Source organism: Zonotrichia leucophrys, chromosome 5 (genome assembly GCF_028769735.1).
Source record: "Zonotrichia leucophrys gambelii isolate GWCS_2022_RI chromosome 5, RI_Zleu_2.0, whole genome shotgun sequence".
Lineage (NCBI taxonomy): Eukaryota > Metazoa > Chordata > Aves > Passeriformes > Passerellidae > Zonotrichia > Zonotrichia leucophrys.
The window spans coordinates 5,233,028-5,303,805 of record NC_088175.1 but is presented as its reverse complement, the minus strand read 5'-3'; the positions used below and the strand labels follow the sequence as shown (position 1 = coordinate 5,303,805).

General features: G+C 47.5%; 2 protein-coding genes across 2 annotated transcripts; one reads left to right on the top strand and one right to left on the bottom strand.

Annotated features, from left to right (window-relative positions):
• The first annotated feature begins 5,837 nt into the window (after window positions 1–5,837).
• TNFAIP2 (TNF alpha induced protein 2) lies at window positions 5,838–23,275 on the top strand. The gene is made up of 12 exons (XM_064715531.1): window positions 5,838–5,923; window positions 11,417–11,762; window positions 13,366–13,993; window positions 15,259–15,373; window positions 16,587–16,712; window positions 17,473–17,573; window positions 17,665–17,763; window positions 17,945–18,068; window positions 19,041–19,163; window positions 20,042–20,197; window positions 21,273–21,394; window positions 21,816–23,275. Exons 2-12 carry the CDS (start codon window positions 11,429–11,431, stop codon window positions 21,955–21,957), a joined length of 2,070 nt encoding a protein of 689 aa, XP_064571601.1. The 5' UTR covers window positions 5,838–5,923; window positions 11,417–11,428; the 3' UTR covers window positions 21,958–23,275.
• Window positions 23,276–45,743: 22,468 nt separating this feature from the next.
• On the bottom strand, window positions 45,744–69,797 carry LOC135448118 (exocyst complex component 3-like). Its single transcript, XM_064713679.1, has 12 exons — window positions 69,512–69,797; window positions 67,577–68,171; window positions 65,834–65,939; window positions 62,210–62,284; window positions 59,833–59,933; window positions 58,753–58,845; window positions 57,341–57,473; window positions 56,302–56,412; window positions 54,366–54,521; window positions 51,252–51,373; window positions 49,582–49,767; window positions 45,744–47,995 (listed from the first exon to the last, which is right to left on the bottom strand). The coding sequence occupies exons 1-11, from the start codon at window positions 69,795–69,797 to the stop codon at window positions 49,587–49,589; spliced, it is 1,959 nt and encodes a 652-aa protein (XP_064569749.1). The 3' UTR covers window positions 45,744–47,995; window positions 49,582–49,586.
• Between the last annotated feature and the right edge of the window lie 981 nt (window positions 69,798–70,778).

The following is a 70,778-nucleotide window of genomic DNA, read 5'->3' as shown; positions in this document are numbered from 1 at the left end:
TCACAGGTTGCGAAGCATAAATGAAAACAAAATTGGGGCTGGAAAGAAGGTCACTAAATAAGAGGAAAAGGGAGAGGTTGTGTCCTGTGGTCTCACAGGTGTCTCAGACTGGCTAGAAACAACAGCCCCCTCACACTGAAAGGTTTCAGACTTGGACCCAGGAGGTGCTCTCCACTCACTTGCCTTCCTCTAGGGCACCTAGAGGAAGTCTAGTTAGCTGCTGTCACGGAGGTTCTCACTTCACTGACACATACTGAAACTGGAACACAGAGTGAAACTTCATCCTAGTGATTTCTGCTATTTTCTGGGAAGTCCTGGGTATCCAATCTTTGCCCACCATCCCTTGGTTATGTCTCTTACACAAAGCATGGCCTGTCATGGGAACTTTCCCCTCAGTGGCAAACACTGTGTGACACAATCTGCTGGTGAACTCAGAGCCCCATTGCCCAGGCTCTGCTCCTGTCCCTGGTCTGTAAGGCCAACATTTGGTATATACAATTAGCTCTTCTCAGCCTGGTTGCTGATGGAGAAAAAGAAATCCTTTTTATTACCTGTAGTCATCACAAAAAGGGGAGAGGAAGACACCTCAATCAGTTGGAAATAATATTGTTGCAAGCTAACCCAAGTGATGAGAGTTAAAATGCACAAAAGTCTTGAAGGCTGGATCGACCTCTTCCAGACCTCCAACCACTTACTGGCTGCTCTGCCCCAGCTGCTGAGCAGTGACAGTGCCTTTGGAGCCAGCAAGTTCCTCCACAGCTTACTGACCTGTCATGTCCCTGCACTCACAGAGAAGAACTGGGCTCATTCATGGCCTAGCTGACATTTCTCTGGTCTGCAGAGCTGAGCCAGCCTTCAGAACTCAAACTTTCATTCTTTTGCTGACTTAAAACTTAATAAAGTTTTAAAAAGAGCCAAAGAAATGTGGCAGGTGTGATTTCTTGATCTTTTACCTCACATTCTAATGAGGACCCCAAATCCTCTTCTGCTACCCCTTTCTGCACGTGACCCCACTTCTATAAAATTATCCCACAGCGCACAGAAATAAAAGAGCTATTTCCCAGCACAGGAGGATGAAAAGCAATCAGCTACAAGCAGCTCGTGTCATAGCACATGCACCCTCACCCCACGCTGCCTCACATGCCTCCCCCAGCACTGCAGGAAGGTCAGCCACCCTAGGGACATCCTTCCCTATTTCCCTCCCCAAGCTGCTGCACACCCCATCCCACATGGAAAAGCTGCTGGATATCACCTGACCCTGATTTTCCAGTCCAACTCCACACAGAGTATTTACTGACTCTTCCAAGCACCAACTCAGGCCCCTCTGCTTGGGCTTTGTGTGCCCCCCAGCTCCAGGAGATGGCCACATATTCCCAGCAGAAGGTGGCAAGGAGTGCCTGCTTACTCAGAAAGCTGCTGCCAGCCACCTGCACCCAGACCTGCTGCTTTTCCACTCTGAAACATGCACAGCTGGAATTGCTCTGTGCAAATGAGTTAAACTCATAGAAAATCCCACAGGAATGTTACTATCTTCCCTGTCTGGTAATAAAGGTAATAACAAGTTTGAACAAAAATCTCAAATACCAATCAATGAATAAGCATATTGAATTAATGGACTCCAGGAAGAACATCTTTACCCTCATGACAATCTTCTTCTTGACACACCTTTAGCTAACAATGAGGATAACAGCTTTTCAGGACCCTGAAAGAGGAAATTAAAACCACACTTCAAAAATAATCTCCTTATAAATGCTTATTGTTGATAGTATCTTCATTTTTACAGGTAGATCTTTCATTGTCTAATGCAAAGAATTCACACCGTTTTCTAGTAGAGACACACCCCATTTGCAAGCTCTTTCTCAGCTAAATTTGGATATTAGGACTGGCAGTAAAATTGACTTTGATGCTCAACTGAGAAGTGGGAAACAATCCTATGCAAGTCACTGTTCAAAAGTAAGGAAGCAGCTGCAAAATAAAGTTAAAAATCTCTGAAGCACATCTTGCTTTTAAGTGTAAGTTGCAGGTGAGAAATATATCCTGTGTACTGGAGAAGTGAGGATTCTCCAGGGATTCCAGACTTCCAGGGATTCCAGACTTCAGTTAACTTCTAAGAACTATAAACACTGATAAACAGATATCAGTGTAGCCCTGTGCAGCGCACTGAGTAGTTAGAGAGCACAGAAAAGTTCCTGTGCAGCACTGGAAGATGTGCAGCCTGGTTTAACTCGGTTACCCGCCACCCAATATTGTTCAAGTAGGTACAAGGTACTTGTGTCAGGGACCAGGTTACACGGACAAGCAATGCCATGCTGCTGAACAGCAGGAGGTCAAAGTGCTGTGATCCATTTGGTTTGAGTAAACGAGGGCAGCCAGGGGATGACACCCAAACTCTATATTTTTAATTTAAAACCTAATTACAAGATGCTTTTTGTTCCCCTCTCTGCCGGCAGAAATGCCCTGACCCCACTGAAATTAATTTAAAACAGATGGAGATGAGGTCCAGCAACAGATCCCATTACATGAATCTAATTTGGATCCCACATAAATCATTCTATACGAACATTTATTCAAGAAAACAACCCAGGATGCTCACAAATCTGCAGCTACATTTGGTGCAGGTGTGTACCAGCTGACCATCAGACTCCTTTGACTTCCCCCATCCCTAACTGCAAGAGTTTCCTACAGTCAGGGCCCCCACTGGATAATCTGGGGATGAGACATTTGTCTGAGCCAAGTGCAAAGACCCTCTGAATATTTATAGAGAGGTTTCAGTGGATCTGAGATGTGTCACTGAGCCACTTCCCAATGCAGATTCCCAGCACATCTGTGACAGACATCCCTGCATCCTTCAGGGATCACATAATTAAGGATGTGAGGAACCTGCCCCAGGTTCCCTCCTGCATCCAGAACAGCACGCTCTGCTTTCAGACAGTCACAAACACTGCCTCCCCGGCCATGCCCAGAGCTGTGTGTGTGTGTGTGTGTGTGTGTAACCCTTGGACCACACCAGACACCCTGCTTCCTCCCAGGAGCCATATTCCTGCACCTCCTTCATGAAAAGGTCATTGGATGCAGCATCAAGCTCACCCCCAGCTGTCCCCAAATCAGCTCTAACTGCAGATATCAAACCTTGCCTCCTCTCCCTTTCTCACTGGCAGTGGAGGAGGTGATGAAATACAGAGGAAGTTTCAGCACTCCAGGGCCAAATCTTGCACTGTTTCCAATGATTTTCAGGCTAATGTGGCGCCCAGCATTTCCATCCTGTGACCATGGTTATTCCTGGTCACTGGTTGTCAAGGAGTAAGGGGACCCAACCCTGGGGCAGTCCCAGAGGGGAACCCCCTGCCCAGCACAGCCAAAGGCTGGCATGACATGAATCAGTGGTTTCCAGATCATGGGTTTGCCCATCAGGGCGGCCCCTCTGCTTCTGTTTCCTGTCTTGGCAGACATTGCTGAGGGTGAGGTTTTTCCTTGCTACCATGGACTTCTTGGAAAGAGTGCCACAGAGGAAAGTGGCTGTGCCAGCAGATAGGATGCCTGCCAAAAAGCACAGACCAGGAGAGGCATCTGCTCTGCAGCACTGTGCCAGCTCAACTGGGCACCTCCTTCCAGCACAAACCATGGCTCCAGACCATGCCTGCTGCTGGGGATGTCCCCACACAGGACCTGAGTAGCCCCTCCAAAAGCTTTGTGGCCACACAGGTGCTGAATGTGGGCATCAGGAGCACCAGGTAAGCTCATTGTTCACACTCACCTTTACATCCCTGGACCGTTTTTTACATTTTGCATCAGACCAAAGCTATCAGATGTGAAACAGAAATTGTCCCAAGCGCAGTAACCAGGCACTTGGACTTTCTACCTGCCCCACTCCCTGACCAATAGCAGCTTCCCAGGGAAGGGGGAAGAGGTAGGCTCTGCAGGACCACAACATTTTGATTTTCTGCCTGCTGGGCAACTGCTTCCACCCAGATCTCATCCAGATGAGTGCAGAAGATGCTTCCCATTGAAGCTATCTAAGCAAGGTACAGCACAGCACTTACAGCCTTCAAACCCTCTGCAAAGGCCCCCACAGCCATTGCTGTCATCCAGGCATCCCCTGGCTTCCATCCAGCCAGCCCTGCTGTGGCAGCATGCTTCTCCAGGTAACAGAGGAACCACACTCCATGGCCAGGGATGCTGGTGGCTAGAAATCAGGAACAGAAATAAGGAAAACAAGTCACAGAATCATGGAATAGTTTGGGTTACAAGAGATCTTTGAAGGTAGTCTAGTCCAACCTCCCTACAATGAGCAGGGACATCTTCAGCTACATCAGGTTGCTCAGATTACTGTCCAACTTGACCTTGAATGTAGCCAGGGAGAGAGCAACTCTCACCTCTCTGGGCAACCTGTCCTAGTGTTTCATCACCCTCATCATAAATTATGTCTTCCTTTTCTGTCATCTAAATTGACCCTTCTTCAGCTCCATACAATTACCCCTTGTGCTATTGCCACAGGCCTTGCTAAAACCTTTGTCCCTATCTTTCTTATAGGTCCCCTTGAAGTACCTAAAGGCTCAAGAAGGTCTCCCATCCACAAGTGGAACACAGATTTTCAGAGGCTTTGGGGTAAGGAAGGCAGCCTGTCCTTTTCAGTCTCTAGGCAGGGAGTCAATCCCCACTCTGAAGGTGCAGGAGGGTGTTCATGTCTCCTGGGAGGGCTGTGAGCCCTGCTCTGGGGAAGGCACCATGCAGGACCCAGATACAGCCAGCTGTGCTTTCAGTCATGCACCTTATCCCCAGCAGCCTGCTGGTGGCAGTGCCCTGCTCAGAAAGCAAAGCTTTCAAGGATCATGGAATATCCTGATTGGAGAGGACCTATATGAAGTCCAACACCCATTTCTGCACCGGACAACCTCAAAATTCACACCATGTGTCTGAGAGCATTGCCCAAATGCTTTTTGAACTCTTGATACCATGACTACTTCCCTGGGGATCCTGTTCCAGTGTCCAACCACCCTCTGGGTGAAGAACCTGTTCCTAAACCTCCCCTGGCACAGCTTCAGGCCATTCCCTTGGGTCCTGTCTCTGGTGGCCATCAGGAAGAAATCAGTGGCTGCCTCATCTCTTTCCCTTTGTGAGGAGGCTGTAGGCTGTGGTGAGGTCTCCCTAAGTCTTGTCTTCTCCAGGCTGAACAAGTCTAGTGACCTCAACTGCTCCACATATGGCTTCCCTTCCAGACCCTTCACCATCTTTGTTGCTCTCCTTTGGACACTAATAGTTTATGACTTTCTTATACTGTGGTGCCCAAAACTGCCCCAAGCACTCGAGGTGAGGCGGCCCCAGTGCAAAGCAGAGCAGAGCAGGACAATCCCCTCCCTCCCTTGCCCGCTGGCGATGCTGTGCCTGATCCCCCCCCAGCACACGGCTGTCCCTCCTGGCTGCCAGGGCACTGCTGGCTCATGTTCAACTTGCCGTCTCAGGTCCCTTTCCTCATTCCCCGGGCTGCTTGCACACCCAGAGATGACCACCTCAGGTGCAGAGCACGGCATTTTTGGGGGCACCTGCTCTATCCATGACGGCATTTCCAAGTCCGCAGTGGGACACATCCCTCAGCCAAGCCTTGGGGCAGTGAGGGCAGGGCCCGGCATCATCCAGCGCTCTGTCGGGACAGGGCTCAGCCGGGGCTCAGCCCCTCGGACGGACCGACCCCCGGCACCAGGCGCTCCGCTGCCGGCCGCTTCCCCGGGAGGGGATTTCTCGGTTCCCTTCTCTCGAGGGGAGGTGCAACTGGAGTTTCCCAGCAGCCGGTCCCGCCCCCGCTTTCCTCCCCTTATAGCCGGGCTGCCCCCGCCCCGGGCGCAGACCCTGTGACAGTGCCGGTGACAGTGACAGTGACAGTGCCGCTGGCCCGCGCCCAGCCCCGCCGCCCGGGAGCCGCCGCTGAGTAAGTCCGTCAGCCTCGGGTCTTTCCCTTCCCCTTCCCCTCGGGCCGGCGTCTCCCGCTTCTCCCGAGGCGCTGCCCCGCTCCGGGCTCATTGCTGGGCAGCTCGGGGGCTCTGCTGGCTCCGAGAGTGGGGAACGAGAGGCGCCCACGGAGGGTGGGGTGCCGGGCACAGGGACGGGTTTCAGCCCCACCTTGTAATGATCAGAATGGGGAATAAATCGGACCGCTGGCAGGACAGCAGCTCCTGGCATATCCCAGGGCTGGGCACCGCAAGGATGTGTGCCTGGTAATTCCATTGTGACAGCTGGGTCTGATTTGTGCTACTTTTCCCCTAAATTTCAGGGCACAGACTCAAGCAGTGACTACTGTAAACCATTCACCTCCTTCTTACCCTTCTGCCTTCCAACACCTTTCCCAAAATCCAGATGAAGGTATTGGGCGCCAAAGTGTCCTAAACCCAGATCTGGCGCTGGATTCCAGATCCAGTGTGGCATTTCTGCCCTTTCTTCTTTGTCTGTATTTAAAGGAAGTGGCTTTCCCCCAAACCACAGGAAAGTAATTGGACTGTGATTCACTCAGTTTGGCTACCCTGAAAAAACACTATTTCAGAGCCTGGACCCTGGATGGCCCTGGGCAGCCCCTGGGACTTGCACCCTGCCAGGGTCACTGTGCCAAGCTGGCACATTTCTGCATTGCCATGCTTGTCCTTTTGTGACTGCTTTTGCTTTGTCAGGGATGTCCCACAGCTCCTAGGACCTGCCTTTTCCCAGAGCATTGAAAAGCCTATAGAAATTCCCTTCTGTCTTTGTGCAGCAGCCCCATATCCATTGCATCAGCTCCTCAGCATAAATTGAAAAATTCAGCCCCAGGGTCAGGATCCTTGGTGCGTTCAAAGCAGAATTTCTTTTTAAGGCTGCTGAAAAGTGAAGAGACTTTCTGTGACTGGAGCATATGGCTGATCTAGAAGCCATGGTGCCTCACTTTGACACCCAAGTTCAGATGGAAAACCTGAAGAAACACTGTCCAAAGTGTCAGCTGCCTGCCCCTCAGCAAGGGACTTTGAGGCTTTTCAGCTCTGATAAAGCAAATCACAAGGGAGCAGAGAGCTCAGGTTTGGGTTTGCTTCATTCACCCTCTGTATAAAAGATGCCTGGAAAGCCAAAGAATTTGAAAGTGCTGAGAGAAGCTCCCAGAAATTTGTTTATCTTCTCAGTCGCTGTTAGCTCTAGCAGTGAACTTTGCAAACTCCAGGCCTTAAAGAAGGATTTGGCTTTGGAACTAAAAACTTTTTTATTATGAAAATAAAACTCTAGACAGCAGCAGTTGGTTGCTCTTTCAGCAGCAACAGTTCAAAATTATGCTGCTCAGACTTGAAGCAAGAAGAAACAATGAGGGTATTGCAGTGCATTCTCTCTGCTTTTTCCCAATAATAGTGTATACATAGAATTTTCTCTTTCTCTGTTTGAAAGATTCTCAATAACAACAGGAGATGATGGTTTACTGGATGGCTTTCAGGTGTGTCAGTAATTTAGGGAAATCAGAGTCTCATTTGGAAATGACTGCTGCACTGCACAGTCCTATCTACACATGGTTTTATGCTGGCTTAAAGCATCTCTCTCATGCCAGATAAGATGCCCTGGGGTCCTTTCCCTGCTCTGCCACTGTGATTCCCCTGAATCCCTTGGGTTCCCCATCACCCCCAGCCCTGTTGGGCAGCCTGGTGATGCTGGGGCACAGGGATTGAGTCCTCTGGGCAGTTTCTGCTCCTGCCTTGGCTTCTTTACTGGAGACAAGTTTTGTTTTCCCTCAGCTCCCCATTAGGAGAAGAACTTGGCCATCATCAGGACACTGCTGGAACACATATTGGGTGGTGGGTGTCTCACAGGGGTCTGCAGATGGGACTATGGATGTGAGCAGCACAGTAGAAGGTCAAGGTGGGCTCTGGGTGGCCCAGCTCTTCTATAGACTGTGATTTCCCAGGCAGAGCCAAGTGGGAGCCCCCAGATTTGTGGTGTCTCCATTCAGTACCCAGATAACAAAAAGGGCAGGAAAAACCCCTCACCTCCTAGGAGGGCTCCCAGATTGCAGAGATTGAATCTGGCATCTTTTTGGACTCTTTGCTTTGATGAATTAGCAGTTTGTTTAGGTGTCAGCACATGGTCTGAGGTATACCAAACTCAAGCTGCCTGCAGTCCTCTATGGCTTCAAAGATGGCTTGGCCCAGTGCAATTCTCTTGTGTGGGCAGATAGATAACTTTGCTAGATAACTCTGGATTTCTGAGAGGCTGTGAGAGAATGGGAGATCTCCACAAAAATGAGATATAAATCCTCATGACCTAGTATGTCAGCAGGTTGGAGAGGACCAAAAATCCAAACAATTGCTTGTTAATACTGGCAGCAGCTCAGGAAAAAGAAGTCAAGAAAAAGTTCAGCAAAAAAATTCAGAATAGAGATAATTAATAAATCTCTTCCCTTGAGTGCTCTCTGGCACACCATGAACTACCCCTGACCAATGAGATCATTCTGCATAAAGGCTGTTTCCTTTGAGGAGGAAAAGGAGAACATGGGAAGCCACTGTGCCCAGAGTCCAGGCTGGGTCCTTCTGTGTCTTGACTCCAAGTGTTTCCCTTGCTGCCCACCCCAGAAAAGCTCCAGCTCAGAGGTAGGTGCTGTGATCAGCAGAGAGCACGCTGCATCCCACCATAGCTACAGCAGCAGTCGCAGCACCACAGTCCCAGTGCTGCAGGGCATCTGGACAGGGTGGCAGAGGGTGTGCTGCCTTCTGGTTTGAAACCAGGAGCTGAATATGCTGTGTCAGAAATAATTGGAGCTAAAGGCTCCCCTGGCACAAACCATGTTGCCACATAACAATAATGAGGATGACGATGATAACAGTAAATTAGTAATAATATGAGTTGGGAACAATGTCAACTCTTGACCTCAAATCATTACATTTCCTAAGACCTGAATTTGAGTTCTGGGAAATGATTTAGCATTTCTCCTGCTAAAAAAATTAGAAGCCTGCTGGAGTTTTAGCGGACTTTGATTTGTGAGAAGAGCACAGGCATAGAGGAGCAGCCTGCAGCCATCAAAGCCAAAGCCAAGAAACGCTGGGCAGGAGCATGTCCTGATAGAGGCAGGAGGTGCAGTCCTTGCTCAGCATCTCCTGCCTGTGCACCCCAGATGTAACCAGGAACACCTCCTTTTAGCTGAGTATTTCTTGTAGAAGGTGTTGGCAGTTTTTTTCTGTAAGTTTCTTAAAAGCATTTCTTACAGTAAGGTCTTGGTTTTCTAACAATAATGAGAAGAGATGGACAGAAAGTGTTTGGTACCCCTTGTCATTAAGAGTGGGGAAGCACTTCAAGGCAGAAGTGGCAGCTGAGGTTTAATGTTTTTTCCTGCTGCAGATACAAACACAGGTCAACCAGCACATGACAATCCCTGGGCAAGAGTTCAAGCTGGCCAAATGTGAGAGTGTGGCAGCTTTTGCATTGACAGACTTACCTGGGTGCTTGAGGCTGGCTTTTTTTGAGCACTACCATGACAAAGTTCTGACAGATGTTAAAAACTCAGCCTCTAACCAGCTTAATCATTCACTTATGGAGTCTTGTCTGTGTAGTGTCACTTTGATGCTTTTCAAAGATCTATTGCATTTATCTTGGCATTGAAGAAAAACCAAAACTTCAAAGTCCACCTTTGTCATCATCATTCATCAAAATGAAAGACCTTAGCCTTTTGGAAGGGGTGAGGTACTTTCTTTGGTTAGAAAACAAACAAACAAAAAAAACCCCAATAATGCTTTGTTTGAAATAATAGGAGAGAGAGAAAGGACTCAGATGAGTCTGTGCTTGAACAAACAGGAAGGAAGGGATTTGGCAGAATTAATCTAAGCACAGTGTTGTGTTGGGAAATGCAGGTTATGAAAAGAGCCTTACAAAAATTAGGCAAGTCCAAGTCACTTGCAGAACATGCCTGTTGCCATGATTTTTTTGGGTTGGTTGGTTGTTTTTCTGGGTATTTTTGTAGTGGAAATGTAACAAAAAGGAACTCCTTTGCATTGCTTTCAGGATTCTAATGGGGCATCCTGACTAGCATAGCTGGAGTAAACTGCAGGGGGTTTCCTTCCCCCTCCCCTCCTCAGCACATGTGCTAGGGAGATGTATGTGCACACATTCAGCCATGGCACAGCTGCTGCTAACCTGGGGTTCGCTCAGTTAGTTAGGAGTATGGTGCTAATAATGCCTTTGGTTGTGGGTTCAATCCCTGTATGGGCCATTCACTTCAGAGTTGGAATTGGTGATCCTTGTGAGTCCTTTCCAGCTCAGACTATTCTGTAACTCCTGTCAGCTGAGCTCTGGTGCTCAGGCCCCCTTTGCTTGCTCATGCAAGCAGAACTCCTTCCCAAATGAGTTTTCGTATTTGTTGTGTTTAGAGGGTAATAGCATTACTAATCCTGAACATGGCCTGGCGTCCAAAGCAGGCAGAAGGAAAGCTCTCAGCAAAGCCAGGCTCTCACTGCTCTCTGTATAACTTAGAATGAAAAGCCACAGTCTTCCAACCAGTTTTCCCAGAAATAAGTATCACATTTTGAATCAGCATGAGACATATCAACATTATAAACTCAACAGAGGTATTTGAAGATCACCACATTGTGGCTGTATAACTGAAGCCAAATTCTTCATTTGTTTGAAGTCTAATTTTTCTGCCATTACTCAGTACAAGCAAACCAAAACTTGCCTGAGAGTTCTTCATGCAGATGTGCTTCAGTCTCCTAGAAAGTCACTTCAAATAAAGCATTATTGGAATAAGGATTGGAAGCTATGAGTCATTTTATTTATTTACAATAATTGCATAATTATAATCATTATAAAATGGTTATAGTTATGCAAATAAATATTTTGCAATCTATTGAATTATAGAGGAACATAATTCTAAACATGAATTCTGAGAAGAAGCTGTAACAATAACAAATTTCTGTTGTTAATTATTTGCAGTGTAAGAGTGTTGATGGTAATGCAGGACTCTGGGAGGATCATGTTTGTTTAAACAAGGCTAAACTACCCTGATCCTCGTGCCTTGTTCCCACTTACCTTGAACACAGATCAGGAAAAAAAGGCCCTGAGTAAGGTGGGAATTGATTCTGATGCCATGTAAGAGTATGAGAGCTTTGTGGTTGCTTTGAAGGCACAGGACACTTATCCCACCCACATCATTCATGTTCCCACCCATGCGCATGTCCATAGTCACACAGCATCCCATGGGAGAGCCTGACAAGCTCAAGGTCTGAAATTAGGACATCTGAATCACCCTCAAAATGGCTCTTGGATTTTTCTCTAATTTAGACTGGACATTAGCAGGGATGGTGTTGCTCAGGAATTCCCCTGTGCTCAAACCAGATGTGTAACATTCCCCATGTTGCCTTGCCACACTTTCTCCTTGGTATTTTTCTTCCTAACTGTTCTAATCTGTTTTTTTTTCCCCTGAAATTTACAGGCTAGAAGGAAAATGATGAAAATGTTACCTTTTTTCCAAAGTCCTTTTGGAATACGCAGTGGATCAGAGGGTTGCATTGATGCAAACAGGCCATTTGAAAACACTTCACCATCAGCTGAGCAAGTCCCTGCCTGTCCTGAACCTTCTGCAGATGAGATCTGGTCCAGGGACCAGGAGAAGATGAGAGAAAGGCCAGAGGCAGCCTGCAGAGCTTCACGTGCCTCTTCCATCACGAGCAATGAGAGCTGCATCTCTGCCGGGGACAGCCCTGAGAAGGGGAACAAAGGAATAAAGGGAATGCTTAAAAGTGCATTTAAAATAGTCAAAAAGACCAAGCCACCCAGTGGTAAGTGCTCCTCCATCCTCCTTGCACCACTTCATGGGCCCTAGTTTTCTCTAGAGGGGCTGTATGAGGTGGGGAGTATGAGGGAAACAAAGGTACTGATAGATTGAAGTGACTTTTCCAAGAAGTCTGGGGAAAATTGGGCTGAAGGAGACATGATCTCAAGTCCTAGTCGTTTAGTACCAAGGGTACAGTCCTTGAGGAGCTGTCCATTTGCAGGTTTTCTGTCCAAAACAAAACTTATTTCTACTGGGGGCACAGAGAATTGTGGGTGGGTGAGAAACCAAGGTATAATTCTCAGCTTTGTTCCTCCATCTCCTCCTACAAAGTCTTGTCGTTTTAGTACAAATTATTTCCTCTCCATGTGTCAAATGCTTTCCCTAACTGGTGGTTTTCCTTCTTGGCCTTGAATTTTCTGCTGAAAACAGGCCTGTTGTACTTTTGTTTTTACTGCTGCATTGCCCCATCCCCAATGATCCCCAATGTTGTCTTCTTTTTTTTTCTTTTTTTTTTAAGCAACCAGAATTGCAGAAAATATTCCAGATAAGACACCACCAATATGTGGCACAATATATTCCTATTTTCCTATCTCAGCTGGATATTTCTCACTGAGTACATCCTGGGGTCATAACTGACATAACCATAACCGTTCACTACCACCTCCCAGTAAGGATTTACTAATTCTCCAGGCGTCTCTTTTCTTCCTCCATCTCAAGCTGATTCACATCCAGCTTGCAGCAGAAAATCCTGTTTGTTGCTAAGTAACTTTTGTTATATTGGATTTGTATCTGATGTTTTGTGCCATTAAATTTCAGCCCATTTACTATTCAACTTATCCCATTGTTCCTGTAAAATACACCAGGCCCTCAGTTTCGATAATGTCTCTGAACTTTGTGCAATCAGCAGATGCCAAAAGGGCACTCCCAGCTTTTGTGCCACAATCTTTAAGGATAAATGAAGTAAGATGAGTTTCATGAATAATGTAAGCTTTCTCCACCCGGGGTCCTCCATTACATACCTAACAAATCTTATTTTGGGATATAACTTTGCCGTTTTAACTAATGATTTCCCAGGTCTCCCTGTGTCAAGTAACTGGCTGTAGTTCAGATAAGATAGTTGAATTGTATTTGTCTTGCTTGCTAAATGTGGCGTCCCAAACAATTTCACAGGTCAGGTTGTGCCAAATCTATTTCTGGAAAACCCATGTGGCATTTCCTTCAGCACATCTTTAGTTACATCTTTCTGTCTACATTATTTCTAGTGCCATCCTTCTGACTTGAGGTCAAATTAATGGGAAGGGGATGAGCAATAACTAACTAACTCCACAGGGCTAAATTTTGGAAACAATTATAGGTGGCTCGTGAATAGCTGTCCATATGCAACACACTGGTGGTGGGTATTAAAGTTTTCATTGCCCCAGTTAAAGGCAAGCTGGAAATAAACTGATCTTTAATTAAACAGACTTTCTATATGGTGTAGGAGCCCAAGAGCTAGCATTTTGGAAGTATAAGCATTTTTTAAAAAGATTCCAGAGCCATCATTTTTTATAAAACATAAGTCTAAATCTTCACTCTTGGTTAAAGACAGGCTGTTCTGTTTTCACCAGTCAAACAAGTCATGGATCTCCTTGGAGAGCAGAAGCTTTGTGATGCCATTCAACATCTGTTTGCCCTGGAGAAGAGCCTCTCTACCAAAAGTGAGGAGGGACTGAACACCAGTCAGCAAGACATCGAGTCTGTCTATGAAGTTCTGAAGCACAAAGTCTTCAGCACCTTGAAGGATTCTGTGCTGCTTGCAAAAACAAACCCAGACCTGCTACAGCAGGCAGTGGAGGCTCTGAAAGAACAGGAGAAAGAAGATCAGAACTACATGTCAGAGAATCCACCTGACCAAAATATGCAATTTAGACCTAGAAAATGGAAAGAGCTCTGGATGGCTACAGTAAAGGAGTCAGTAGAGGCTCGAATGAAAGACACAAGCCGTACTCCTAGAGCTGAGAACCTCTCTGCAGTTGGCCAGAACCTCCTGCACATGGGAAAGACAATGAAAGAAGATTTGACAGTGGTTGCCAAGTATATTAATAAGCTTTATCCTCCTGAGTTTAATGTGTTCAGCATATATGCAGAACTCTACCACAATTATTTTGCCTCCCAGGCAAAGAAAAATGCTGAGTCTCATCTGGAAGACAAGGATATTTATCTTCTTCTCTCATGGGTGCACAACTTTTATCCAAAGTAAGTGGGCTTTTATACATGTTTACCCCTGGAAATCAAAACAGGCTCACTGGCTGCAAACCCAGGCATTTGCTTGATTTATGAGTTAATATTACTGTGATGCAGTCCAGTACCTGGCTAAGTTAGTGGTGTTACTGATGACGTGCTGAATTACAGTCCTGGCCAGAACAGCCAGAAAGGACACTCAAGGCTGCTAGTCTGTAAATGAAGGGCTGTTTCACCATTCTGGCTGCTGAGAAACCTACACACAAATCTTTAGGGCTTCATCTGTGGGGTAAATTGATCAGGTTCATTGCCTTGATATCAATTCCAGTTGCAGACCTGAGCTCAATCTTGGAAAATTTGGAAATTTCAGCCCTTTGTACCAGAGGGCAGACAATAAATAAAATAACCTGAGATGCAATTATCCTGGGCGTGGAGGATGTTGCTTAGGTGTTACCCACAGTCTGTGTTTTCTTCTCCTTTAGGAGAGCCAGGGGTGCGCCCCTGTGAGAGGACACAATCCAAGGGTCCCCATAAACTCTGAATGTTATTGAACTGAAAACATTTCTTATTGTGGCTAATAGTACTGAGTGGAGAATTGAGGGCTTTCACTTCTTAGGTGGAAACCAGTAAAGACACCAGCAATGTTTCTTCTGTTCCAAAGTCATTCAGCTCCACTTTATCCTTTTCGTGTTCCACTGATGAGTGTAATGATTCAGCGTTGATGCCGGAAGTTTTCCACAGCCGGTGTTGTGCTCTAGATCAGGATGTTCAGGCCAGAACCAGCCTGTGTTTGGGAGTGAGCAGCTGTGAGGAGCAGGGCTCAGCCCAGCACTGGGGACAGTGCTGGCCAGGGTAGCAGCTGCTTTGGGAGTGTTCCCAGAGGCCACATCCAGGTGTCTGCTGAGGGACCACCTCCCAGCCATCCAACACCAGCTTTTCATCTGCTCACCTCTCTGTATGCATGGAGAGAGGCCATGTCCAGGGGCTAGAATCCCCTGCTTGCTTCAGGTCTCCCATCCCCACCAGAGCACAGTGGCTGGTACTCAGGAGTTTGGTCTTATGACTCCATTCACAGGCTTGCTTGTGGTCCCACCCTCACAGATCTCACCCCTGGCACGTATCCATTCAGCTTCTCCAAGTCCTGCCTGGACTGAGGACAATGTACATTTCCATCTGTTTTTTCACTGATACCCTCAAAAAGTGTTAGCGATTTGCATCAACAGCTGTCTTGAATTACACTGCCTTTGGAAAATACAATTGTTTGGCTTTTTTCATTCCAGAGACATGAGAAAAGATCATGCTTTAGCCATGGAGTTGGATAAAGTTAAGCTTGGAAGCCTTTTGCCTTCAAGTCTGAGCAAAGAGCTTGAAAATAAATACCTTGACAGTGAAGAGGTAAGAAAGGTTCTGTCACTCCTCTTCTTCCCTTCACTGCTCCCATGTGACTCCTCACAGAAGCTGTGACTTGTCCTGCACACACACCTCTTCACCAGTGAACCACACACCCTTCCAGGGAGAAGCAGAAGCTTTTGTTTGTTTTTAGGGAGCAGGTCACCTTTCTGCTAGATGGGACTTGCAGAGCAAACTTCTGCTTAGCCCTGGGAGCCATGAGAAAAGAACTGCTCTGTTCTTGTAAATCATGTGGTAGCAACGGGGAAAATCCAGCAACAGATCTTTATGGGCAACTTTCTCATTGTCTGATAAATCTCCAGAGGGATTTATGGTCCCTCTCACAGGAATCTCTGAAGGATCTTGGATTACTCCTGGTATCTGCAGAGGTGCCAGGCCTTGGGTGAGCGCAAAGCATGGAGTTCTGGTCTTGACAAATCTCTTTCTTTGATGGAGAACTGCCTGCTCTGCAGAAAATAAAACTTGCTCTGGTTTTTGTATCACCCTTCCCTTAATGGAAACAAGAAGCCACTTCTAGAGTATTCCCATAGCTCAGTGCTTTTGGCATTTGGGCCTGGAATTCCCGGAAAATGAGAAGATGAGTTCCAAGTTTAACTGTAGTCTGTGATGGTTTGCATATGGGAGAGGTGGTGTGAGGTCTGCAAAGCGCATGAACGGGACACTGGGGAATCAGCAGTATGTGCCAGACACTGCACAGACCATTTCCAAAGCCTCACTGCAGCACAGAGGGGTCAGAGCAGAGAAAACCTGAGAGCACTTTGTTTCCCTCTCCAGCACTTGTGTGGCGTCAGAAAAGCTCATGAAAAAGGATTGCAAAAGCAGGTGGCTCTGAGAGTGACGCACACACAGTGTGTGGTTGGGGGAATTTGGGCTCTGGCACACGGAGCTGCTGCAACCTTCCTACCCACTGCTCCCTCCCTGCCCTCCTGATCCCCTGGATGTGGAGGTGTGATGGAATCTTCACTCCCATCTTAAAATACTCAACTCACTATTGTGTAGGTATCGTGAGGGGGTTGTCCTTGTTGCTGTGAAGTCATGGGTCAGGCATCTCCTAACAAGGAACCTTTATATCCCAGCCAGGGCTGAGGAAAAAGTCTGCTGGGCAAGGCAAAAGGTGGGTGAGTGGGTAAAACCTGCATAAGGCAGGAGCTGTTGCATCCACGTTGTAGTAAATGCCATTGTTCTTCCTTCCCTAAAGGTTACTGTCAAAAATTCACTGAGCAGATGTTTAGATAAAGAAATCCAAAGATGGAAAGAAGACAAGGAACCAGAGAAGCTAAATGGACATTTTCAGAGTGAACTGCTAGGAATATTTGTTATTCAGGTAATACAAAGCTATATTAAAAATAAACAATTGCATCTTTTACCTGCTTAGGATTTGAGACCAACTATGGTCAATGCAGAAAAGGAAAAAGCCAAGTCACTTGTGTAGCGTGGTAGCAGAGGTGGGTGGTACAGGGAGGCTAAAAACCATGGTCTGTCGTGGGCTGGGTGTACCATGGGACAGAGGCAAACACCTCTATAAGCAAAATAAGAAGAAAAATTGCCTTCCTTCTTCTGTGCAATTTCTTCTGCATCCCCAGCAGCAGAGACAGGACACCGGCTCAGTTGATTGAGAAATGGGGAGTCTCTTTCTTCCTCCCAGGGAAGGTGCCACAGACAGAGCTGCCCCTTTCCCTCCTCTGGCTGCAGAGGATTACTTGAGTTTACTTTTAAAAAATAGACCTCTCATGTGTTGTGGTTGTTGTGATTAAATGGTTCATTTAAATGCAATCTAATGACATTCAAAAAAAAAAAAAAAAACAAAACCAAAAAAAAAAGAAACACAACCAAGTGTGAAATTGCCTACTTTCTCAGCTGTTTTCTAGATTTTCTTCATGCTCCTTTTGAACCTCTCAGCTAAGTATAGCTGCTCTGTTTGGTCCCTGGATCAGTTGCAGGGGGGGATGCAGGAGAGCTGAGTGCAGCTCTCAGCAAAGGATCTGCAGCTTCTTTTACCCAGCAAACCTGCAGCTTCTTTTACCCAGCAAACCTGGCCTTTTTGGAGCAGGCAACATTTAAAATTGATCTCACTTGTTTGTTAGAGTATGTACAGCAGCCAGAAGCGGGCTGAGGACATCAGCAAGGCCGTGGGTGAGGAGCTGTCCCGCCGGCTGCTGAAGGAGCTGCCAGCCTTCCTGAGGAGGTGAGTGAGTGGGGAGGGCTGTGGGCACTGGGGCTGGCACAGCACCTGGGCAGCCACTCACCCACCTCTCCTCTTCCCATCTCCCCTCCAGCTACAGGGAGGCCTTTGAAGACTTCAAGGAGAAAAGCAAGAAGCACACATACTACAAGCCTATACTGATTGCAAATATTAACAACTGCTGGAATTTTAGGTAAGAGTCCAAAAGAAAAGGTTTTGCTCCTTCCTCTGCAGGCAGGCAGTGTATAGAGGGGAGGTACTCCAGAGTGAGCAGAGGTAGGTCCATCTGCCTGCAGAAGGTTTGGAGACCTCTGAATTTTTCTCTCTCTCCTCTGAGGACAGACTGTTCTGACCTGACTGGTATTTTCTTTCAGAGACTACACGGAGAAATACGTGGCAGAAAAGGAGGACAGTAGAGCTGATATCCTCAGCACTCTCGCTGATATTGAAAACAGTGGATTTGATGTGCTGCTTCAACAGCTCTTTGCCCAGCTGAAGGTACCATATCTGTGCCCCACATCCTCCTGCCCCATGGCTCAGCTGATACCAGGGCAGGGCACGTTCTCCTGCAGTGCTATCTGTTGTTCAAATCTCTGATTCAAACCAGCCAAGTTCAGAAGGGACAGGATCAGTCCTAACCCACACTGCTGCAGGAAAACTCCCACTAAGCTCTCCTTGAGCTGGTCCTCAAGCCTGCAGGCAAAATGGGTGCAGTGACATAGGCATGACTGTGCAGGTGAACATAAAACCTGCTGATGGCATCTGAGACAACAGCTAGAGCAGGGAGAGTCTCAACCTGCAGCTATTTGCTCTCCGCACTGTAGGAAGACATCACTAATGGCATAAACTGCAATTACGCAGCTTTTGGCTTCCTCATAAAGGTGACCTGAAGGGCATTTCTGTACTTCTGGCTTTCTTTTTTTTTTTTTCTTTTTTTTTTTTTTCTTTTTTTGTTTATATATATATAACACAATCTTTTCGAGTTGAGCAATTTTGATGGAGGAAAAGGAAGCGTAGGAGTCAGGAATGTTCAGCCACAATCTCTCCTACTTTCTCTGTAGAGCCTTTTGGAAGGCACGAGAGAACAGGGGTACAATTTTTTTTTCATTTTCATATTTATTTGCTGTGGCTGAGAAAAATTATGAGCATCTCATAAGGATTCATTTTTTTCCCCCTGATGGTTCCATAATTCTTTAATCAGACAAGATGGTGAGGGGGGGAAAAAATAGCAGAAATAATAAAAACACCTCCAATATTAACCTTTCAAGCCCTTGATCTTCTTAACCATGAGGAGCCAAGACGGAGACACAGCCCCTTGTTCCCCTGTCCCTGTAAGGCATCACCACACACCCCTGCACAGGACTACACACCACGCTCTCCCTACATGGGATACTCCACATGTAGGAATAACAAATATACATGTGCATAGAATTTATTTGAGGTAACTTAGCAGATTCTCCTTTTTTTCAGCCAATGTACAAGAAGTTTACAGAGAATAAGTGGGATTCCAGCAGTGAAATTATGAATGAGATCATTAAAACCACCAGCAAACATATTTCAGACTTCAAGACCTTAAAGGACCCGTTTTACCATGTAAGTCCAAGAGAAATATCGGAGGGATTCTGGGGTGCTAGGGCTGCATTTTCAGCTCTGATCCTCTGTGGCTTGAGCTGCCTTGACCTCTGGTGAGCTGGCCTGGTATCAGGAAGCCTCTCAGGCAGGATTTCCACGAGCATGCAGTTTACCCAGATAAGGCACATAAATCTCACCCTCCTCTGACAGAAGCAGACTCCTGCAGCTCTGCTGCACTTATTTCAGAGCAAACCACCCCTGATGCAGAGAAAGTGCTTTAGAGACCACCCAATACGTGGCTTTAATTACAGATTTGGTTTAGCAATCTTGAAACACAGATGCAGTTGCATGGTTCAGTCTCCTTGCTCCTTTGATTGCCCTAAGGGCTGGAGGAGGTGGATGCAAATGAGACAAATCCCAGAGAACTAAGCCAGAACCACATCCTCCCTGGTGCTGGACTATATATGAAATATCATAATATAAGACAAAATTTGATTTCCTGTCTTTGTCTTTTTAGTAGCTGGGACAAATTATGATGTTTTATGTGTTAGAGAGAAGAACAGGAAGAACAGCATGAATTCCTGTTTCTCTGGAATACTGTTACTCCTCTACCACATGGAGATCTTTTCTGTACTTTAAACTCTTCCCAAAAGGAAACAAACATTTGGAAATTCCCATTCTTATTAGAGCACAAAGAAATTCTCAGCATCTAGGATGTGCTGTAACCAGTCTTGGGAGGCTACAACCAGGGCTGTTCCTGCTGTGTAATCCACAGCAGGCATTGGTGGGAATGGCTCACAGCACCCACAATGGTTTTGTCCTCCATCCACACTCATGGTTTGCTATGTCCCCAAGCAAAAGAGAGATGGATGATGATTCCCTCCTCTCCTTCCCGACAGGCTATTGTTGAGAAGATCCACGCCCGTTTGGTTAAAGAGTACATTGTGAGGCTGCTGAAGAGGAAGGTCAGCCTGAAATCTCCAGCACAGCAGCAAACTCTGGCCCAACACATCTCCAAGAATGCTGCTGACCTGGAAGCCTTCTGCACCAGCAATGTACGTGAGTGCTTGCCTTGAACATGTCAGCACAGGGCACAGACACGCTGAAAAACAGGAAAGCAATTCTGGGGACTTTTGTTGACCTTTTCAACTCAAATTTCCTGGAAGGCAGGACCTTAGGCAGAAAGTGGTCTCTAAGTGCTTGTAGGCAGAAAGGGTCCCCCACACTGTAAGCAGCCTGCCCCTCCCTGCTTGGAGAGACGATTTCATCTTCCTTTGTCCCACAGGCAGTTTCCTTTCGAAGGTTTACACTAATAGGGTCAAAGACTTAGATAATCTTTTTCAGTTTCAGTACAGCTTCCATGGAGCCTGGGTTTCCTCTCACCCTTGATTTCCCTCACGCTGCAGCTTTTAGGTCAGCCAGGGGATAAAGCAGGCAGTGTGGGGGTCTGTGGTATGCAAGGAATTTCTGCACGAGAGCCAAGCTGGAACACCCCTCTCTGTCCTTTGAGATCATCTCCCTCCTTCTCCATGCCTCTAATCTTGTCTGCAAGAAAAGCTAACAGCTAAGCCAAAACCTGTCCTCCATCACCCCATGCATGTTTGACTAGAGAAGGAACAAGTCTGAGTTTCACATAGGCTGGGTAGGAGGTCGGGCAGCTGCACCTTGGAAATTCCAATGGTCAGGAAAAAGCTCAAGCTGGGACTTCTACTCGATTTTGGTGATATCTGGAGATGCCAAAGGCGGGGTTGTGTTTGGAGCTGAGGCAGAGCAGCACGTGGCAGTGACTCACCTGGCCCATCTGATTAAAGACCTTGGTGCACACACCAGACAGTGCAGAAACCCAAGGAAAAGGAAATGAGCAGATAGAATCTGCTGAGGTGCATGTGGAAGTCTCAGTCTTATGGCAAACCACACACCATTTGTGTGAGAGGATTAAAAACCATCAAAAAGCTAATCCAGTTTTTCCAAGGCTGCCTGAGGCAGAAACAGCACTGAAAACAGTGAGGCACCTAAAATCACTGATGTGTCCTTTCCACTTGCCAAGAAACAGCCTCAGGAGGCAGCTCCTGGGGTGGGGGGCACTTTGCACCCCCATGATGTCCTGTTAACCACTTTTTCTTCTTGCAGGGATCTCAAGCCACCTGGCTGAATTCAGCACTCCCCAAACTGGCTGAAATAATCCGACTTCAGGATTTGGGTGCTATTAAAATTGAAGTTGCAACACTCGCCACAACGTACCCAGACATCCGGTAAGAGATGCTGAAACAGATTTGCTAGTACTCATAAGGAATTTTAATTGATCCAGAAAGCAGTCAAATATGAATATAGGTGAGGTTCGTACAGTCTGAGCCTATAAACCTGGGTGGGGGCTGCCTTCCAGGCTGTGGCAATCCCAGTCCTATCAGAAAGCAAAGGAAGATATGAATAAAAGCCTGTTGATATAGTCCAGATTCTGCCCTAAGTTTCTCCTTTACCTTGGAGATTCCCTTCCCTACCCCAAACATCCCAGGACAGTGCAAGGTCTGGTGTAGGACTGCCAGGTACTGAGCTGGCACCCACAGGGGATGTCAGCACATGCCACAGGGTGGGAGGAGGCACATCCTGCTGCAGTGGCCCTGACCTGTGGAGGTGTGTGGGGGGAAATAACACCTGCCCATCTCTCTTCCACAGCAAAAGGCACCTGGAAGCGTTCCTGCACATCAAAGCCAATCTGTCACGCAGTGAACTCAAGAGCATCCTGGGCTACTTGGCAGACAGCACAGCGTCCACACAGGCCAGGGCCCCACTCTTCTCCAGCATCAACGTGTCCTAGACCAAGGCCTGCCTTGGCACTGCCCTGTGCTGGACTGTGGGGTGAGCTAGGGATGGAGACCATCTCCTGGAGCAATGCATGGCACACACTGCCACATTTCCTATGGAAAGTGCTTTGTCCAGTCTGGTGCTCAGCATCTCTGTGGGAATCATTGTGCTCCATGTGTTGCTGGGCACAGGGAGGTGCAGTGCCCACAAAGACTGGGGCTGCTCCTCCCACCAGCCATGGATTCCCTCTGAGGTCTCCTTGTGCCACTACATTCTCTGCCTGGACACTGCCCTGGAGCTCTGAACTCCATCTACCTCTCAGGGTGCCACGAAGGCCACATCACAGACCAAGCAGGCGCCACCTATGTAGCTTTTTATCTTCTAAGGGAATTAAGGGAAACAAAAACTGAAACCAACATTTAGAGATGTGTAGCATCCCATGAACTCTCGAGATGTTGGGAAAGTCCCATGTGAGCATGCTTGCAATCCATCTGCCTTCCTCAGAGCCAGGCAGGGCACTGTGTAAGGCTGGTGGGAGAGGCACCAGGTTCCTGGGGAGGAGGAGCTGCAGCCCAGCTGTGGCAGGGCTCCCGCCAGCCCCCCTGCAGCAGCTGCAGGCTCTGACCCAGGGCAGCAGCACTGCCCAGGGCCTTGGGGTTTCCAGTGGGGAACTGGCCCTGGAGAGTGTGTGCTTCCTCCACCTCTGTGAGGTGAGAGATGCTGGGCCCCTGGCAGTGACCCCATCCAGTGCATCTGCACAGAGGGACCCCTCAAACAGAGGCTGGGAGCAAGCTGCCTATTGAAATGGATTGTCTGGGTTAAGCAGCAGCTGGTAAAACACTTTGGGTATTACTGAAGTCCTCCTTACCAAGGAGAGGACTTCCAGACCCCATTAACAATGCAGGCTTTGAATGGGGTGTGGGACTGGTCTCAAATGTCATCAATACATACTGAGCACCCTGTATGTGTCACCATTCTCTTGCTCACTCTTTCCCCTTGTGCTGTGAGGTAGATACGATGTGAAAATACAAATGGGTCTCTTGTGAAACTGTGTTTTGTTTCTTACAGCACAGTTTTTTTAGGAACTTAATCACTTGCCAAAACAGCACTGTGTATATTTGGAGACCTTTCCCTTCTGTTCTCCTGTTTCAGCTTTAGCATCAGCCTGTGGAAAGTCCAGAAGGAAGATGCCTGATGACTGTGCAAACTATATAATGTATTTATATGTATATGCAATATACCACCAGTGTATTTTTGCATCCAATTTTATTTTTTCTCAGTTAGAGATACTAATTTGCGATGTTTATAATAAACAGTATTCAAATATGCTAGAAAAGTGACAGTTTACTGTGTTGCCACTGCTATGTTGTCCTTCAAAGGGCCATTTCTCCCAGCCTGCTCTGGTGAATATCACCCACTGGTTCCAAGTAGGGGGTGTTTCTGGACTACAGACAGGCTGGAAAAGCATTGCTGCTGCCCCAGTAAGACATTTACTGAACAGGGTGGCTGCTCACTAGCAGTGGCCAGTGGCACATGTTCAGATGAGACTTCTGTCAACAGGTCCTGCAGCAAAATTGTGCCCTGAGTGAAAAACAGTGCTTAGATTTTAGCCTGCAGCCTGTCCACAGGCAGCACAAATCACCCTCTCCTTCCTTAAGCACACTCACACAAAACTCACATAGACACATGGGTTAAAAAATTATTATTTAAACACTTGTCTCAGCTACAGTTTAAAGGCAAATGCCAAAAGGACTTCTGACTGTGCTGAGCACTTATGACAACTGTCACCTATTGGGTAACATTTTCCTTCCCAATTAGTGAAAGGTCACTTTATTGCTATAAAAATACATATTTTGATTTAGAGATCTGTTAAAGGCCTACAGAAATGCATCATACAAGTGATTACACTGATCTTTTAAAAAAAATCCAGCTAAGTAAGTGCCCAAAGGGAAACAGTATCTATTTATATATCATAATTAGCATGGGTAGGAGAAAATGGTTTTCATACACATTTCATAAGCCATATGGAAGTGCATTGTGCAATCTCTTCATCCTGCTATAAAACCCCAGCTTTCATCTCTAATGAGCTCAGGAAACTAATTTATTTATCTTCCCGCATGACTCGACATTTCAGATGGCATTTATTTATAGGTGGCATATTACACACAGCCAGGTAGTTTCAGGAGGTTGCACAAATGTCTTCTGATAACAGTGTTAGTTCAATATGATAAATAGCACTTCTAAAAAGTAAGTAAATAAAATTTTCTGAGGTCAGCGTGGCTCGACTTTCTTTATCACGCTACCTCTGCTGATGCTGATGCCTGCCCCTCCTTGGAGGCAGAGCAGATTGCAAAGATTAAAAAATAGGATCAATTTTACAGAAGAGTCAGGAAAGCTGGTTCCTGAGCACAGCTGCTGTGGCATTGCTAGCTCTCCCTGTTTGCTGTCATCAGTGTCCCCAGCACATCAGCGCACAGCAGCCACCACAGTGGGCACAGGCTGAGCTCAGACACCCACACACAACACTCCTGGCTCCCTGCCCATCCCTCCCACCTGGCACTTCCATCGTTTGACAGAAGACTTGCAATCTGCAGTGCAAAGGACACAAACCACAGCATAGCAGGGAGTGGCCTGAGGCATTAGTCCCTCCTCTGCTCCTGCAGGAGCCACCTGAGGTGTGAGTCCCCAGGGACACCTGGGGAACCTCTGCCCTTTCTGCAGGGGAAGCCAAAACCTCCAGAGGGATCACAGACTCAAGTGTGAGTGTGATGGGGAGAAAAAGAACAGTAGAAATGTTTTGTTAGGGCCTGATATGAAACTTTGGGAACTGCTGACCTGGAAATAAAGGGTTAAGAAGCCAGAATGCCAGTAATTCCTTCCCTTTGAGCCTGGATCCTCTCTCTGAAATCCACTGAGGAATGACAGCACTGAACTAAAGGCCACAGGATTTGCTGATGTGCTGATCTTAAGAGAGACTAGAGCAAAGTGATTTGGTAGGTGGGCTTTTCCAGGTAGACAGTGCTGGCTTCAGTGAGGTGCCTGGTGACACATTCCTCACCTGCTAATTGCTGTAAAGCAGGAAATGTATGGTCATCTTCACTGAGAATGTGGCAACAAATTGCCAACACCCATTTTCAAATCCTGCCTTTAGCATAGCTAATATGAACTTTAATAGAAGAAAACCTGGAAACCCCAATCCAGTGGGAAGAGACCTGAAGCCAGGCAATGCATGGAGCATCCCAGAGGAAAGGCACAGCTGCAGTCAGGAGTGGGATGGCAGAGGCTCCTTCCCAACAGGATTTAGGGCACTTGAGCTGCAAGTCTGGCATCTCCTAGGAAGGTTTCACTTGCTGCTCCATCACCTGCCTCCTGCTTGGGTCAAAAGCCAGTACTGGGGACTAAACAGGCAGGAGCACCAGGAAGGAAGGTTGTTTTGGGAATAGGTGAGAATAGAGGTAAGTGAGCTTGAGCGTGGCTCTAGCAAAATCATGCTTTCCCATGCTGTAGGTTGAAATCCACAAGAGTAATTGCTGCCTTCCTGCATGACTTAAAAGAGGATGTGGCAACACCACGACACTGATATGCCTGAAACACAAAATGGCTTTCCTGTAGCCACAATAATAGATGGCAGCTAATGTCAGGGGATTTCAAGAATTACTCATCAACGCAGGAAACATGGATTTCCACCCTAGCAAAGAAACAAATCCATAGTAATGGGAAGAGAGGTGAATCCCACTTCCCAGAGGGAAAGACAGGAAATGCAGTGGAGCAGACACACCCATTTAGGCTGTTCAGGGGCTGTTACAGAGGAAAAGTTAACTGGGTTTTTTTAAAGCAGTATGAAGTTTGTAAGGTTACTGTGAAGTGAATGTCACACCTGCTGGGCACCATTTCTGCTTGCTACCAGGGGCTTTCTCCTCCTGAAATCAGGTTTTAAAAACCCCTCTTGAACTGACCAGCTTGGGGGCTTCCCTACAGAGACATTCTTAATCTCTTCTCTGGGTCTTCTCAGGTATTCAACTCCTTCTTTCAGCTATCCACAAGTCTCCTGATGTCTCCCAGCACTACCCAATGAGGCCCTGGGACCACATTCTGCCACTTCTCTCAACCTTCCAGCAGATGGGACACACCAGGGCAAATTATGTACCAGCGCCCAGAAAAACCATCATTTGAGGTCAAGGAATTCAGTGCTATTTATCCAAGTAGTTTTTATCCAAATAGGACAGAGCACTTGAGCTGTAATAACTCCCATAATGGACTAATAAAAGAGGAAATCTTATTATTTAGCAGAAAAGCTGAGTTCTCAAAAGTACTCCTCTCCAATGGGAGGAGGTTATAACAAGTCCTTAGGTAGAACAATATTGGTCCTGGAGTCTTCAAGAGATTTTGAGCTCTATCCCAAAGGCGTGAGGCCAACCCCCAAGTCCCACTGGCAAGAGCAGTGTAGCTGAGAGCTCAACCAAGTTCACAGGTTAGGATGAAGTTAACAGTGCTATGTCCTAGTAAACAGAGGGCTGTTTCTGCTCCTTGGTTTCATTGCAGCCCCCTTTACACCAAGGCTGTAAGAAGTGGTGAAAACCATCTGACCCGTGGAACAGGGACTGTCATCTTCATGCTGCCACACAGCAGATCCCTTGTGTCAGCCCAGGTCCCATCCCCAACTGCACTCATTTTGACACAGACCCTTCACAATCTGCAAGGGACTGCACAGAACCAAAAACCTTGGCTGAAGCTACCCACTCCCCCTGCCAGAGGTATTTCCCATGCCCCAAGAGAGGCATTCAGCCCAGCAGGATCCTGGCAGCCACCTGCTTGTGACAACCTTGTGCTAGACCACAATCGTGGACCACACGGGCTTTGAGGCAAGTGGGTGTTCAGGGAATGTCACCTGAAGGGGTCACACTGCATTCAGAGGTGTCACTGCTGCCCTGCCTGGACATGGGTGGTTTGCAGAAAGCAGCTCTGAGCAGCACTGTGTCCCTCCACCAGGATGCAGAAAGACCCCTCCTAAGATTTACTGGAAAAGAGTTACTGGAAAAGGGGAGGAAACTCTTGCACATGCTGTGTGAGCTAGACCTGCTGCTGGAGCAGCCTTGGCAGCTTGAGAAGATATCACAGGTGAGATCCTCAGGTTAGTCCTGGAGCTGGAAAAAAAACCCAGCATGAGGAGTAATCCAGATAACCTTAGCTGGATGTCAGTAAGGGAAACAGAGGAGGCTGCAGAAGCAGAGACTGAGGTGGGAGTGCAGCCTTCAAGTGTCTGCCATGCCTCTGGCCACGTTCAAAATCTTCTGTAAGTCTTTGTTTAACTGTCCAGCTCAGCATCCCATTCAGGTCCATTATAAATATCACTAAGACTAAAGTATTACTGTGGAATGCATGAACTGCCCAAGCTCCCATTTTTGTTTGATTTGATTTCTCTATGAAGCTTCTCTCAAAGGGCTCAGATTGCATTTACTTGGGGAACATTTTGTCACATCAGCACGTACAGCATGAAATCAATAGCAGCTTTTGAAGAAAGACCAGATTCATGCGTTGTCCAGAACAACCTCTTCAGCCAACTTTTCTTGGGTGGAAACCACTCTTAAGAAAAGGACAAGTTCTACCTTCCACCTCCCTCAAAACCCTCCCTTCAATGTTCCCTGTAGACCATAGGCAGAACCCCATCTCTTCATGTAACATTATCTTTGTATAAAAGCCTTTTCTGTACAAAATAACACTGTGTCTATCCAGATATGATGTTATTCTTTCCATTGTAATTTTCTGCTGTCTCCTATGAACAACTCCATACTGCAAACTTCAGCTTATTATTCAAAATTATGAATTGCCATTTTCATACTACTATGAATTGCCCATTTTCATACATTTCAATATAGCTTGAATTGAAAAGCAAATTCTTGCTTTCAATAGTACATGAGCAATACTTCCATGTAATGTGCAAATTATCATGAAGAGAATCAACACACAGCAGATTTCTGCAATCTGTTTACCTCTCTGTACACAGAAATATCCTCTGTAGAGATGCTTTCCTGTTACAAATGGAGGCAATACAATCTATAGGTTTTTGAGGGCAGAAAACTGGAGCTGTGAAAAACATAGATAATTTCTTAGTCAAAGGCTCATGCATCACACATGGACGCAGCACCCCCACACATGCCACTGCCATACAACTCTTTTCCTTACAGACACTCTGCATCCAGCCTTTTGCCCAGTTTCAGCCCTTCAAATAACAGTTTTCTGGAAATTTGACTTTTCCTCCACAGGAAGTGGGCTAATCAGGATATTTTGTTTGGCAACCCAAACTGTGAAGTCTGAGACCCGAGACTGGTTGTGCTGATGTGTGAAATCCCCTTTCTGTTCCCATGCTCTGCCACAGTGTGGCCTTAGATATCTGAGTCCCAGCATGGGTTTTGGTAGTATTCCTTCTGTTAACTTTCTCTGCAAGGAAAATATCAGAAAATTCAGGCCATAAGAGCTCACAGCTCACTGTGTTGTAGGAGATTTAACATATTATGACAGAAATGCAAACAACATACAGAAGACTTTTCTGTTCTGTCCAGGTCCATGAGCCATCAAGAGCTTCAGTGGTCCTGATGTGCAGCTCCTGCCTAATGTAAAAATTAAAAATCAAAAACCAGAAAATATGCTGTCATCTTACAATCTCTACTATCACTATTTCCAGTATTCAGGACTGTCAAGTGGTCAGTCCTGAAATTCTGAATTCTCTGCATTCTGAAGCTTTTGCTGTACAAATGCTTGCAGGGTATGCCCAAAAGGACAAGGTGGATGTCAGTCACTCAGAAGCTGAGGTGGCTGCTCTCCTGAGCCAGTGATGAGCTACATGGTTGGTTTTTTAGGTGCTTCACCTGTGTGCCATTGGGGCAGCCTGTGAGCTCTGGTGCAAGAGGTGTTCTTCTTTAGGACAGGCTGAGAAGTCACCAGGGCCAGGGGCAATGTCACCTCTCCTATCAGCAGAGCTGTTTGTCAGACAGCTGCTGCAGGAGGGAAGTCTCTGTCTATGTGTGTAAGATGGGAAACAACGAGCTCTGCAATCAAGTGTTTGTCCATCTCCTTACTAAGGAGGGAACTGGAAGAGTTCCCAGGAGAAAGGTGATACATGTCTGGATATCCTGGGAGATGTCAGAGAGGATGGCTGTGCTGTGGAAGGGAAGGGTGACCTAGCACCAGCACCAGGAAGGGAACCCAGAGCTGGTCTCTGAGCAAAGCTCTTTAAATACTGCCTCTGTCAGAAGTTCCTGATGGGTACAAACCACAGCATAGGAGCAGGAAGAGGCAGGAAGCCTCTCTGGTGGAACATTCATGCAGGTTGTGACTCAGGCAAGCCTTTTGTACCCTAATTTCCATCTCTCATAAGTACAAGCCTTGAAGCTCTCAGGTGCAAGAACAGATTATGAGCACCTGGCTGTGCTTGTGCTGACTTTCACCTGGCTTAGGTGACTGCAGCATGAGGTGACTGGGTAGCAATGGGCCATCCCAAACAGACCATGGTATTCCATCTCCAAATACAGAACAAAACCACACTCAGGGGCTGAAGCACTGTGAGACTCAGCTTCCCCAGACACTCCTAGCCAAGGGCATGACACATGAGGTCAGCAAAGGTGTCTCCTGGGGGCCTGGGTGTGGGTCTCCAGTACACGAGCTGGGGAAAGTGTCCAGGAGAGCACAGGCAGAGGCATGGGAGGGCCATCAGAGCTGTGAGTGAAAGCCAGGCAGACACAGTGTGCAAGGTCAGATGCTGAGCAGCCAGGACGTGTGGGTCTATATTTGGCAGCGATGCAATCAGCTGGAAGCGTTCACTCCTTCCCTTGAACCGTAGGCAAGGCAATGGCTGCCAGAGCTCACATGAGCACCAGCAGTGACAGATGAGATGCTGTCAATGCTCAGACCATCTGACCCTCCCGTGTTTCTGTTCTCTTTAATGCATTTTCATTTCTCTTGGAAAAACACAAGTGGAGAATGGGTTATTTCCCTCCCCCTGTATAGTACCAAGCATAGCAAGAAATGGTGTGGTGTAACCACAATGTGAGGCAGAGGTTTCTTTTGCCAAAAAGGGTTTCTTCATCAACCTGCAAAGCTTCAGTTGTGCTTCAGCCACAGCTGTGCTGCACACAGAAGCCGGTCTGAGGCCAGAATTCTATTGAGGGTGAAGATTCAGGTAACAGTGTGTGACAAGCCAAAATTGAGCTACATAGGAGGAGAGCATGGAGCAAGGAGTGCCCTACCCAGCCCTCCACTGCCCCTCTGCCACAGGAACCACAGATACACCTTCACCAATCTGTAAGTGATCAGTCCCACAAACAGCCTCTTGTCCTAAACTCAGCCCTGCCTTCAGCCACAGCATCCAGAAAACAGAGGCCCTTCTTGAGCTGCTTGGCCAGAGCTCTTTCCTAGCCCCGATTTTAGCTGCCATCTACCCAGATCAGAGCATTTTCCTTAAAGCAGAGGCATGTGTTTCTCAGCATAGGACTGCTCTCCCATCTGTCCTTCAAGCAGCTGAATTAAAATAATGCCACTAATGAAGGTCATCAAGTGTAGGGGGATAGAATATAAGAAAATAAAGATAGTGTAGAAAGTCATCTTACCCCTAAGGAGCTGCAGCTGGGCCAATTATCAAAGATTAGGAACAGGCTTGACTTTAACAGGCCACAGCTGTAGCCAATGAGAAGAAGAGTGTTATATAAGAGTGGGTTGGCTGGGTGAGTGGGGAATTGGAGTTTGTTGGTTGCTTTGTGAAGAAGGAAGAGGCAGTGCTCTGAGGAGCTGCTCACGAGAAACACCAAGAAGGTATGAAACTTTGGTGATAAGGAGATAACAGTATGGAGCCCCTGCAACAAGATGGCAACAATCAAGCATCACTTATCAGCTCTTATAGCCAGACCAAATTGTCTAAATGCTGCACACTATAAGATCAATTGAGGGGGGAGCAGGAAGGAGATGACCACAGAACCAGACAGTGTTCACATGCACTGCACAATGCTGGGGCAGAAATGTCCCTGACTTACACCAAGCCAGAAATATGCTGAGCTGTGTCTGCTGGGGTCCCAAGGAACCCCTCCCAGTGGGCATTGATCCTGCTGGCACAGGATCAGCTGATGGACTGGAGATCATGGGGTCCTGACGGATGTTTCTACCTTGCTTACCTTGACAACAACCCACCAAAGCCAAGAAGAAAAGGAAATAAAGGAATGAACTGTGTTTGTGCAGTGTGGAGGGCTGGCCATGGGGGACTTGGAGAGTGTTTTGGTCTGGGGCTCACTGAAAGAAGAAGTGAGCACCAAGTTGTCTCTTGAGTGTCAGGGACACACGGTGTTGGTCCCAGAGGGGACCTGATAGCTCTGGAAAGCAGACTGAGCTTTCTAATTTATCACATGGAGGAAAGAGATAATTCATCAGTGGTGTGACCTTTAGAAATCCCCAATGTGGCTGCTCAGCTGTGAAGAGGAGGAAACCTCTGCAGTCAGAGCCCAGGTAGAAATTGCACATTTGGCTAAAAAACTCCTCCTAAGATCTACCTAGAGAGATGATGATGGACAAACAAAGCTCAGAGGTGCACAGGAGGAGCCCATGGCAGCTGAACATCCCTCAGAGCAGCAGCTGCACAATTGCTGTCCTCAGCTTCCTTGGCACTGTGGGCGCTGTGTTTACCCTGCAGAGAACCAAGACAGATGGCAATTTCATCAGCCCAGGAATGCACATGCCCTCTCAGCCCCTGGTCTCATGTTTCCTCTGCTCTCTCACTTTCCTTTCCTGCCCAATATGCTCTCTAGCCTGTATCTCTGTGGGGAAGAGGCCACTTTGGTCCCCAGCCAAGCAGAGCTGTCCAGTGTCTCTGAGCAGTACACACATATATCATCATGTCCCGGTCCAGCTGACATCACAATGTGTGTCCAATAGGTCAGCCCACATCAAGCCAAAAATAAGGACATAAGTATTATTTTTATTGGCTTTTCTCCACACAGTTGAATTGTGTTTGCTTCACTTTGAGTTTGTTTGCTTTAACTTATCCCTCATTTCAAGAAAACATTGGCAAGAGAACTTCAAGAAATCTCAAGTCTCCTTAACAATGGCTGCGGAAACCGGATGCAAACAATCTGTATAGTTCAGCCTAAAACTTGCAAGTTGGCTCAATATAATACAATCCATATTTCTATATCTATACTTGGTTTTAGCTACACAAGTGATTTTGAGTCATTTTTTTCTGCATAGATTTAGCACATAGATAATCTGGATAGGACTAGCCTTAAAAAATCTTTGCTACAAGGTGCTGCTTGCTTTATATTTCCAGTGCAAAGCATTTGTCTGGTACCACTGAAACATGCTTCAGCTGCCAATATAAATGGAATCAAGCCAAGCCAAAAAATTCTTCAAGAAGTGGACCACACTTTTTTTCAGACCAGATGCACAGCAATAGCCCTGCAGAAATCACACTCTGCTCCCACCAACTCAAACTCCACTGCTGTTTCAGTGGGAGAAGAGGTTCTTGCCCTTGTCCCTCCTTGGACCAGCTGTCTGTTTAGATGGTCCCTTGTGCCCAGGATCAGAGCTCAGTGACAAATGCTTATTCTGTCTGTGCACTGGGAAAAGGGGCTGTTCTGCATTTCACAGAGCAGGAATAAAACAGATGTGGCCAGCCCTAGGATCAGTCATGGTCTCACAGCTGGTTTTGAGCCCTGCCCAAAGGTCCCTGGGCACTCTTTGGCCACCAGACCAGCTCAGATTTTCAATCAGGCTAAGGCAACAAGTTTGGAAATGGAGCAAACTCTCCCACCACCCTCCCTTCTGATATCTGCTGTGCAACACCTGGGGCACTGTGATGCAAAAGGTGCCAGCAAGGAGATGCAAGATCTGACTAGGAAAGTCCCAGTGTTACATGTTGCTGGGGCATGGACAGGGCAGGGAGCATCCCTGCGGGAATTCCAAGTCTCAAATTCCTTCCCTGACCACCATGAATGGCTGGGTTTTGTTGGCTTTTTTCTTCAACTGTTGCAAAACTGATGTGGCAGGGACAGCAGTGCAAATGAGGAACAGACAGCTCAGAAATAGTGCCAAGCACTGTAATCACACTTCATGGATGGTTTCAGTTGTTCTGGACCACAGCCACTCCAGGGACTCTCATCAGACAATGCTGTTACCATACACTGCCCCCATCCCTGTTCATCTCCTCTCCTCCCACCCACCTCTATCATCATCCATGACCAGATGAATGATGGGATCTGTGTGAAAAATAAAGAGTCAACCTGGAAGAGCTGTTCCTGCTCTGGCATGATGAAACACACCTCACCACCCTTGCAGAAGGACCTAGAGATAATATTTGCCTTCTGTTTTTGCTGACCCACATGCCTCTGGTGCCAGTTTTCACCTTTAAAAACAGTTATAATAAGGGAATAACAGAAATGATGGACACAGAAATCAGAGAAGATGTAAAGATCCTGCAATGTCTTGTTGGTGCAGCAAGACCACAGCTCTGCCACAACAGGTCACTTCCCCCCTACTTTCCCTGTTGCTCAATGAATAACTCCAATTTTTCTCTTGTTTCACACGTTTCAGTTTCACTTTTCTATCTGAAAGTTTCCAGCCTTGAATAAAGTCAGTGAATTCTTACCACAGGATTTAACATAAAATTTTCCATTCTCCCTGACCATGTCTGTTCATGCTGCCAAGCTGCATCTCAATCAACACAGGTTAATTGGCCAGGAAATACAGGGCAACTATTTGTGCTGGGAAAAGCCCAGGATATGGAAGGCTATTAGTCTGGAATCACTGTATTTTCCTACAGAAGGTTAGCTCTGGGAAGTCAATGCTTTGAGGCAGAATTTTCTTCCTGGAACTCCTTAGTGTATTCCAGAAAGGTGTTGGTCTTGCTGAAGGCTGGATATCACAGCCCTAGAGGTTTTTTCTTCATTTGTAAATTAGCTTTTGCAGGCTGGAACAAGCAAGTTTTTAACTACCTTACAGAAAGGAAGGGATGTAGAAAGGTCGTTGTGTCCTTGGCCAAGGAGAACATCGACGCCAAGCCAGCCTGGAGGAAATAACCCAGATCCCATCCCATGCCCCAGGGCAGCTGGCACCTCCACTCCAGCTCAGGGCCTCAGGACCCACATAAAGAAACTCTACAGCTTTGGAACAATTTTGTTTCTGGCATCTCCTGGGAATCTGGCAATTTAAATCACTTTCCTGTATTCAAAGTTGTCTGCACCTCACTGCACTGCTGTAAGCCAACAGCAGGGCCAGCCCCACATGGGACACACCAAGAGAGGGTGACTGTCACATGAACAGCAGCCCCAAACATGTGCACTCCCTCCCACTCACAAATGGGTCATTTCCCCACCACAACAAAAAATACTGGTTTTACCATTAAGTAACCCCAAAAAATAATCTGTTTTCCTCAGCTATCATCTGTGTGTCATTTCCACAGACATGCTTACTCTCTGCCACAATGTTCCCCTCACATATTGATTTCTGAATTAGGAAAAAAGAATCTACAGGATCTAAAGCTGAGGACCCCCTCTGTACTCACAGCTTTAGCTGAAACTGAGTGAACAACCTCCAGGATCATGAGAAGGAAGGAGGAATGCCATTGTCATGGGTGCTGTGGGTTCTCCCATGAGCTGTCCTCCAGACCACATCTGGGACATCCCTGCTGGAAGGCAGCAGCCTCACCAGCAAGTCCCCATCTGCTGCTCTGTGATTCTCATGAAACAAAATTCAAAACACTGGGCATGGCAAGGAGGGAACCATCTGCCCTGAGGTGCAAAACTCAAATATAATGTGTGGAAGGACAAAGAGAGGGTCTGTGATATGCTTGGACAGACAGGTGTCAAAGACTTGGGAAACCTGGCAGATCTGTCTCCTTTTGGAGCAGATTCAAGTGGGAAGGGCCTAAATCTGTTGGTGAGCCTTGGAGGAGCACAAAGCATCAGTATCCCCATTGCAGTGTGGCTCCATGCCCAGGAAGTGTCCTCCACTGGAGCAGGGACCAGCCAGCTCCCTCCAGAGCAGGGTCTGCAGGGTGGCAGGCACAGACCCTGCAGCAAGGGCAGCTCTTGGAGGCCTTCAAATAACCTGGAAGACACCCACAGAGCCTGGGCCCCTGTGTCAGGTGTCACCAGCCTCTCTCATGGTGATTCAGCAGGGAAGAACCAGCCCAGCTTGGCACCTCAGCCACCCCCAGGGGTTCTGTGGAGAGCACAGGGGAGAGGCTGTGGCCTACTGATGTTTCCAAAAGGCATTTGGAAAGCTCTTGCCATAGGCTCAGAGAGAAACTGGGGAGCAATAGGTGAGTGAGAGGCTCTCACAAGAACAAGTAACAGAGCAAGGATGGGAAATGAGGTGCAATTTTCAAACTGGAGGGCTGCTGTCCTATGCAGGGTTGTGCTGGGATGTCTGCAGAAACCTGGGCAAGGTGGGCAGGAAGGTGACAGGTGTGCAGATGATACCAAATGGCTCATGGCAGTAAAGGTGACCTCAGGATGCTTAGCAAACAGGTGTTAAGTGGCAGAGGAGATTATGTAAAGGCAAACAAATTCTTGTTTTACATACAAATCAGGGGAGCCAAATGAGACCCTGGGCATTAGTTAACATTTCTATCTCTGTAGAAATGTTACCTAATGCAAGGAAGAGAGAAGAAACCTCAAATTAAATGTGAGGAGTTACTAAGAGAGATGGAAAAAGCAAACAAGTGTGGAGCAGAAAATCATGTCATAACAAAAACTCATGGCAGCCCCAGCTCAGAAATTTTGCCATTTGGGTCCCTTTGCCTTGAAGATGTGATAGCAGAGGAGAAAGTCCAGAGACATGGCAGAGCTTGTGTATGAGCAGGACAGGACTCCTCAGGCTGGAAATGGGCCAGTGAGGATGGGAGGCTGTGAAATACTGGAAGAATAAATAGGATGAAAAGAGGAAAACTGTCTCTGCACACACAAGAGGTTTCAGATGAAGACAGTAGGAGCATAACCCAAAAACAGAAAACTGAAGCTTTTTTTGCACAAGGTGTAATTAGGCTGCAGCATCTCCTGCTACAGGATGCTGTGGTTACTAAAAGCTCAGCTGAAAGCAGGAAACAGTCAGGGATGGAGAAGGGACAGAAGGAACAAAACAACATTGAGAGCTCTCAAATACAGACACTGCTCTGGCTCAGGAAATGTGTAAGCTGAAAAGTGTTGGGGTATGGGAGAGTATGAGAGGGTGGATTGTGCCTCTCCCACCACTCCAGCTATCCCTGGGCACCTATTCTTGACACTGGCATGGAGAGGGTGCTGGGCTGCTTGGCTTGAGCCATGCTGCCATCCTGCACCCGCTCCCAGATGCCCAAAATGTTTGAGATTTGCAGACTGGATCATTTGGCTCCATACTATGTGAAATTTGTGTTTATTTTAATAATTTTGGTGTAGTGCCCAGAGATTCAAGAGAAGCAGGGAGTGACACTGTGAAAGGTCACCCTCAGACATTGCCAAATCTCATTTTCAATTCCAAAAGCAGTGTAAGAGGTCACATTGGTAAGTCAGTCTTCCCATATTTCTTCACAAAAATTGTCTTCTGTTCTCTTTCTTCTTGTCACCCAGTAGAAAAACAAAACAGAGATGATGCTATGTTAAATAGAAAATGTCTTTACAAGAGACCCTTTATAAATCCCATAAATTGCATTTATTAATTCCAGTCAACTTTACCTCATAAAAAACTCCCAAATCTTTTGCTCTGGACTTAATGGGAGCCTGGAGCTCTGCCTCATGTCCTTGTGAGCAGCTGGGACATGTGTTTATTCCTCAGTCATGTTAACAAGAACAAACATTCCAAGCAAGCACCACTTCTTGGTTCAATGACTTAGAAAGCAGGGCCTTGTGGGAAATTCCAGCCTTGCCACAGCCTCTTGGGAGCCTTGCAATACAAAAATGTAGGTCCTTGATGCCAGCATGTCTCAGACTGGGAAGGACCATTCAGTGACACAAGGAAATTCCTGTCCCTCTATTCTGCTCTTACCTGGTCCCTGGTAGGGACTTTGTCTGTCCCACGTGGTGTGGGGTGAAGAAAAGTATTCCTGCCTTTGAGGAGATGCAAACCCCACTGTCTATTATGCTTTCCCTCTCTTTGTTTGCCCTTTCTCTTAGTACAACAGGTCAATGTTACAAAATTACAGATGTGTCCTTCACCCCAGCCCTCTTCTCCATCCACCTCCCTGTTGCATTGTACTTGGGAAGAAACTTGTCCAAAGCCCACAGAGCCCCCACCTCCCCCACCTCCTGTTTATTTGCAGCCAGTGAAGTGATGCTCCATTGCACATAAACACTCACACAAGCTGTCAGTCAGTCTGGCCTGGCTGTGGGGCTCACAGGATGACACCACTGCTGGAAGGGGGCTCTGCAGGCTCCACTCCACCTTCCCATTCAAAACAGCACCACTGCCAACACTAGCCCAGGTCATCCTGTGTCTTTGCCTAGAGAAGTCTTGAACAACCTTCAGGCAGCAAGTCTGCCACCTCTCTGGGCTGAATCCTCTCCTAGTGAAGAAGTTTTTCCTTGATGTTTAACCTGAGCTTTCTGAACCACAGCCTGTGCCCGTTTTCCCTTGGTGTATCACCTGCTGATACTGAAAAAATTTTGACTGTCACCATCATTACCACCTTTCATGTGGGTTGCTGTCAAATTGTCCTTTATCTTCCTTTTTGCCAAGTTAAGCAAGCCCAGCTTCTGCAACCTCTGTTCATGGTCTAGACCCATCCTGCAGCCTCTACTGACCACACATTCATACTGGGACAGGTCTCTCTGCACACAGGCATGGAGTGGAGACTTCAGAGGAAATCCTTCTGGCAACAACAGTGCCTTCCCCAAGCCAGTGGCTGTGAGAGGACAGGCTGCTGGCCTTGTGTCCAGGACCCCTGGCATCAGCTCCGAGCACAGCCCTGGGGGAGATGCTGGAGGCGCCAGCCCAGGCTGAGAACAGCCTTTGCTCTTGGTGTCAAAGCCTCAGCACATCAGCAGCAAGGCAGTGCTGCCCTGCCTGTGCTGGCAGAGCCTGGCAGTCCCAGGAGAACCTGGCCAGCACAGGAATTGTCCCCAGCCAGGAGAAAGGAACCCATCTCATTTATGGCCAGGAGAGAGGCACCCATCTGCATCCTCTCTGAGGTGGAAGGGAAATTTTATCAGTGGTGAAACCATAGCAGCCCAGCATTGTGCAAAACATTTGAGGCTAACATAAACATCTCTGCTTTTATGAAAATAGAAATCAGATGGCATCTAAATGAACCCAGAGTGCTCCTCCAGAACAGTGTCATAAACACTGGTGCTGTTTCTCCAGGGCAGTGTTCTGTCATTTGTCCACAAATGGAAGAACTGGGATCTGGATTTTCCAAGCAAATGACTCAGGCCATGCTCTGCCTTTGTTGGTAGCTGCAGCCTTGCTTTTGACAGGGTGCTTAAAGCACGCTGAAATCCGAGCTTGTGTCATGTCTGGCAGCCTGGACAGTTTCAAAACCCCTGAGACACGTGATTTACCAGAATCGCTTCTTTTCCTGCATCCTCACAGCCCTTCAGTAAAGCCCCAGAATTCTGCTGGCGTTGGAGAGGGACAGCCCTAAACAAACAGCTTAACCCCAGGGGTCTGGCAGCTCAGAGCCTGCTGAAGACCAGGACACACAAACCTAAGCTTTTTCTACAGAAACCAGCTTAGGTTTGCCTGCAGGGCCCTGCAGTGAGACAGGACAGACAAACCCCTGCACCTTCCCACAGCCAGGACACACCTGGCAAAACACAGCAGGACAGGCAGCACCAGCACTGCAGCTCTAGAGTGGAAACTGAGGCACAGCATTGGTGTGTGACAGCCATGCCCAGGGCCACGTGCCTTACTGTCCCCAGGGATCCTGCAGACTTTTCAGCCTGAAGCCCAGCTGCAGGACTGGTTTATCTGGAGTGCACCCATTCAGGATAGTTCCCATTCCCAAAACAGCTTTGTGCTGGGCAGAGCCTGTCAGCATTGGAGGCACCCATGTGGGTGAGGCATGGCTGCCCTCAGCCTCTGTGCTATCCTCCTCCTCAGACCTCTTACATCCCCCAGTTCTGGAGAGATCACACTTTCCTTCCAGTGTCCCCTGCTCTGCTGTTGTCCCCCTCACTCCTTCCAGAGAAGCCCAATTTAGCTGTACATTGGGGCTGCCCTGCTTCAACTCTAAGGATGCCCCTTGTGAGCCTGAGCCTCCACAGACAGCCTGGGAAGTGCTCCTCACCCCTGCACTGAGTACACTTTACTGCTTTTCTGATCCCCTCTTCATGGGTGGGAGAAAGGATCCAGCTCTGGGCAGAGAAAACAGGACCAGGTACAGGAAGACCAGAGAAATGTCAATTCTCAGGACAGAAGGAACGGGAAAAATGAAGTGAGGGCATATTACAGACACAGATAAAACAGGGAAAACCCTGGGGCACGTTGGTCTAAGAGGAAAGAGGAATTTAGATGAGCAGGCAGCTCCTCAGAACATAATATTAAAGGCATGAAGAAACCTCCCAGTGCGGTAGGAGGATGTGCAGCATGTTGGGAATTCAGCTGAATCATAAATTCCTTAATCCCTTGAAGTTCAAGAAGGAATTACATGAAGAAAAACAAGCAATTCAGATTCCAGGAGATGAATGTAAAACCGTGACACAGGCATCTGGGGAGCAACTGGAAAGCTGCAGCACAGCTGCTGGTACTGAGGCATGGGAAACACCACAGGAACACCATTTTAGTGCTCAGAGCTGCATCTGCTCCAGCAGCAGCCTTGGCTTAAGCAGCCTCTGCCATCCCCCTCAGCACCTGCCCAGCTCCCAGAAGCTGCTCTATCCCAGGGGAGGTCACACGTGCAGAGGGGGCTGCTTATGCCAGTGATGCTGCCAAATAGTAAGTTAAATAGGATAATACTAACAAATTGTGTCCCCATGGCAGCTAAATAAACCAGAGGCTTCCAGAGGTGGATTTCATCTACCCAACTTGTCCCAGCACAGTGTATTTGGAAAAGCCCTGCTGCAGCCATCCACCTCAATGGCCAAGAGCACACAGTGATGATCTTCAAAAACATTTCCTAGAAAAATATCAGTAGAATTAAAGAGTTTTCAGCATGAGAATGATACCAAGACAATACACCAAGACTGTTTTAAATTAAATTTGCTCTGCCTAAATCTATTTGCTTTCCCTCCAGGGCAGGAGTTTCACTTCCCTGAAAGCAGAGCAGCTGTGGATTGCAGAATCATGGAATGGGTAATGTTGGAAGGCACCATGAAGGTCATCCTATCCAATCTGCCTGCTCTAGCAGGACCTGGACCGTGTCACTCATGGTACCTGGACTGAGTCCAGGCTCCTTTTGAAAATTAATGCTTGGTCACCCTCAAAGTAAGGAATTTCTTGTTCATGGTCAGGTGGGATGGTTGGGCTGTTGACTTTAACAAGTTTTTTTGCACTGTCACAAGTACCATTCATGTAAGTAAGTGAAAGCTGACCATGGCTTGGCACAGGTCTGGGAAGCACCACAGGTCCTTGGGCTGGGGGTCTGCTCTTGAAAACTTCTGTGGAACAGACACAAAACTGGATAGAGATCCATGATCACAGCAAAACTGCAGGGGGTATTGAGTGCAAGTCCACAGAAGCCTTGTCTGAGCCAGACTCATTAATGATTTGAATGCTGAACTGCAGAGAATGCTTATCCAGGAACTGCAAGCATGGTGACCAGCAATAGGAGACAAAATCTGATCTCAGAATTATCCAGGAAAATAAAAAAACCAATAGGATGCAGTTCAAACACAACAAAAATGGCATATGGCAATGCAACAGAAGTAAACAACTGTACAAACACAGGGAGGAAATTGCCCATTCAGTAATAACTCTGCAAAAATTCAAACACATTCTGCAGTAATGACAGGTCATGAACTGTCTGTCATGGGCTGTGTCAGCACACTGCTGTGAAAAAGGAAGCCTCCAACTGGGAAATGCAAAAAGGAGGGACACCAGGACAACACAGAAAGAAACTCCTCTGCTCCAGCTGTTATTGCCAGAGCTTGGCTACTGTGCAATGTCCACTCTTGGCATTCAAGTCCAAAAGGCATAAGAGAGAATGATTGACAGACCAGAAATGTGATGTCTGAGAAAGCACTGAAGGAACCAACAGAGAAAATTTAGAACCACACCAATTTAGAAAAGAAAGTAGGCCTAGACTACTTTCGCCTAGGATACTACAATGTTGGACCTCAAAGAACTAAAAATTGTTTCCAGAAAGAAATGGGAAGTGGGAAGGGAAGGCAAGGCAGGGCAGGCAAAGCAGGGAAGGCAAAGCAGGGCAGGCAAAGCAGTCTTCAGGGAAATTCAGCTCCACAATGGCTGATACCAGGCCCTGTCCTGTGATTGCAGTTCTTCCCTGATCAGTCTCAGAAACCACTCACTCAACTCTTCCTCCTATGTTAGGAAAGCCCAAGGTTTGCTGGCAACTCCACATTCCTCCAGATTCCTGTTTTTTATGTAAGCTGTAGGGAAGATGATGCCAGGGCTCTGCTCCTTGAGCCTCAGTCTGCCTCAGAGGGCACTTGGCAGTCACTGCCACTTCTCCTCCCTCCCTGCTACAAGTGTTGGGTGTGCAGAGACATTTCCCACTGTGCCCACAGTAATCCCTGCCCATGTGGCTATCAGGCACTCTTGGGGAAAACATTTCAGGCATGACTATTTTTGATTATGATCCTGTGGCCTGAGCTCCACCAGCCTGGGCTTGTTTGGTTTAAGAAGGAGCCAAGAAAGTGCTGCTGACAGGACAGTTACCAAAAATGACCATGCAGGACATGAAACAGCAGAAGGCTCATCCCCACTATCCCAGGACAACCTCTATAAAGAAACCACCACAGGTTTGAGCTGTGACACAGTGCACCCTGTTCCTCATGGCATTCTCCCCTTGCAGCATAAACTCCTGCCCCAGGACTCCCCAGGACACCTGCTGTGCTCTGGGCATAGACCTGAGCCAGGACAGCCAGGGACAGCCAGGGACAGCCAGGATAGCCAGAACAGCCAGGACAGCCAGGGAATCCAGGAAAGCCAGGATAGCCAGGACAGCCAGGATAGCCAGGGACAGCCAGGACAGCCAGGGAGTCCAGGAAAGCCAGGATAGCCAGGGACAGCCAGGACAGCCAGGACAGCCAGGGACAGCCAGGGACAGCCAGGGACAGCCAGGAGAGCCAGGGAATCCAGGACAGCCAGGACAGCCAGGGACAGCCAGGGAATCCAGGATAGCCAGGACAGCCAGGATAGCCAGGACAGCCAGAACAGCCAGGACAGCCAGGGACAGCCAGGAGAGCCAGGACAGCTGCAGCAGCCCTGGCGTGACCAGAGCCCATCGAGGCAGGGAACCTTGGCTGCAGGGCTTTCCCCACAGAGGCAAAGGAAGGATGGGCACAGCACTTTTGCCAGGGCTGACATCTCAGGGAATAAAGACAAATAAATTGGTGGGAATTTGTGGGAGACCTAAGTGTAAACACGACAGGAGAAGGAAGCTCTCCCCAGCTGAGGGACCAGGGAGCCACCCCAGGGCCCAGCTGGGTGTTAGGAGAGGACTCACGATGGTCTGAGGAGGAGGCAAATTTCTCTCTACAAGCGAGTCCAGCTCGGCTGTGCTGAGTTTTTACGCTGGAAGTCGGTGGGACAGGGCTCAGGAACATCAGCTACCAGTTGCCAAAGGGCCACAGTCGGCCCTGGCGCTGGGCCATGTCCAGAAGGAGGAACCCTGCCGTGCCAGCCCTGAGGGGCATGCCCCGCTCCGCGGCCCCACGCGTGGGCTCGCCCGTTCCCGCAGGTTTTGCTCCCATCTAGCGGCTGATCCCGGCTCCACACGGCTCTCGGAGCCCGGAGGAGGCAGCCCGGGGTCCGCAGCTCGGCTCGGGCAGTGTCTGTCAGAGCCCCTCGGTGGCCAGGGGGCACCGGCAGGGCCGGGGCTGGGGCTGCCCTGAGCGCCGGCCCTGTGCCAGGGGACCCGCACGGCCAAGGGATGATCCCTCAGCCTGTGCTCTGAAGGGCTCGCCCCCCTCTTCCACAGTGAAAACTCATCTTTAACATCTACCCCAGGTTCTGTCTGAGCTGCACCACCTCAGTTTGGGCTTATCCTCCCCCTTCCCGGACCCTCTTCTCCCTCCAAAGTTTGGAGAGACTGCAGCAGACATGGGCACAATGGGCCATGGACCATGTGGCACCATCAGCAGGAGCCACAGCAAGTGTCTGGGAATGAAAATTTCGGTCTTTCTCAGCACTGGGCAGCCTGGAAGGAAATAAAATTACATCATTCCTCATAGTACAAGCCCATTTTGTTAGGCACAAAAGACCAGTGTGAAGTTCAGAGGGTAGAATACAGTGAAGAAAAAAAACCCCAATACTCATCTGTGAACCAAGATAGGCTTTATAATTTTTCCAAAACCCTGCAAGGGCATACAATACGACAAACAGCTCCAGACAGTCTGCTCTTGCAAGTACTTTGTCCAGCCCTGAAACACAGGGGTTTTCCCAGCAGCTGCTTTAAACTCAGTCCATTTGTTTAAACTGCTGGCAGACTGGCACCGCTTTTAGAACAGCCCACTGGGGCAATAGGCAATGGTCCCACACAGGCTGTGTGAGCCAAGCTGGACAGCACAGGCACCCACAGCCCCTGGAGCAGGGGGCAGCTCGAGGATGGCAGCTGGGATCAGGCTGAAAAGCAGGATAGCAATAGGAGAAAGGAGAGTTAGAAGGTGTGATGCTGGCAGCTGGAGCTCAGAGAGATGGAACCAGGGCTCCTGAAAAGCAAACAGGAAAGGCAAACACATGCAGGATTATTTCTTTTGGCTGCTAATTTGCCATCAGTGGAGCCATATGATGAAGTAGTGAGGAGTCACCCAGGGGTGAGGGCAGAAACCCATCTTCAGGTGTCCATATGGCCGTAGATCAGATTAAGTCAATTAAAACCTTATCCTAAAGCCCTTTACTACAGCAGGAAGCCCAGTTGCTGTGGAATGGGGAAAAAATCATGTTCTTGGGTCCTGGCTCTGCAGCACTGCCTCTCAACCTCTCCTCTCCACACTCACAAGCTCCAGCTCTTTCTGTAAAGCACAGGGCACATCCCACCTATCCTGTTCACCACTGTCTTTCACAATCTTCCCATAGAACTGCTGGTTATCTGGCAGGCAGACACATCTAAGTGCTCTGTGCAGGCAGACATCTCAGTGGTCTGTGCATCCTACTTTACAGCAGAGTTGAGTTCACAGTGTTTTGTTGTCCTGCAAGTCTCACACTCTGCTAAGAGGCCACTCACAGCCCATACAAATGATACATCACGTAGGAATATTTCCCTGTAATGCCCCATAATAAAAACGCAAATAATGAACATGAAAGAGGCACGGTCCTTTCCATGTCCCAGTGCCACTAGATGGCACCAGGAGTGTACCCTTCCCAGCCGGGGTGTTCCCAGGGCCACCGGGGGAAACTGGGGAATCCAGGCCAGCCCTTCCTTGCTGCAGAGAGCTCAGCACACACAGTGCCTCCTCCTCGTCTTTTCTTCATGCACCGTGGGGTGCTGCAGTAAAGGCAGGCATTTCAGCCTTAAAAATCAACCTTCAGTGATGTGCTGGGGGTAATAGCCTGTGGTGGCTTTTGCCATGTTGCCTGCCACACCCACATCCCTTTCCCCACCTGTGGACCAGGCATCACTCCCAGCTGGGTGCTGGAAAGGAAAGCCTAAAAGGTGGGTACAAGTTATTTTGATTAATATTGGGATTAACATATGAGTTTCCCATCATTGACAGGCTCCTCTTGGGAGGAACAGGAATAAAACACAATTCACTATATAATTTTGCAATCAGAAGGTTTGCCTTCTCTGAGGCCTTACAGTTTTAGAGATTGATTCTCCTCATGCACATTTGATATCCAACAGAACTCAGCATGTCCCAGAGTATTACCTGTGGTTTTCACTATCAAGCCCTCCATTCCCTGTCACATCCTTGGCAAAGCCACTAAACAAACCAGGGAAGAACAGGCAGCACTTCAGCAAATGTCAGGTGTTTCCTCAGACCTTGCAGCATAATTAAGGAGCATCTGCTTTCCACTGCCCTCAGCATCAAGGTGACCCTCAGAGATGGCAGCTCACATGAGGGGAATGCTGGTGAGGCCCTGTAGTAACACTTCAAAGCAGCCAGCCAAACCCTGGCCCCCAGCAGTGTGGGGCACTCAGGTGACAAATCATTGCTCATCACAGAGCCCTTCTGCCCCAAGCAGAGCTGGAGAGGTGATGGAGCAGCTTCCAAAAGAGCCAGAGCAGCTTGTCACTCCTTCCTGCCCACATCCCAAGCCTAGTGTGTCTGGGTGATGGATGAGCATGGCAGTGGCACAGCCCTTGTGCCAGGGGGATCCCAGTGAAACCTTAAGTGAAAAGGGAGAGGGAAAGAGACTTTGTGCAGGAAGCCTCTGAGTGATGCTATCCTGCTCACAGAGGTGGAGTCCCTGGAAGAAAGGCCAAGTGGGAGATGCATAGCACAGCTCCATGGTGGCGCTGGCAGGCAGGTGGCAATGGCAGGGCTGTCCCTGCCCACATCCCAAGGCCACAAGATAATCCTACAGGAGGATCCTGAGTGTGACCCTGCTTCCCAGCCCTCTTCAGAGGGTGGCACAAATCCCACACAAGCGCTTTAACCCCAGGTTCAGGTGAAAGCTAGAAAGGAGGAGGCTGGATCACTTGGGAAGTTCAGGTCACATAATCGAGTGGGTTAAAATCCCTCATCCATTCCATCAAACAAGGCAAATCCCTCGTCCTCCTTCCCTGCAGCCTCTGCGTCTTTCCCTGATCACCTCAGACAGTCCTAGGGAGTGACCCAGCATTCCCTTGCCACTGCCTCCCCTCCAGGGAGCCTCCTCACACACCATCTGCTCTCCACAGGTGATTTGTGGGTACCCAAGGACATCCCTCCCACACCATCTTCCTCCACACCACCCCATCACCCCCAGCCAACATCCCTGGGCCCTCTGGCTCTGGAAAACTTCATTAAACCTCATGGACAAACTCAAGTCTTTATTTGGTCTCTCCATGAGTGCATGTTTTCACACATGGTGCAAAAATTTGCTGCTACAAAACCTCATTGATCTGCACACAGCAGTGGCAAGCCTGGTGCCCCTCAGGGCTCCCAGCTGCTGATTCCAAGCAGAACACACCCCTGTGTGGCTGCAGATGTCAAACAGCACAGACACACATCGACATTGACGTGTGCATGGCCAGAGCTGTCCACATGCTGAAGGATTATTTTTAACTTAACAGTGATGGAAATGTCAGAGAGGGTTTTATTTACTTTCTCTGGAAGGCTTGTCGCTTGAAATCCCCATTGGCAGAGGCTGACCCTGACCTTGCCATCACAATAGGGTCTATCATCCAGGTCTGACATCCCTTCCCTGAAAAAATGTGCAATTCAGCAGGAGGGGAGGGTGACTGGCCCACAGTACCTGGCAGGGCTGGCAACCTCCAGAAGGCAGGTGCTCATCCAGCCCTGCAGCCCAACCCATGCCCACCCAGCCAGGCTGCAGCTCCCCCAGATTCCCCAGCCTTCCCACATCTCAGGGGAGGTCTCACTGCAGCCACAATGGGCAGCTGTGAAATGTTAGAGACACCAGGGCTGCCCTTTTGAGCAGCCAGGCAGTCAGGAAGGGCAAGCAGGCCATGGGATGCTCTCACTGCCCTTCAGTGACATGAGGGACGAAGTGTAACAGAGCCAAGGTCTCCTGGTGCCCTGAAAGCACCAGAGGACTCCCTGGAGATGGAGCAACCTGTTTCTTCTCCTCTGACACTAACCCCACACTCAGCACTGCACCAGGAACAAAGCCAACGACAATTACAAACCTGCCCTGGCTCCTTTCCAGCTCCCAGGACCCCATCTGCACTGAGGGCTCTGGGATGGGGCACCTGTGTCCCTGGGGTGATGGCACAGCCCTGCAGAATGTGGCAGCACCCAGCTGGACCTGCACTTCCCAGGGTACCAGGACATGACATGTCCCCCAGTACACACATTGACAGGTGATGCACAAATTTTCCTTCTCCTTGTTAGGGTAGCAGACTCGAGGGGTAATGCTGCTCAGAAAAGCACTGGCACATCTGAGGTAGAGTTTCTTGCTTGGTTATGGTGTCAAAGAGGAGCAGTAATGTTCTATATTCACATAATAGCAAAGGAGGGCCTTGAAGCACATCCCACTTGGGGTCTGTGACCAGTCCATAGATAAGCAGGATGAAAAATCACTGTTTTTCCTTCAGAACTGCCTATTTACATCTGAAAACTAGCAGAGACCTTGCCCAGAGGCTGGGACAAACAGTTCCATTTACTGCCTCCTTCCCAGGAGGTTTTCTTCTTCCTTTCCACGAGGAAATTTCAGTAACTGAGGTATAAAAATTAATGCAAGGCCATGCTATTGAGCCAGCTGTAAAACTCATACAGGAGGAGCTCCCCATCCCACACCTCACCATGGCAGGCTGCCCCCAAAGCAGGTCACAGCCTTCATGAGAGAGGGAAGAGGCAGCTCTGTCTGCACCCTCCTGGTGCAGGTCAGGCTTTGGGGGGTAAACTGAGGCACCCAGACCTGCAGGCATTGCCAGCACAATCAGCCAGGCAATATTCCCTGACAGAGGTCTTGGATCCCTTGGGAGGTTGCAATGCTGGGACACCATGAGGCGCAGCAGTTCCAATCTCATTGGAGATTTCATGGAACAAGAGGTGGAAACAGAGAGGAAGTCAGTGAGGGGAAACCCTCCTCCACACTTGCCACATCCTGGGAATAACCACCAGGACTCAGCTGAATGGCAGTCTCTAGGAAATCTTGAAGAAATGTCCTTCAACCATATCCCATTCATCTTTCTCCTGGCCTTTGCATATAGGATTGGGATTTGAGCCTCATGGTTCTCCTTCAAAAGTGCAAAAATTTTATCTTCCATGGCTGACAGGCTTCTCCATGCATCCAGCTGCATGTGAAGCTTTCAAGGAGCCATGGTTGCAGACACTGGCACAGCAGAGCAAGGCCTCATGTTTCTCCCAGCAGGCCTGAGGAAAGGCAAGAAAAAAGCTGGGTAATTAAACAGCACTTGTCAGAACATGTGCAAGAGTCAAACAGCAGAAACATCCCTCCTGTGCACACTCCTGCATGAAGCTGTATCCACACTTACCTGCTGAAATCCTCACTTCCTGGGCTAAACAAAATCCATGGGCAGCACCCCCACTGCTGCCTGCCCTCCCCAGCCAAACCTTCTCACTCCTCTTCTGGAAGGGCATTTCATGCTAACATGAAACAACCAAAACCAATGTTCTTCCAAAGTCCTGCCACATCCATGTACAGGAGGGAGAAACGTGTTTCTGGCTAGGAGGAAGCATTTGGTTCCCAGAGAGCCTACAGGTCACACCCCAGAGCATGGCAGCAAAATCACCAGGCTGGCATGGAAGGAGGAAGGTGGCACATCCCATAACTGATTTCACCTTTACTGTGCTAGGCATGCATGTCCAGCACACTGCACACTCAGCTGGGTCTGGGATTTGGGAGCCTATTTTCCCAGGGAATTTCAGCAAACAGGAGATTCAGGGACTTACAATGCTTTAAAAACTTGTTCCTCGATATCTTTACTAAAGCAAAGGTGACACTATGGGTAATTTCTTTAAAGCAGTGTATAAACATGGGTGGCTGACAGTCAGTTCATTATATCAGAATCAGTTTTCATTAGGAGGGGAAGCTTTTGTGCTTATTAATTGTTTCTCTAATTGCTTTCTCTCCCTGCTACCAGGACAGCCTGCTGTCTGCCTGTGCCTGGAGGGCAGAGTCCTGCATACCTCATCCCTGATCTGCTAACATGGGTAACTATAAATAAATAGTGACACCTGAGAGGGGAGGAGGAGAGGGGCTGTGCTTCTCAACCTCAGTCTAGTCAGCTTATGCAACAGAAGGTAACTGCTGGCAATCTGTAGTTATTAACTGAGCAGGACTATTTCTGATAGCTGTGGGCTCTGACCTGGCCAACATAAAACAAAATTCTCCATTTCTGAGCTGGAGCTGGATAACTTTGGACCAGCAAGAAGTTGTCAGTTATTTAAAGTGAAGAAAATAGATGCATGTTCTCCACTAAGCAGTATTCAGTCAGCTAAATGGGGCCAAGCCTGGTTGAATTAATGCAGCTGTCATGGAGAGGGCAGTGGTGGGGCTCACATATCCCTCCCCTCAGCACCAGAGAAGCAGGAGGATCACCGAGAGGTTCTTCCTTGGCTTGTCCTGCTAGAAGGCAACAGCACCTGCCTGGGACACCGTGCCCAGGCAGAGGGTAAGAGCTGGGAGGGAGGGGATGCTGCAGACAGACCTTGCTGCAGGGACACACAGACACGAGTGAAAGATGGGGAGGAAGAGCCAGCCCTGCCTTCTCATTTGTCCCTGCTGTAACCTGAATCACTCATCTAAGAATTCAACTCCCTGCACTGCCTCCAACACGATCCTGCAGGGTGTGGAAGCCTGCAGGAGAGAGAGGGAAGGAGAGCCAGTGCATGGAGCAATGACGGCCCTGGGGAGGTGAGGCTGCAGCCCCACCTCCCTGTAAGAAGTGTGCCTGTGCAGGTACACCTTACACACAAACACACTCACACACACCCACCTTTGCTAACAGCAGAGGCAGCCACAGAGCCCACATTTTCTAGGTTTTACTTCTATATCTGCAAAAAGCAAGTTTGCTTCTGTTTCTGATTCCCTGCAATTATCATGAAATGCCTTCAAGAGAGCAGCTCTGTCATCTCGGCTGAGCGAATCTTTGATGTCCAGCACTGTACTCAGATGTTCCTTCCTTTCCAAAAGGACAAGAGGACAGTTAGTGAATAAGCCAAGAAAAAAACCTTAACATTTGTTTCCTATCCCTGAGTTTTGCTGGACCAGACCAAAAATTGGAAGCTGCTTTTTGACACCCTCTGGCTATCTAAGGGGGAGGCCATATCCCAAGAGCTGTGTGGGACAGGGCTGAGCTCAAGGGTCCCAAGCCCAGAGCACACAGCATCCTTGTGAAGTATTGAAAACGTTCAGTTTAGGTTATTCCTAGAAAAAGACCTGTATCTATCATAATAGGATTCAGATAACTCTACATTTGACCATTTGGAGGCATTTTTGATATCTTTTCTCCCCTCAAATGGAGCCAATTCTTGCTCATCTGGAAGGTTACAGCATTTGTGTTCTACAGAGCTCTGTTCCCCTAAGCAGAAAAATACTGTGTTGGATATAAGGGTATATAAGCCAAACAGTTTGAAACAGAGAAATCTGTTTTAGTCAGCAACAGTGCATCCACTCACACCAGGATAACCTCCTCTGAGATCTGGGTCTTCTGAGAACTTTCTATGCCCACTTCCTATACTAAGTATGTATATGTATATATATATATATATATATCATTGCTATGCTGTATCAGATAAGCAGCTTTTTAGCTCAATAGCACTTTCAAAAGTAGTAAAGTAAAAAAGAGTTAAGAAACCAGATGAAGCATAACATAATCTCTTTGTCTTTCTTTTTATTTTTTTTCTTTGCCTACAGCAGTCCTTCCTACAGAAGTCTAGAGACTTCCCTTGCTGCAGGTTTATCTGATGACTGTCATGTTGAATAGGCACTGAAGTAATTATCTGCCACAAATTGTCTGCCCCACGTTTGAAGGTATTCACACGTTTGGCCTTCAGAGCATCCTGTGACAGACAGTTTTACACTGCAATCATGTTAAGTTGGAAAAACACAGGCACAGCTCATCAGAACAAAAGATAGATGCAGTAAACCACAGGCTTTGGAAAAAATGCAGTTATCCAAGATCTCTCCTTCCTAGTAAAACCTGTGTTTTCAATTCTGTTAAATTTTCTGTAAGAAATACAAGTGTGTATTCTTGCTGGATACACCTTGAAACTTCTGAAAATAGTTATAGAAGGTGTGGTGAAGTGTTGAAGCCAGAAGCCAAGTGTTCGGAAGTTATGAAATGCCCAAATTAAGGATGTTCTTGAAACCTACATTTGACACATATGGTCCTGTAAATTCTGCATTAAGGTAGTACTTTTCCACAGCATTTCTGCTTTGTTGACAGCAATTTCATCCATCCTCCACCTTTACAGGAGGACATTTCAATTTCAGCAGTTCATGTCTGACAAGGATATAAACCAGACACCAGTGAGTACATTCAAAGGGTCACTGAGCCTAGCCCAACACACTGCAAATTATCACAGGACTAATATTGCTGTAGGTCTTCTGGTTTCAAGTAATCATGTAAGAAAGTACAGAAGTCAAAGCAATCAAAGACATTACCTGAGGTCAGGAAATTCCTTTAGAATGGGCAGAAGTGCTATCTTCATCCCCTCAGGATCAGAAGTTTGAACAAGCTCTAAAATTGCTTTTATTGGATCCTTGAGAGAGCCAGCTGCAGGACCCTGGGAGAAAAGCAATATTTTGTTCAGGGCAGGAGAAACAGCACAGCACATTAAGAGCTGGACTCATGTCAGACTGGGGATCTCTCTGTGTGGGTTAGGAGCTTTGCAGGAGTATGTATAGAAGTGCATGTATAGAAATCTGATTTTCCCCACAAAGTAGCAGAAAAGAACCGGGGGAGTGGCCACAGACTGCTTCCAGGGTGGCTGGGCAACAATTTTCAGCAGCCCAGAGTCCCCTCCTGCACTTCCTTTGGCAAAGCTGGAAAATGTACCTCATTTTTCCCTAAACTGCCTTTCCTTTCAGGGCCATTTCCTCTCGTGGGATGTGGTTTGCCCCTGAAGGTAAGCACAGCCCTGTGTTTGACTATGTGAAAACAAGCCTTGTTGGCCAAACATGCTGGCATTTCTGCTCCCCCAAAGCAAGCCCAGGGACAGAAAAGCAACCTTAGGGAGAGGATAAGAGAACACAGATCCTTTAATAGAAAAACATGGGAAACAGGGCTGGACAGTGTAGAAAACATGACATGGTTGGTAGATGTTGCACACAATGATCTCCCTCTCATCTAGAGCACACAGGAGAAAAAAGTCTCATCAGAAAACACACAGCATTTTCAGCAGAGCTGGAGAAGCAGAATGCAGATGAACCACCAGGAAGAGAGCTTCAGGTCTTGCTCACATTTTCCATCAGTGCAGTAATGCAATTTAATTGCTTCCCTGAATTATTGATGCCACCACATCAACAGAGAGTGTGACAAAGCAAACCTGGAGAACAGGCTGCCAAACTGGGGCAGGAGAAGCCCAGGTTCCCCTGATCTGCAGGGGGCATTAGAAACAGCTGGTCACATTCTCCATGCAGCTCCTCTGCAATGAACATAAATTAAAAATAATCATAATATTTGAAGACAGCCTTCCCCCTCTCCCCCTGCACTGCAGGCACACAGCATGTCTAGCTCTGCTCAGTGCACAAGCTGTACTCAGCTCCTGAGGCACTGGTACTGTACAGCTTCATACTTGGCAAGCTCACTATTACAAAATGCTAATTAATTTGAAGGCGTCAGATTTAGTTAAGCACTGCATAGGCAGGCAAGGTCAGAGGTAAACAGCCTGCAGTCTAAAGGGGAAAAAAAGAGGTGTTTTGTCAGCAGTGTTTAAGTGCCTTTGACACGTACTGCTCTTAGGAGAGAAGCAAGGTATTTCCTAATGTGTTTTGAGAGCAGAGGGGAAGGAAAAGCCCAGAGAGAGGGCAGAGCAGGGCAGGGAGCAGGTGCAGCCTGTGCAACAACTGCATGATAAACTCAGTCTGCAGCAGAGTTCATATTTGGCATGCATAACCGTGAGCCTCATGACTGAGGAGCAGGCTGTCCCCTGCAAATCTCTTGTGCATTTCACCTCCAAGGCTTTCAGTGCTCTCACATCAAGTAAGAAAGTGCACACACTGAGGACACTGGGGAAAATTTCTAACCAGCTCTTTTTCACCCAAGCTCAATGTAAGGTTTTAATAGATAATTAGATTTCCTCTATTTCCTTTGCACTGTTCCATGCACGTTACATCCAAAGCTGATGCTGAGCACAGCATTTCTGGTAAACTTCAGAGTTAAGATTAGAGAACCCTCCTGCTATTCCCCATGTCTCTATTGCTGAAAGCATTAATTCATCTGTGATCGATCACTCCAAGAGAGGTGGGAATTCAGCTAAAAGCACTGGCAGCTCCCAGCTTTCTGCCATGAATCTAATGCATTAATTGTAATGGGTCTGAGAGGATTTTAGAGAAGCCTACAGACAATCATTTTTATTTCATTTTATTCATTGGACAAGGTAAGAATTGCTGACATATGGCTTGCAAGGGACTCATTTATGAGAAAATAGATTTTCAGTCCCTAGCACTTATATAGGCAAGTTGTGAGAATGACTCAGCATTTGTGAAATCATTAAAATCAGTGCAGCCAAGGGGTTTAGATGCTGTCACATCTGAGTCCTGTTACCAGACTGACTTTGCAACCACTGCTGTGCTGCTCAGCCCAGCCCCCTATGGAGCACCATCCTGGGCACTCTCAGCCTGCATCTGCTGAGGAGCCATGCCAGGGACATTACACAGCAGCGATTCTCCAACTGCACCAGCTGAAGGAGGGGACACTGCTGTCAGGGCAGTCCTGGCCCTTGGGTAACCCAGGGACTCATGTGACAGCCTGGTGGCTCCCACAGATGCTGTGTGCAGCACTGCCAATTACACCAGATTATGAGGTGAGACTTTTTAAAGCTTCTGAAGTTGTTTCTACAAATCAGAACCAGCACTTTGCACAAGTTTTCTTCAGAGGTGTGGCTCTGCTTTTACACCCAATCCTCTGCAATGTGCCTTCACCTCCTAATGATGTGAGGTGTTTACCCCTGCAGGAAGACTCGTTCCTCCCCACAGCCGTCAGCAACCACAACAGCATCAGCATGTTTTGCCATGAGGAAATGCCAGAGCACAGGGAAATGGCTGAGGCAGCCATCATCCCAGCTCTGAGGGGCTGGGAAGGCCTGTGGGGAGGGAGGAGGCTGGATGGATGGAGGGGTGGCAATTCACACCCCATGCCCAGGGAGGAGCAGCCTTACAGGGCAATGCACAGAGCAGGTGGAGGTGGGGAGCTGTTTGCTTCATCACTCCAGAGGCTCCAGGGTAAGCACTGCCACCCCATGCCAGCTACCAGAGGGCTGATGGAGGAGCTGGCAGCTCTGGAGCTGTCTCACCAGCTCAGAGGAGCGCGCCTCATTCTTGTGTCAGTGGCAGCAGTGCAAAACTTGCATCTTCCAGTCACACATTTCAAAACCATGAGCTAACAGCTTCTGACAGATCAGAAGAGCTGTCAGCATATCTGAATGTCATTTCAGTGAAGCTTGATACCCCTGTGGTAAAAACTCTTAAGCTTTTTTGCAGTCTTCAGAGTCTCTTCCTCTGCTGGTATTGTTCTTGATGACAAAGAGCAAAACTGTAACCATATCAAAGACTTACTAAGCATTCTTTGAAGATGGTTTGCATCATCCTATGATCTTCTTCTATCTTGTTGACAATCCTCCTTCTCTGCATAGCAGATGTTTTCCTGGGAGTGGTCAGGAGGGCCTGCATGTATTCTGTAACAATGATGGCATTGACAGCCTTGACCAGGGCCTGTTCCAGAGCAAAGAGACCCAGATTAACTCCCCTGCACTGAGCAAGGCTCAGCCACACCTGTACCAGGGCACAGAGCAGATATTCTGCCCATGCAGATGGCTGGCCCATTTCTTTGCTTAAATATTAATTTAAAATACTTGATCTATCACTTGGACTATCTCCAAGCAGCATGTGGATCACAAAGCTTGATGGTAAGTGTGGAGACATCAAATCAAAAGCAATGGGAGCAGTTAGCTGAGCCAGAGGTCACTCACACTCCAGAGCTGCAGCAACGATTGGCTTGGCTAACAAATCATCACCTGGGGGGAGCTTGGGCTGCAGACAAAGCCAGATGCATCCTCCCTCCAGCATCTACACTTGACACAGGGCCCTGGGGCACACAGTTGGGGCTGGGCACAGAGAAGTCACCTGGGCAGCTCCCTCTTAGCTCCCAGTACTGGCTGAGGAACCCCAGTGCAGAGCCATGCAGTGCCTGACGGGAACAGGGAGTGTTTCTGCTGGGGGTGGGCTGCTGCACAGAAACCACATTTTGTTAGCAATTGAAATCAGAGCAGGGTTAGGCTGCAGTCCAAAGGTACAGGAAATCCCCAGCTCTGTCCAAAACAGACAAAGCAGGGCACAGAGAGCTCTGGCACAGCGCTTCACCACTGAGCTGCTGCTTGCCCCAGCACTAATGTGACATGATGTCCAGTGACAGCCTTTGAACAACAGCAGAATAGATCCTACTTTTTTCTCTTCCATTACTTTTTCCATATTGCAAAATGTTAATTAAAATCATCACTGACAAAGAGACTGCAGACCTGGGAGCCCCATGCTTAGGAGGACACGTTGCACATGTAGCAGCTTCGTAGCAGCTGCAAATCCAGCCTGCACAAAAGAGAGGATTCCCCAGGTACCAACCTCATTGCTGAAGAGATAGACTCAAGGCTGCTGTAAGATCCTATAAAAGCTGTTTAGGCTACTGTAAAAGTGAAAAAACTTGGGTACTTTGTGAGGTTGTTTGCCAATTACTCTGCATGAGACACTGTGCCCTTTAAGAATTTGGACTTTTCACCCCTCTCTGTCCACTCTACATCAAAGGGATCAATAATCCTCACAAATAAGGTTGAAACACATTAGAAGCTGAGAAAATTTCCAAAATAATTATATTGGAGCAATGGTAGGAGAGGAGGGAGCCCAACATTCCCCTCTGTATTTGGGAGGTACATTCAGTTTCCACATTTCTTCACTTGTTGGTTTCTCTGTTGAAATTACAGGAAGGTCTCAGCTGTCACTACCCAACCGTGGTGGATAGAGGTACTGGACTGAGACCACCAGATATTTAAAAGCCCATTTGACAACAGAGAAAACTGCAGTTTGTATTAATTTTCTAGTACTGTGCCATCCAAATGTTCAATTACTAGTTTTAGTGATTTCACAGAACAGAATGGTTTGGGTTGGAAGATACCTTAAAGATCACCTAGTTCACACCCCCCTGCCATGGGCAGGGACACCTTCCACCAGAGCAGATTGCTCAGTACCCCATCCAACATGGCCTTCAACACTTCCAGAGATGGGGCACCCTCAACTTCTCTGGGCAACTTCTGCCAGCACCTCAACACTCCCACAGCAAAGAAGTTCCTCCTAAAATCTAATGTAAACCTATTCTCTTTTAGTTTGAATCCATTCCCCCTTGTCCTTTTACTACATGTCCTTGGAAAAAAAATCCCTCTCAATCTTTCTTGTAGGATGATTTCCTGAGTAACATATTGTTCTCACTGTCTTACTTATTTCTTACCTCATATATATCTGTTTTTTTCTTCCCAAAGGTCAAAAAGCTTTGCTTTAAGGATTCAAGGATGTGGTCAAAACCACTGTCACACTTTTTGAAGTGGTCCTTCAGTGTTCCCTGAGGAAAAGAAACAGACAGAGTCAAAGGGTGCACATGTAGAGACACCAAACAAACAACAGACACAGATTATTGTGTCTTTGCTCTTTCTGCTCTTGGAAACAGACTTCTCCACCAACTGTAGCATCCTGTGTTTTTATTTCAAAGAAAATCAAAACATGAAAGAAAGAAACAATTCCAGCTCAGGAAGGATGTACTAAGCTCTTAAGCCCAAACCTGGAAGACTGAAAACCTGGGCCCTGGGCCTCCTGTTCCCCCCAGGGCTGCTGGTGCTCTGTCAGAACCACCCCCAGTTCCCACACAGATGTGTGTGCCCATGGGACAGGCTGGCAATGAGCTCTGGGACCAAAGCTGCACAGTGTAGCCAGAGTTTCTCTTGTCATTTTCCTTTTGCTGCCTCCAGCCTGCCCGGGGGAGCCTGAGCAATGAGGCTGGAGATGCCCAGGGGAGCTTCCCAGGGAAATGCACAGCATCACACACTGTAAGGAGCCTGGAATTCTGTGTTTTCCAGACACAAGGGTGAACGGTGCCTGGGCTAACAGACTGATACTAGAAAGGATGAAGGAAGGGGACTTTATCTCAAGGGAGGGACACATTTCTGGTCAGCCTTCTCTACATCCTGACTAGCCAGCACAGCCCTGGGCTCTGTGAGTTATCACTGTCCTGGGAAGATGCCCAGCTGCTGGGAATTAATAGGTACCAGATGAAATTCAGCTTTTTGGGCTCTGGGCAGCACAACAGCAGACACTACAAACAATGAAACTGAGGTCCCAAAACTGTGAAGCTGTCCACATACAGATTCTGACAAAGCAGAGGAGAATACCAGGCTTGAAGGCCAAACTTCACCTTTTCCAAATCAGGACATGAGGGAAGTGCCTGCCAGCCATATGGTCTGCAAAGAGTCAGAATTAAAATGGGTCTTCCATACCTTGACTTTAGTAGTGATGGTCTGCAGAAAATGCTCCATAATGTCATCTTCCATCCTGTGTAGAAATCCATTCACCTTAACATTCTGCTCAGTGCTGACACTGCAAATGTATGTTAGCTTATGCCAGACAGCTCTGTTTAAAAAAATAAATATGGAAAGTATTGATCAGATCAAATCATGCTATTCTCTCAGATCAAAACTCTTTCTACTGTAACCAACACAGGGGTCACTGAATGGGCACATGCTCAGGTCCAAAGCTAGCTCAGTGACCTGCATTTCTGTGCTCATTAAGACACTGCCACAAGGGCACGACATGCAAATGTCACTTGTACCCATCACTAGTGAGACCAGATAAATAAAAATTCCAGTATTTTCAAAAATGAGCAAGCATAAAGCAGCCTTGCAAACAGAGTCTGGGTGAGCATCCCATGTGCCTTTGACAATCTACAAATACAAGACAAACAATTATCTTCCATCAGAACAGTCTTCCAGTCAGCAAATCCTGGTTAAAATTATCACCAGCTTGAAACCAGACATCCTACATTCTGAAAAGGCTCAGTGTACAACTTCATTCTCAGTAAAGCTGTGAAGGATTACATAAAAGAGACTCATAAGTATTCAGTCTAGGATCCAGCATCAGCAACATGCAAATACAACAAACAAAGCAGCTACCTAGGCTCTGATGTCAAGTAATCACCGTGCATATGTTGGATTTTGGCATTTTGCTGACTCCAGAGATCCCTGGATAATTTTACACAGGAAGAAGAGAAGCAACCTTGTTTTCTCCGATGCTGCAAGTGCTTCTGAAATTAGCTTGTAGGTGCAAACATCCTCCTCCACCCTTCTGTGCTTTACAGCTTCCCTCCTTCCTAGCAACCCCAGGGAGAGCCTGGCATATTCCTTGGGGTTTCATTCAGCAAGGCACTTGAGATTGCACCTACCAAGTGCAGCAGCACACACATCTCAGCATAACCTTTGTGCAGCTTTTCTGCTGGAGGATGATCAGGCCAGGGAAAGGAAGGACAGCACAACCCACAGTGGGGTTAGCCAGGATAGTGTCCCCACACATGGCACAGCACTGCTGCCTCCTGCTCCATGCAGGAAGGGGGACATGGCTGCAACCCCTGCACCTGCAGGGCCTGGGATCAGGCAGAGAGTGGCAGCACAGCCTTGTGGCCCTGGCCACAGTGACAGCCACATCTCAGCCTCCCTCTTGCTGGGACAGCCAGGGCAGCTCTGCAGGAGTGTTGCTGACAGCAGCTGGCTTCCTCCATTTTTAAAGGCTGGTGCGCACAGGGCTGGATGACCATACCCAGCTGGAGGCAAGGTTGGTCTCATACCAGAGTCAGAAGGAGATCAGACCGGCAGAAAACTCATTTTGCTCCCCATGTCATGAGGCTCTGCTCTCTAACCTGAGAAGGCAGCAACTCTCCAGGATTCGTAAGCTGCTGTAGATCTGTGAGCAGCCATCAAGCTGGATAAAACTTCTCACTTCATCTTCATAGCTAAATTAAAACAGGAAGAAGCACCTTCAATCTGTTGTGCTCCAGAACACATCTAAAATCAACAGCACACTGAAGAAATACTGTGTGATTTTTTTGTCTTTTCATCTCACAGTTTCAATCCCCCAGGTGGGATCCACAACATGACAAAGTCTCTGTCCTGCCCAGTTAAGGGGGAAGACAAACACAGGAACAGCAGGGAGAGCCCTGGAGCTGCCTGGGTACCTTTGTCAGGGACCAAGAGGCAGGAGGTTGATTTGCAACACTTCCTTCTGGGAAGCAGCTCAGCTTTGTCAATAAAGGTGCAGAACAAAGCCTCAGTGTGTATGAATAACCCACAAGGTCTCTGAACTGTTTTTTCAGTCTCAGTCTCACAAAGGGCTTCTGCACAACCCATTTTATAGGAATTTCTTTCCTCTCATCATATGGAGGGCTAAGGATCTTAAACCAAATCTCCATCTGAAATACTACCTAAACCAGCAGTCCTGGCATTTTCTGCTGTGGGGGATACATGGGGAGAGAAATACCCAAGAACAAAAAGCAGATTAGGGGAGTCAGAGGAAGTGGTGAGAGGCCAGATGAGAAGACATTCATTCTGCTATGAGAACCAGGACAGAGCAGAGCTCCCCACCCTGCCACAGAGCCAGCAGAAAGCTGTGCCTGGGATGCACAGCCAGGTCAGGAAGGGCCAGGCCTGGGCACTGGGCACCTGGCTGCCCCTCTTCCCAGGTGTGTTTAAGGTCTGAGCCTCTCCAGACCTCCTCCAAAGGTTTTATCCTGTCCCAGCTACTCCAGATGCACTTTGTTCCCTCAGCTTTGGTCCAACAACAAATACTGAGCACACAAACAGCAGTGAAGTGCTGTCTTCCAGCTTCATGGGAAACAGCCATCATGATCCAGGTGAACACAGCATCACCAGCTGCTTCATCGGGGTTTCTTTCTTTTGAACATTAAGAATGTTACCAAGGAGGAAAACAGCATTCTTCCTACCTCTCCAGGAACCTCAGGCACTCCTCCAGGCACTCAGCTTCCACCTTCTCACCCAGGCTCTCGCTGACTCGCCTGGCAGCCTCTGTCTTCTCTGTTAGTATCTGTGGATTTCAATGTGTGAGAGGAGAACTGGCCAAAGTCATTTGTTCCCTGTGCAGTGGACAGGAATACATCCCACTGTTCACCCTGCAGCAAATCCCTCTGCCCTAGCCACCAACTTCTGCTTCAGTTTTGAGAGTCCTCATGGAAATAAATGTATTTTTTATCAGCCTTATTGTAATGCCTAACCCTACACCTTTGCTACCACTGTTTTTGTTGTGGTCAGCTTGGGTAAAAGCCCATCCCTGCAGATGTTTTCTGCTGGCCACATCCAGACTGGCAGCTCAGCTCATACACAGACCTGCCATCTGCAGGAGCTTCTGTGCTTCTACTTGACTCACCCTGGCAGATAAATTTGGGTGCAGCCACTAAAAAGAAGGTTATGCAGACCTAACTGTGTGCCCTGCACCTCTGCCAGGGTCTCTGCATGGCGTGCCTCAAGAGGGCAGGTGTCACCTTCCCAGCCACCTCCCTCACACCTGGCACAGCTCTGTGTGTTAAGCCCCACAGCACATGTCCTGCCCCCCTGAGCCCAGCTGGGTGGCCCAGGTGTCTGCAGAAGGTGGGCTGTGCCAGACAGCTCAAAATTCACCCCACATCGGGCAGGCTTGAGCAGGTGGCAACTTAATGCTGCCCATTAGTTGCTCTGTGGAAACAAAAGCTTGCAAGGGGAGGAGGGCCAGATGGAAAAAAGGAGACAGATGGACCCATATGCTGTGCCCTCACAGTGCTCGTCAGCCAGAGACAAAGGGTGACTCACATCATGAATGGGTTTTTCCACTGCTCATAACAGATGCAAAAGCTCACCCAAAGGGGCTGGATGAAATAAGCCACCCCAAAGTGTCAGAAAACCACAGCTGATGAGTTTCCATGACACCTTGATCATTTTCTATCTGAAGTTTAAGTGTCAGCCTGAGAAAATTGAGGAGGTGGTAATTTCATAAGGCTTTCCTAATAATCCAGGCTTTTCCATCACCCACCCCAGAGTATTCAAACCTGTCAGTTGCATACACAACAGAGTGAACCCACTCATGCTGAAGCATGGCCAGATGTTACAAATATGAGGACTATGGGATTCAAACCATGCTTTGTCCTAGTTCCTGTTAGAAAATTTTCCACTGTGAGCCAGGAGCAGGAAAAAAACATCTTGATAGTTAAACATCACCCTAGCACAGGTACATCACTGGGCACATCACTGCTCCATGGCCCCAGCAGGTACAGGGCAAGGCAAGGAGGAAACAGCCCCTGATGTGAGCTCTGCTTTTGGTGCCACAGTCTGAGATGGGCCAGAAAAGCGAGTGCTTGCCAGCTAAAGCTGTATCCTCACAAGGAAAACCAGCTGCTGCAGATCTGCAATGCTTCCACTGCCTGAGGCTGCCATCCCAAAGGACCGTGGAGCTACTTCCCTCTCTCATGGCCTGAATTGAGAGTGCCACTGGGGTGGTGGAAGAAAGCAGAGAGTAAAGATAGCCATGACAGTCCAAAGCCATGCCCCTGATCTCCAGCACCACTTAAACCCACATATAAACTCCAGGATTTATGTTAATCCTTCTGCAGGTCGTGATCCACACCCCCTCTGCCCACAGTACGTGCTGCTCACGAGTCAGCAGGGTGTGTTCCTGCAGTGTGTCAGCCTGTGTGCTCCTCAGGTGTGCTCCTCAGGTGTGCTCCTGCAGTGTGCTAACATGTGTGCTCCTCAGGTGTGTTCCTGCAGTGTGTCAGCCTGTGTGCTCCTCAGGTGTGCTCCTGCAGTGAGCTAACATGTGTGCTCCTCAGGTGTGCTCCTGCAGTGCCTCGGAGCCCTGTGCTGTGCTCTGCAGAGCCCCCTGCACTGCCTGACCAGGGCAGCAGTCCCAGCAGGGATGAGCAGGAGCAGCCTGCCTGCACTTTGCACTGCCAGCCAAGGGGCCCTGCCATGGCTCAGCAGCTCTCCCTGCTTTTATAAAAGTGCTCTGCAGAGCTCACACTGAGCAGGCTGGGTAACACACAGCACCACTTTCCAAAGGTTACATAAAGATCCAGGAGCATGTATGAAAATGCAGCTTCAGCTTGAATCAGCTCAGGCTGATCCTTAGTTTAGTAAGGGGGTATTTTTTTCCCAAAAACACGTTTGGGAGCAAACAGGCACAGCTTAAGTATGGCAGCCAGCTTGCAGGCTTTTAGCACACTGAGCTTAGACTGAGACATGCAAAACTGGGTCTTGCCAAATACCCACATGCTTGTGTGCAAAAACACCACTGCCCCAAAGACTGGAGCTTTTCATTTCCCCCCAGTTTACCTCAATGACTGCAGCATCTGCCCAAGGGGGTTTCCCAATATCAAAGGCTTCTTTCAGTGCTTTCCCCACTTCCTTCTAAATGATAAAAGGAAATTAAAAAGTACAGTTAAGATACAATGGCATTCATAATGTGTTAGGCTTCCCAGCCTCTCATTATCCATTTGGAGTAGATGAATTTCTGCCTCCATTTTTTTTGGCTGTCTCTTTTAACCCAAAGCCTGGCTGTTTTCCAGCTGACCTAATAACATTTTTCTGTTTTGTTCTACATTGTTTGTTTGAGTTTAAGTGATTTGCAGCTTTCTTTCATCCCAGTGTCAGCTTGGGTTATCTACAGTCTTCCCTAGTTAGCTTAGCTCAAATGAAGGCGCCCACACAGCAAAACAATGCTTAGATACATCTCCATGCTGCCAGCTACTGTAGCTGAGATTTTCCACCCTTCCTCTCTCCAGCAGCATCCAGAGAAACCAGCCAGCATTGATTAAAACCATTCCCTTGCTTGAGCCAGGGACTTGTGAGTGCAAAGAGGAGCAGGCTTAGTGTTTAGAGCTACTGTCATGGTGAGATGGGCCCCATGAGGCTGCACGGTGGGAAATTTCCCAAGACTTGGCTGGCTTGTGCTAGTTGAATGGCTGTAAAAACAAAACTAGCACTGCAGAGAAAGGGCTTGTTGCTTAAAACATGATCTGACCTTTACAGAAGCTTTAAACTCAAAAATCTGGCTTGCTTATTTATTCTTTCATTTCTGAATCTTCCTCCAAGGAATATAAAGTCTGATCTCCCATTTTGGTCTTTGTTCTCTTCTGCCTGATGAATTAGGAAATTTGTGGCTGTCAGCTGAAGAATTTAATCAAAAGTATATTCAAAACAACTGCTCTCCCATATTCACTGAAAAGTGTTAATCAAAGACAAACAAGCAGTTGTAAACAACCCAGAAAAATTTCTTTCCTCACAAGTGCCATCACCTGACTGTGAGCAAATGTGTGAACACTATGTGCTGAGATAGCACATCCCTGCTGAGCTGCACAAACACTTCAAGCCTGCCCCCCACAATGGGACAAAGCATGGCTTAGTGAGGAACTGCAAGGCAGTTAATAACTTGTTGAGGACAGCACTTAGTTGTTTTGGATCAGATTATGTGTCTGCATTAGAAACAGCCTGCTTGGCTGTAGCTCTTGCAGAGACACCAGCACGTCAGGCACCAAAGCTCCAATGTGGAGAGGACCAAAACTTCTGCTGTAATAAACAGGTCCAATTTACTTCTTGTTTCCTCCTATCTGACCAAAATGTTGCAAGGCTTCAGATCCATGGATGGTCAGTACACCTGTGCTGACTGCCCAACAGGAACTTCTCAGTCCTCCTTCTGTCCACTTGAAAAAATACAGGGGTGGTGGAGAGAAGACACAGAGCCAAGTGATCCTTGCAGGGCAGTGCGAATGAGCATCAGAATGAGCCCTGGCACCATGCTGGAAGGCCTGCCTTACACTCTTGTCAAATTCCCCAGTACAGCAAGGGCAGAGGTGGCAGACTGGCAACCCAGCTGATGGCAACAGCATTTTCAGTTCACCAGCTTTGTAACCTCAAAGGCACAAATCTCCCCTGCCCCAGGTGTGTCCGGACTGAGGGGAATGCTGCCTGCATGCAGAGCCGACTGAGTTCCCCACACTGGAGTTTCAAAGTGGTTTTCATGGCATCTGGGCTCTCAGCACCTTCAGATATGCTCACAGTTCTCAGCACTTATTTCTGTTTAAAGTGCTTTTAGTTTGCACAAATATCAGGCTGCCACACCCAAAGATAAGCCAGGTATTCCTAAGCAAAGCAGACCATAGCTTATTTTGGTCAGGATCTTCTCATTCTGAAATTTTAGTCATCCATTGAAGTGGCAAAACGCACACCATGTGATTTAGGCACAATAATACATGACAATTGTTAAGAGATAACAGCAGGATATTTGCTCAATAACAACTGCCTGTATATTAGCATAATGAAGGCTGAATTACCCTAGAAGCTGAAATAGAGAGATAAAGCAGATTTTATAAGCTGTACCACTGAGCTGAAGAGACATCCATAATTTTTCCATATGGAGTCAGCTTATGTCCACTTAAGCTCATTAGCTTGAGTCTGGAGCTGTTCCCAAGCTGGCCAGGTTTGAAGCAAGCTGGAGCAATGCTGTGCTACACTGTCCAGCACTTCCAGCTCTGCTCTTTCTGTACAACTCAGCACCACACAGAGCTGGGATGCTCCAGGATCCAAGGTGGCATGAAAACTCAGGGCAGCACAGCACAAAGGCTCATAACCAGATTGAGGTGAGCCTGCTCAGCACATGGTTTATCAGGAAAACAGAAAGCCCACGGTTAAGCAAAAGCATTCTTCAGCTATTACATTAGAGGGAACTAAAAAAAAGTTAAATTTCCCATCACTGTTACTCAGCATCTTTGAGGGCTTGACAATGACTCAGGGACTTGCTCTAGGATAACCTCAGCGGCACTACCCTGAGTTAAGTCACTTCCTTCATTGAAACAAATGCTAGAAAAAGATCTTGAGAACACATGGTGTCCCCAGGGTAATGATTAAAAACAGCCCATAAAGAACTTAAACACTGAAACCAGTAGGCTTTAAGCATATTGTCACCAGCTGGCACTTCTACTTGCATGTTTGTGACTACCTTCTTGTTCTTCAGGGAATAATTCTTGAGGAAAATCTCTGCAATTTAGAGTACTTTCCCAGGGATGATTCAGCAGTTTGCCATGGAATTTCCCCTCCTCTGCTCCCCAGGGGCCGGTGGAAATGGAAAGCAAGAGAGCTGAGTGTGGTAACTCCTGCTGTTGCATTTCAGCTTCAGCTGAATAAAAGAGGCCCTGCTGAGTTTTCCAAATAACGTGGTTTCCTCTGGAACTCCCCATTGCCACAACACATCTTCCCTGCTTCATTTGTATTCCACATGTCTCAAGAGAATTCTTCAAAGAGGAAACTTTGCTGGGAAAAGAGAGAGATGCTGCAGGGCTGGGGTCACCTGTGGGATCACAAGACAGGATTCTCTGTGGAGGGCTGCTGGGTGGGCACCAGCTGCACACTTTCTTGTGCTGAGCTCTGGAAATAATCTTTGCTCTAACATCAGCAGTGTCAGTCCAACAGGCTGGAGAGGACTGTGAGGGGTTCACACAGAAACAAATTTAGCAGCCTCAATATCCTGCACAGCTGAGGCAAAGGGGCTGTAAGAAACCCCAGCTTTGCACATGATGGGATCATTAACAGCTGGAGAGAAGATGAATAACATTTTGAAATTACCTTCAATAAGGAAGTGGGTTTCACCCATAGTCTCCCTTTCTTCCAGATAAAAGGGCTTCTGAGCAGATTGTAGCTCTCTGAACATACAGCAAGGGGATGAAGAGAGATTTGCAAAAGTCCCAACATTTCCTAGCTAAGGAACAAGGACAAGGCAGCCTCCCTTTGGCAGCAGACAATCATGGATCTTCACACCTGGGCTCTGCAATGAAACTCGGTCAAGATGGAAACCCTGAGACCCACACATGCCTGAGCAGGGCTGGCTGTTTAACAAGGGCACCCCTTAATTTTACACCAGGGGAATAAAACTGGCAGATTGAGGTAAAACTCCTGAGTTCTTACCCGTGCAGTTGCAAGTAACTTTTCCTCCGTCTTCCAAAGGATCCACATGAGGCACTGTGCACCAAGGGAAAGGCTGTGCCCGGGTCTCTCACAGGCCTGGCTGCCTCTGTGTGCAGAAACAAGAGCTCAGCCAGAGGGGCAGCATCCCGTGGGCGCACAGCATCGCCTGCCTGGCACCTCAGCCCCACACCGAGCAAACAGGCTGCCCTGCAAGGACCCAGCCCTGCTTGCCAAGCTTGGGCAGCCACAGCGCAGTAGATCTGGACAATGGCCTTTGGCCAGTTTTTCTTTTGTGCTGTTTCTTTTTCTTCTTCCTACATTTGCTGCCCAAGTTAAGGGTTTTGCTTGTTGTTCCCCTCTCCCCTCACTGCTGCTCAATTCCTTCTTAAGATCAGGGCGAGTCTCCCAAGCACACTTGCATGGATGCACAATTTTGCAAGTGTCACATACTCTTTCTGAATGGAATAAGAAGCAGCTATTTACCAAGACAACTGCATCTATGCATGAGCCTTCATAGAGGTTGTAACTGTATTTAGAGAGAGGAAAAATCAAATGCTGAAGTCTGGCATCTCTGCTCTCCTCATTTCTATTCTTTTCACTACCATCTGACTAATAGAGTCACTGTCTTATTTGTTTGAGGTTTTTTTTTTCTTGAAGGGATTCTGCATTTATATAATACATTTTTTCCTATATTCGACTTTTCTTTATGTAATTAAATTACATTATTTTTCACCTCCACTTTTATTAAAGTGTTCAATATTTAATAAATCCATTACTCCAAAGTTTTACCATTTTAAAAGCAGCAGTAAAAGGGATGCTGACCACATCCTGTATATGTACCTGATAACGGCCAGTGTGTACCCACCACAGTTTCCCTCCTTCAGGAGTTGGCTGGTGGAAGAGACCACCTGATGAACTGTTAATGAGCTAATCAGGGGTTTATAAGTGTAATTAATACAAGGACCAGAGAAGCTGTGGGCTTGGATGAAAGCAATCAAATAATCCAGAAAGGCTGAGAACTATTAGGCCTAAGAAGATTGGAGCTGCTGAGTAGCAATTAAACCACGGACACAGGGAATCAAACGCCTCATCCACCATGAAAAAAAAGAAATCACAAGAAAGTTTCAGGCTTTGATGACACCCATAGGCTTTGAATTCACATTGGGCCAAAGGGCCCCAGATGTGCCACTCTTCAGAGGGAAAGCCATATCTGCTTCCCCAGACTTGGGCAGGAATTTAATGATCTGTTACATGTTTTTTCTGTGATCTGAGTGCTAATGAAGGAAATAGAGAAACAACTGGGAAAACTACAAGCCAGATAAAGCAGTGGGAGAACCAAGGGCAGAACAAGAGAAATCCATAGAGCACCATGCTGACATAAAGGCCAGGGAAAATTACTCTGGGGTAATTAGAGTATTAGGGACCTTGTTAAAAAAGGCTTGATGCAAGGAAAGAAATTGTTTAATAAAGCTGAAAACTGTGCATGTCCAACAGCAGTCCAGCAGAAAAATACCTGCACACTTCTGGTAAACCCCTGAATCTGGCACTATGGATTAAGAAAGAGGCAGTACTGCAATGAAAAAAGGCTCTGGTTCTGAGAGCACAGGAGATAAAAGAGACCGTGGGCAAATCTAAACTCAGCAAGAGTCCTCATCATCACTGTGTTATCAGGAAGCAGGGACTGTTCTCAGAAACAAAAATTGTGCTATAAAAAATGTAGGAAAAAAAGCCCTTCAGACGTACCTTTTGTGCATTTTAATGATCCATTCATAAATTAAAAGGCTCTGGCTGAAGCTGAAACAGTTTCTGTCAGTAAGTGTGGCAAGGTGAGAGCACAAGGAGGCATGACAGCAGCGGGCATAGGTGACGAGCAGTCCTGCTTCCCTGAAGACATCACTTCTGTGCTCCAGGCTGGGGACAAATGTCCTTTCCAGGTGACTCAGGTGCTGTTTCAGGGCAGTCTCATTGGTGTCAGTAGAGGAATCAAGCAGGGGAATCTGGGCTGTCATGTACTGCATTAGCTTTTCCTCCAGATCTTTTTTCCAGAAGTTTGGGCTCCAGGTGGAAACAGAGTCTGTCTCTAGGCTGTTGCCAAGCCGCTCTGCTTCCTTCTGCTTCTCCCACTTCAGTGATTCCCCCACTGACTGCAACGGCTCCAGGAGCATCCTGTCACCTCCACTGAGTGCTTCTCCCACTACAGTCCACATTCGTTCAGCCAGCAGCACATAAAGTGATTCAGACTTTCCCATTCCATCATCTCCAGAATGCTCCAGATTATGAATTTGATCACAAGCTTCCAAAAATTTTCCTTGCTCAATGAATCTGCAGATGGTTTCCTCTGCAACAGAATAAGAACACAAGCTGCTACAGGTCTATAGGACAATCACTTTAATATCCAAATTATGAAGTATCTAGTTTATATCTATTCCAGAATTCCTCAGGATCTACTCAAGATCAGCCCACTTAAGGTCTAGCACTATCACCTCTCAGTTTCCTCAGGGCAAGCACTTTTTTGTTTCTAAATTTCTTTCATCCTTTCTCCTCCAGGTTAACCAAGCCTGAAGAAGTCTGCAGCTTTCTGCCATCACTCCAGAGACCTTCTCATGTGAGCTATGAGGGTTCACTAATTACAATCTTTCCATAAGAAATGTACCTTCTGTCCAGAAAAAAAGCATTTAAGAAGGGACATCCTCTGAACAAGCCAACTGCCGAAAGCCAAGCCTGGAAGGAATTCTCTGCTTCCTCTACAGAGACCCTGGCAGGACCAAAGTGCTGCAAGCTCCCTCGGAAGGAAGATTTTCAGTGCTGCTTGTTTCCAGTGCATCTTACCTAGCACATCCAGTCAACCAACAAGAGTTAAATGTACTCTCACAACAGATTCACAGAGCTGCAGGGCTTTTTCCATGTATTTTATGGATTACAAGGTTGAGCAATGAGGGGTTAAGGTTTACCAAAGGTATCTGGAGCAGAGCCCAGAGGACAAATCGAACTTGATGAGAATGCAGGGAAAGTTAAGCAAAGCCAGAAGCAGAGGGACTTAAATAATTCAGGATACAACTTTGGATGTAGAGTGAAGAATGAAAGGAGTATGAGCTTCCACTATGTTTTGCCTATATCCTTCCTACCTTTCCTCTATGAAAACATCTCAAATGTGAAGTAAGAATTAAATCAAACAGGACTGGAGGGAGGAACATGACATGAAATGGAGAAGGGTTGATGCAAAGATGTTCAGTAAAGCAATTGGCAAGTTATTCAGGAGGGGCCTACAAGCTGCACCCATCCTGCCTCGATGCATACAACACATGGGAAATGTTTAATTGGCACAACCAGCCTGTGTGCAGCCCACCTCCCCCTCCCATCTGTGGAGGAACAGCACAGTCACATGGCTGGGGTGTCAGCCACACATACATCATCTTTCTCACAAGACACATCAGGAGTCTTTGCAGAGATAAAAATAAGAACAGTAAAGAGAAATGTTTGTGAAGCAAATAAAAAGTGAAATTCAGAACTGCCCAGAGTAGCAAGTGAAGGGTTCAGAAGGGACAAGAATTCAGGTGAAGGATGGGGAGGAGGAGAGTGGAAAGCACCTGATCCAGAAGTTGATAAGAAACAAGAGCCTGCAGGATGGGAGGGGCAGAGGAGATCCAGGCCTGGACCCAGAGATAACTCCAAGGTTACCTGCAGGCGTCCCTCTCTCCTCTCCTTTCCTACAGCTTGGCCTCTTCAGCAAATTCCCTGCCACATCCTCAGCACCAGCCTTCTGCACCATTTCCTTCCCACCAACCACAGTCTTCAGCAATTTGCCTGCCACGGTTTTCAATTTCCCTTTCCTTTTTGCCTCCTGCTTCTTTCTCTCCTCATGCGTGGCCTTGGGCAGTATTCTTGCATTTTCCCCAGTTATTTTCTCCCTCTTCTTGTTGCCTCCTCCCACAAAGGCTGCCCAGGAATGCTTTCTCTTCTGCATGATCCAAGCAGACTCAGGTTCTTTCTGTCCAACTGGGAATACTATCAGAAGAAAACATGAGAAATAGTTCTATGCAAAGTAATCTTAATTTCTGTCTCCCAGAGAAGTTGTCTCTTCTTCTGACTTTTTTTTCTGCACAGCTACAGGCTTCAGCTGCCTTTGAAAAAGTCTAACCAGGTTCCTGTCTGTGCCAAGTGAGGACACTTTTATAGGCTTCCAGCCTCTTATGTAATCCTTCCCTCTTCTGGGTAAATAATGTCAAAAACCTCATACATAATCTAACCACAAACACTGGGGGAAAGCCAGGGGGATTTTTGGTATTTTCTAAACGATTCAAATATCCCTGCACTGCCAGTTATCTTGATGACAATCCTATCAGTTTAAGGGAGTTGATTAGTAACAACTTTTATGAAGCACACATCCTTTTCCACCCACCCTGCATGCCCAGGCTGCACCTGAGTTTTCCTTTGGCAGGGAGATCACATCTGGGTTTGGAGCCAAGTTTTCCCTCACCTCCCAGCAAGCCCAGTGTGAGCCAGCAGGGATGTAAAGGCCCTGAGAATGGGTGTTGCTTTCCATGTTCTAATAACACCATTCAGAGGGGATAAGAGCAACCTCAGCCTTCTGGAATGTGCAATATTCCAGAAACTATGTACACTACTGTGTATTATTTTAAATTTATGTACACACACATGGGTATAAACAGCATAACATTGCAGCAATCCAGCATATATGTGTGTGTCCATACATGTATGCACACATATGGATCTGATTACCACCCAACATCCACGAGTGAAGAAAAAGGAGGAGATTTTCTGCTTAGCATGAAGTCCATATTCGGCTGCTTAAGGTTCTGACCATAAACCACAGAAAAAATTCCTCTACAGAAAGTATCCTTTAAATCCAGGAGCTTGCATTTAAAATAGATTTTTTTAAGTCCCTACACTGCTGTGAGAACTTGGAGAGGAGTTGAAATGCTGT

Coding starts and splice junctions, on each gene's coding strand:
- TNFAIP2 (XM_064715531.1), top strand. CDS start 11,429: ATGATGAAAATGTTACCTTTTTTCCAAAGTCCTTTTGGAATACGCAGT. Junction 13,994..15,258: donor GTGCACAACTTTTATCCAAA/GTAAGTGGGCTT, acceptor TTTTCATTCCAG/AGACATGAGAAAAGATCATG. Junction 19,164..20,041: donor TAAAGGACCCGTTTTACCAT/GTAAGTCCAAGA, acceptor CCTTCCCGACAG/GCTATTGTTGAGAAGATCCA.
- LOC135448118 (XM_064713679.1), bottom strand. CDS start 69,797: ATGCAGAAGAGAAAGCATTCCTGGGCAGCCTTTGTGGGAGGAGGCAAC. Junction 68,172..69,511: donor GGAGAGAGGGACGCCTGCAG/GTAACCTTGGAG, acceptor ATTCTGTTGCAG/AGGAAACCATCTGCAGATTC. Junction 62,285..65,833: donor AGTTACTTGCAACTGCACGG/GTAAGAACTCAG, acceptor TTTATCATTTAG/AAGGAAGTGGGGAAAGCACT.